This window comes from Gobio gobio (genome assembly GCF_949357685.1).
Source record: "Gobio gobio genome assembly, chromosome: 8".
NCBI lineage: Eukaryota > Metazoa > Chordata > Actinopteri > Cypriniformes > Gobionidae > Gobio > Gobio gobio.
This window is the reverse complement of record NC_137114.1, coordinates 54,491,708-54,553,164: the sequence shown is the minus strand read 5'-3', so window position 1 is coordinate 54,553,164 and position 61,457 is coordinate 54,491,708. Positions and strand designations below refer to the sequence as shown.

Below are 61,457 nucleotides of genomic sequence, written 5' to 3'. Positions count from 1 at the left end.
CTCACAAACACAAACAGTCACACACACACACTCACAAACACAGACAATCACACACACACACTCACAAACAATTGTGACTCGCCGACAGGTTTTGCGAAATCACCGACAAATGCCCGAAATCATAGGCAAATCAGTGCTCGTGCACGTGAGTGACAATCACGCAGTGTGAATGATCAAAGACGCGATCAGAGAGACTTGCCAATGAGTCGCAGACGCCCGTGAGATATTTGGCATGCTAAATATCTGGACCTGTCGGCGATTCAAAATCCTGATGTGTGAAATGAGTTCTGACTGAAAAATACATCTCCGATGACCAACAGCCAATGAGAGAGTGAGACACAGGGCAGCGGGAGGAGTTATAGACCATAATGTCACTATTTTAATAGATATATTTACAATCATATCAAACAGAAGCAAAGCACAAACATTTGCTTGACCAGCCGCAACAGCAGCACATTGCAAAAATGATTTATTTACCTCAAACTCTCTTTGCAGAACACAATCATTGCTCCCTGTGTCTCCCCAACCATTTCCTCCGCCATAATCTTTTTTCTTTTTCTCCGTTTTGCTGCAAATCAGTGCACAGACTTGGACCGCAAGTTTCTGCACTGCATATTTTTAATAACAATTCCAGTCTTGCGCGAAAACCCCAGTCTGACCCTCGTATGATCTTACGTTGTTTCCTTCTCACTTCTCGCATGTGTTTTGTTGTGAAACGCAACAGAGCTGTCTGTGATTCTTCCTCTTGTGCAGTCATGCAGTGTGAAACCCCCTGTGGCCGATCCATCGGTCAGTGTGAACACAGCAGTGACTGAATGCTGGCCCAGATAGTCATACAGTGTGAAAAGAGCAGTGATCCGACTACTTTGAAAATCATGCAGTCTGAACTCGGCATTAGATGGCATCGCCCAAAACTGAAATACAACTGCGAGGAACCTTGGAGTTGTGTTTTTAAAAAAAATCAGGATTCACCCTTTAGCTTTCACATAAAACATGTCACTTGGATTGCCTTCTTTCACCTGTACAGTATAGTTAGAATTAAGAATATTCTCTCTCAGAGTGGTGCTGAGAAACTGGTCCATTATACTTACAGGCATTTGGTGTATGAACGCTGCTCCGGATAGTCTTCTTCCCAGCCTGTAGACGGCCTGTGGCATGAATGCATTTACACAGGAATGAAAATCGCGGAAAACAATGCTTTGAACATTACTAATTTAAAACTACAGTTTTAACAGTGTTATAAATTAATTCAAAAATAATGAAATATATAAAAATAAAAGTACAGAATACAAATGACATTAATGCAAAAGGTGAATATCTGGCCCTTTATTATGCATCACAGCTTATAGACAAGGCACAAGTATCTTTTAACTATAAACCCTATTAAAATAATGTTTAGGTGTAGAGAGATTATATAAGGGCAGTAAGAGTAAAAAAGCTCACCTCTAAAATTCTCTATCAGCTCAGACAGCCACCACTCAGTTAGCTTTTCAGCAACAAAGCTGTCCATTTAAAATGACCTGGAGAAAACATAACAATATAGAGATTAACAACAATTTGTAGACTTTACCCACTTATTTAACTCTCACTACTTCAGCCAGTAGAGCACTGTATAATATGATAAGCATGGCGCAGCTGGTAAACATAACTCAACTATTGTGTAGCCTCGTCGCTCTAGCCGCGGCTAAAGGGGTCGCACACCGGACGAGAAGCGGTTTTAAAATTCAAACACATTATTCTCTATGAGTGTACACACGCCAGCGGCGCCATTCGGCCCAGCAGCAACGACTCAGGACAGGACCTTCAAAATCCTGCAGCGCCACAGAGCGTCATGTACTTTCAAAATATTAGCCCTATAACCCAGAAAATGGTTACTCTCTGAAAAAATAACCCATCATTTTAACCCAACACAAATAACCCAGAAAATGTGTTGAAGAAACAACCCAGGAGTTTTTAGAGTGCAGAAAGAATAAATGAACAAACTGAAGAGAGAGAGAAACTAAATGAGCCTCTCATCATTGCGGTCACTACAGTGGACGGCTGTTCATAAAGCATGTTCTTGCATTGCATGGGTTTTATTAATTTTTATTAATATCCGTCCATTCCTTCTATCCTCGGAGACTCTTGGTGGTAAAACAGCATCAAACAATATCTAATGAGTCTCATCACAGTTACATTTGCCAAGTATTGATTTGAGAAACTCCTGATTAATCGTCTGTCCACTATAGTGGACATCAGGCATCAAGAGCTGTTTAACTCACACTATTACTGTGACTGTTGTTTCTCATCTGCAGTGACTTTGACTGTAAAAAAATGTATTAGTGTTATTAGAATGTAATGTGCATGAACATCATCTGATTACGTGATGATACTTGTACTGCGTTTCCCCAACACGGCTCATTTCAGATGAGATTGAAACCCCTGATCGCTGGTCTTCTCAGAGGAGAGCTGTGCTAGAGATGTGTCCATCTTGACCATCATCAGAATGAGCACTAATGAGGGGAAGTGGACATACTCTGGCCCTGGAGGAGCATCTGAGTCGGGTTTCCACAGCTGACCGGTGAGAGACGTCCTCATGCTCTGATATCAAACATACGCAAAGCTCAACAACTGCGTCTGTCAATCTATATTTTTGTATATATTTTATAGTTTTCACATGATTTATACAATTGTATTGCTTTTTTTTTTTTAAATACACACAATATTGCTGTGTTATTACAGTATTATGTTTAATACAGCATCTCTTCAGTTTAAACCATAAACTCTTGTTTTTCATGCCCTAAGAGCAATAAAAACACATAGGAAATAAATCTGACTGTGATTATCATAATTCATGCATAAATTATTAAATTAACCAATGAATAGACAATAAAATACAATAAATTATACAGATAAAAACAAACTGAAACAAAAAACATCGACAATAGTCAAATAAAACGCAAAAAAAGTACAAAAGACCAAAAGAGTGAACACATTGAGGAATAAACAAAAGCAAAACTAGCCTATATGAACGAAAGAGAAAATTAAAACAATCAAAAAATAACAAAATTATGAATAAAAGACAAAAAGCTAACAAAACGGCGCGAGGGCTCACACAAAAAAACTAAATTACCACTTTATTCACAAAATATTAATTGCCAACAACGTCTGCTCTCACGCACGCGCAGTGGTGCTCTCGCGAACGCGCATCTCTGTTTACGCGCATCTCTGTTTACGCCTCTCTCTCGTCGCAAATGTAAAGTGTAAGTAAGTTAGAGTTTCTCCTGCCGCTATTTTAAGCAGAAAACACGAACACGACACGGAAAAACAGAGCTTTAAAGTGTTTAATAGACAGGTTTCTCGAAGTTTAATCAGGAATGTCCGTGTATGTTTATGATGTTAAAGCTGGAGGATTTGAGACACTGTATCTTGTAAAAGTTTGATCGAGGTGAGTGTTCATGTGTGTGACTTTCTCATATTAATATGAATCTCTGGAGGACATTTTGAGTGATTGTTTGATATGAAATCTTTAATGAAGGGTTTCTTTAGTGTTTGGTGATGTCTGTGGTTCTTCAGAGGTTTATCATCAGATGTGTTGTATTGGTCATTTCACGCATTTGTTGGGTTTTGTCGGATCTGCGTCTGTTGCTGTTGGTGTTTTCCAGGGCTGTGCACAGCTGGTCATGTCAATCACAGGACAGACTCTACACCAAACAATGATCTCGAAACTGTAACCAATGAAATTGAAGCCCTGCTTGGAGACAGGCGCTATAAGGGCTTGAGTATCATCTTACAGTTTTTTTCTATTGTTAAACGAGGGCACAACTGGAGTCACATGTGCAAAACTCTAACTACAGTCAGTCTGCACAGCAGCAGTTAATGTGGACCAAACTCTAGTTCGTTTTTCATTGCTTGAACACAGTTTTCAAAACTCTACACACTTATCACATGACTTTTACCACGACCTGCACAACACTGTGGATTTACAGCACATTGTTCAAATGCTAATACACTGCTGTCAAAACTGTGAACCACACATTCAAAACAGATTAGATTTCAGCCTTGTGCCTTTCAAACACTGCTGATTGCAATTTCAGCTGAAAGGCTAAGCAGGTGTCACACACACACACACACACACACACACACACACACACACACACACACACACACACACACACACACACACACACACAACTCGAATTACAGTAGCCTATGTACTTTTAGTTTCTATCTTTTTTTCCTCATTAGGCTACTGTAATTCCATAAATTACTACAGACTATTGAAGGAAACTTCTGATTTTCATTTACCTTAACGAATTGGTACATATGTTCTGAAAATTTAAATAAATCATATGTCTCTTCTTTGAAGAAAATATGACTTTGTATGAAGTCACTGAAATTGTTCAAACTGTAAAGATGAAAAGTGTGTATTTTCTGTATTGGTGTTTGATGCTAGTGTGTGTTCTGAGTGACAGTGTGTGTTATCTCAGTGAGGGCTGTGCAGTGTTTGGCTGCACTGAGCCTGTTTTGAGCCTGTGTTAAGAGTTGTGTTGCTTGGAGTGAGTTTTGCAGGTGATGTGAACTGTTTAGCTCAGGTGACTGTTGGTAGTGCAGACTGTAGTTAGAGTTTTGCACATGTAGCTCCAGTTGTGCTCACTGTTGTTTAGCAATCGAAAAAAAATGTAATGTAGAGATTGAATAACAAACCTTTTACAATCATATTGCAAATACAGTTGTTAGGCTTTAGTGCTAATTCAGTTTATGTTGTTGTAATTATGCTTCCAAAAAGTTAATTCTGTGCTAATTTGATCTCATATCTAATGCTTTTTTTTTTTTAGATGTTGTAGATTTATGTAGCAAATGAGAATCGCTAAAATTTAGGTTCAGATGGGAAATATAAAGTTGGGTGTCCACCTTAGAGATACTAATCATATTTATAATGAAACCATCAGATTTAAAAATACATTAATCATAACATATAATCAAATAAATTATAATTATTTGTTTCTACTGTAAAGCTTTATTAAATTATTAAGGGATCTCATTCAATGACAAAAACATATTTGTCGTTTTAAAGTATATTTTTATATTAACATATATATATATTTTTTTAATATTTATTGAACAATAATGAATAATTTTATTAATCAAAACAAACAGAAAATAGTAGGCTACAAACTTTGCAAACAGCAAATTAGGTGTTATTTTATATTAGATCAGATCAGGTACAATAATTTGATAAGACAATTAATTATCTTCCATAAACGTGGACAGTGGCTAGCACTAGAAAACCAGGAGCAAAAACATTAACGGTAAATGGACTGCATTTATATTGCGCTTTCAACAGACCCATGGCCATCCAAAGCGCTTTACATATTTCCTCACATTCACCCATTCACACACCGACGGCGGTGTCAGCCATGCAAGGCCCATCCAGCTCGTCGGGAGCAGCTGGGGTTAGGGGTCTTGCTCATGGACACCTCAACACTCGATCAGGTGGAACCAGGGATCAAACCACCAACCTTCCGGTTTGTAGACAACCATGAACCACTGAGCCACTGCCGCCCACTACCAACAAAAATGTGGATTGTAGTTTGTAATCTGCCTGTTAATTTTACTATATCTCTTTACATAAATATTATTTTCTATTTAAAAACTACAATTTCCTTATTTTACTAACCCAACTAATGACTCATGCAGGCTTTCCAATAGTTTGCACGTGAGGGGGAAAAAAACTGAGCTTTTAGGGTTGACCGATGTCCCCTAAATCTGCTGCGTCCCAATTCGCCTACTTATACTGTGACCTAAATGTATGTACTCTTTTTGTGAAGAAAAAGTACATACTTTTGAGTGTGTAGCAAAAGAGTATGCAAGCTTTGGAACATACTACTTTGTTATCTTTAACGGACTCTGTTGCATCCCATTACTGTTTAAACTGCCCTGTCAATCATCGTCACAGTTAAAATCCTCCACATTCAGTTTAATGTCCTAACCGTGACGGAGAGAAATGTAGTCGCACGTTAAATACTGATAATTGATCACTCAAACCCCTTAATCTAAAACTCTCTATTTAATCATTGGACTCGCACATCCGTCATGTTTGTCATTTTTTTTAACACTTTATATCCGCGTTTGTAGTTCTATCAAATCCTCGTCCATCTCGCACTGGGTTGTGGGCAATATCAGCCAGACATGTTCACAAGTCCCTGCGGTCCTAGTCAAGTGAAGTCAAGTCTTTAGGGTCCAAGTCAAGTCTCGAGTCTCTAAGGTCCAGGGTCAAGTCAAGTCATGTCTCAAGTCTCAAACCTTTGAGGTCCAAGTCAAGTTTTAAGTCTCTAAGGTCCAGGTCAAGTCAAGTCTCAAGTCTTTAGGGTCCAAGTCAAGTCTCGAGTCAAGTCCTAGTTCTATTTTTAGCAATATTTTTTTCAGCTAGTTGTTATAATGAACAGTGTATTGAATACTACTTATATCATTACTATTCCTTTCCAACTTTGTACAAAATTATACCATTTAGAACCACCACAAGGTGCATTCGGATTAAGTGATTGCTTTTCAAATTAAATGACAAAGTTTTGTAAGGTAAGGCTTGACTATATTTGTTGTAGCCGTTTGTCTATAAGTTTATTTATTATAAATTGTTATTTGTTTTTATTATTATTTACTATGTGCATATTTATAATGTATATATTTAGGAATTTGTTAAGTTCATTATCGTACACCTCTCAGGTGCGTAGGGTATATGTCACCGGGCATGGGCAGGATAGGAAGTGACAAAGAACAAATGTTTGGATTTTGGGATGGTGGTGGTTATTCACAGTTTTTTGACCACACTTGGTTTCTTTTGCTGGAATTTTCGTTTATTGTAATCATGAACTTAAATTAGAAATGCTTTTGAAATAAAACCTTTTGTGTTTAATGAACACATTTCATTTTGAAATGAAGACGGCGGTGGACTGGAGTGTGTGCAAATAGTTTAATCACTGTTCCCTGAATCCACAGCCTACTATGAAAGGCAGATACAATATTGTTACTATTTGTTGCTCATTTATTTAACAGCAGTTTTCTAATAGGTGATGAATTTGCATTCCTTCAGATGCGTCACACGCTCACTGGCTTGGTGTGTTTAGAAATGTTTCGTGATATTCACTGTTGCAGGACATATTTGTGAATGAAGGGAGGGGCACAAGAGGAGCACCTCAAGCGATGAGGGCAGAGGGGCAGTGGCTCTAGCCAACGGGTCGCCCCCCTGTGAACAGCCCTGGCCCGACCCAACATGTTCAATCAGTGTTTGGCTGTGTGTGTGAGAATAGGCCCTATGACTGAGCTTGGGTTCACACACAGTCACGTGATCCTTTCCTCACACACTCCAGATGTGTTCAGATAAATTATGAAGTTTGTTTAATTTAATAATTTAATTTAGTGTGTGATGTTTGTTAGTCAGTGGAGGAGATCAAACTCATCAGATTCTCCTGCAGCTTCATCATGGGCAATTCTAGATCCAGAGATGGAGATTTCTCTCCGGGATGCAGGTACTTTCAACAAACACTGTTCAATATTGTGTTACATCACGGAAAAAGATCACACACTTACACACACACATTTATTTATGGTTCCTCTCATAAAGAATGATCGCAGTAATGTAAGGGATTGAACTGAATCTGTTCTCTGTTCCAGTTCAGTCCAGCAGAAGAGCTCAAACCCAGAGTCCAGCTGTGTGTCTATGAAGAGTGACTGGTCTATGGATCCGCCACCAGTGTTTAAGAGTGGAGACATGTGGCCTGATCTCAGGTATAACATCTCTATAAAAGTTATGCTTATAGTATTTTTTTTTTTTTTAATGAAATTGTTATTAATATACAGCAGTGTAATGAGTTCAAATCTTGAAAGTGGCAGTCTAGTAATAAAAAGAATCAAATTAAGTTTAACATAGGGTTTACCCAGACCTCAGACACGCGCGCACACACACACACACACACACCCATACGTGCACACACACATTGTAACGACCAGTGTTGCCACAGTTACTTTGAAAAAGTAACTTAGTTACTTTACAGATTACTTGATTTTAAAAGTAACTAAGTTACTTTACATATTACTTGATTTTAAAAGTAACTAAGTTAGATTACAAGTTACTTTATTAGTTACATTCATCAGTTGCCGACAACACCTCTGCAGCCTCAACATAAAAATGACAACCGTTTTTGCCAACACTAAACATAAAACATGTTACACTACACTAAACATAAAACACTAAACATAAAACCCTAAACATGTTAATGAAAAGGTACAAATTACTTTGTGTTCTTATTAAATACATTTATGAAAAACAATTTATATTTAATTTTTTATATATGAATGTAAATAATTATATGGGCCTACACAAATAATATAAAATTACAAGATTTATATTTTATTGTAAACGTAATGTGCAGCCTTGTAAAGGGACAACAAATATATGATCGATCCGTGAGAACAATATATTTTTTAATAATCTTTAAGTGCACAAAACTATGAAAATATATGAAACGCTTCAAAACAGAGCGGCAACAAAGCGCTTATGCGCATCCCGGGTGCAGAATGATGCGCTTAAAGCAACATGGAGTCAGTGTGCAGTGCAGCGCGAGTGCACATTGAAAAGTTCACGGCATAAAGAGAAGATGAGCGTTGAGCCCACAAATCCTAGTCTACTATGTAGCCTATATGGGTCCAAACATTCACTGATTATTTGTTTCTTCACAGTTTTTAATTCTGGTTATTGTGCGTGTAATGCTAATTAATAGTCCTTGTGTTGTCACCTGAGTAGCGAGCACAACATTTTTCAGAAACCGCTAGATAAACTCCAGGAAGATAAATTATTTTATCAACATATCAAGTATTATAACGGGAATATATCATATGGAGTGAGCTTTCCCGTGCAGCTGCTGACTGGAACCGAACGACGCGCAGTTTGAATGCTGAACGGAGAATGATTGACAGCTACAGCGGAGGAAAGACATTCAGCTATGGAATGGCTTTAGATGACTTTGTACTAGCAAATCATAATATACTAATAATGGTTGCTGAAGGATCATGTGACAATATATATTTCTGATGATTATTTAATTATCACGACATGCCTAATCTGAGCAAGTGACTGCCTGTCTTGAGTTTTGTCGACAGACGGAGGCGGCAAGAAATTTGACGGAGCGGCCGCCTCGTAATTCTCTATGCAGGAAAAACCCTGCTCAGACTAAACAAGAAAGCAAAAATATATATTTTTACTAAGGAAAATGACAAAAAAAAGTAACTCACAGTGACTTGGATAAGTTACTTTAATCTGATTACTGGTTTGGAAATAGTAACGCGTTAGATTACTCGTTACTGGAAAAAGTGGTCAAATTAGAGTAACGCGTTACTAAGTAACGCGTTACTGGCATCACTGGTAACGACCACCTGTTTAATACTGCGTGTTCTCACCCGCCGGTATTTTCCTTACAAATGCTCTACGAAGTCTTCATTTATGTCGTTAGGAATGCAGTGCTTATATATTACATGCAGTAAACTCACTGACAGAAGGCTTTCAGTTTCAATTGCTCGCGCCGTGCTCTATGAAGATGCTTTTATAACGCAAAATGAATGTAAACACCATCAGTAATGTCTTAATGAATTAATTAATAATGAACAGACAGGACAAGTGCAGATCTCCCGCTGTCTATGATAATGTCATCATTATAATCAGGCAACAGTAAAGCTGAGAAAGAGAAAAATCACTCACAGTTCAGACACTCTTAAATACTGAAGCACTCTTTGTTCATTGCTTGTAATGTTTTTTGTTCCTCTTTATTATTTACTAGCTTTTATGTTTTGAAACAATATTAGTTTACATAATTCAAATTCTTAACAAGCTATTTTTTAAATACCTTTTTAATGTGTTATTATTTTAAAAAGTACTTATAATTATATAATGTAAACAAATATTTTAAGTTTTATTTATTAGATTAATTGATAAGAAAAAAGGTAAAGAAAAAATTAGATTGTTTTCCAAAATCGTTCATCCCTAGTGTAGCTCTATACAATCCGTTTCTTTTTTTTTCATTTTTCATTTATTTTTTATTGTTTTTTTACGCTTTTCTGTTATTTTAGTCATAAAAAGAGTGTGCTTTTAATGTTAATATAATAGAACATAAAACATAAAATAGGAATGACCTTACATTTATTGAGGTAACAAACATCACATTTACTCAGTACTTTTCAGGACAAATACTGCATGATGCAACATAACACTGCACTCTAAGTACTTCAAGTCACAACAAAAATATTAATGGTTATGAGCTTTAAACTGTCCAGTACAATAAATGATATTAGTTGTAACAAGTAGAATTAGGTGCTGCTCCTTTAAGGCGGAACGCACTCTCTCCCTCACCCGCTGATGAGTGGGCAGTCAGTAGATGGAGCGCATCGCATGTATGTGTTCTATATTTCTGTTGCTATTGCACAGTTTATTTTCTGTACAGTAACGCAGTTGTTAGTGGAGTGTTGCAAACTGCCCCATGTTTGCGTGGGATCGACGCTGATAATAATCCCCATGTAAAATGTCAGATACCTGAGTTTTGCTTACACTTTGCTACAACCATTCAGGCCAGCTTTCCAGTCTCTCTGTGTAAAGCGCTACATAGTTTATATAAGTTCAAATGAAAGTGCTCCATTAGCTTTTTCTTTCAAGTAAAAAATATAGGACCAAAACAAACGTGAATTGGCGTGAACGAGCCAACTTACTGATATTGTACTTAAACTTATTATTCTTCTTCTTAGACTAGAAAACTAATTGCTACTCCTCCTAGACTGTTCAAGCTACATCCACCAAACTCGGCTCAGACCTCCAGACTGTTCTGACTCGGGTTGCCTTATCTTTTCAGACTGATCCGACTTACGGTTTTTAGAGGAGACCGAGTGATGAAGCCAATCAGTATGGGGATGATTAGGAGGCCATGATGGAGAGGGGCCAATGGGCAAATTTGGCCAAGATGCCGGGGTTACACCCCCTACTCTTTATTAAAGGACATCCTTGGATTTTTAATGACCACAGAGAGTCAGGGCCTCGGTTTAATGTCTCATCCGAAGGACGGTGCTTGTTACAGTATAGTGTCCCAATCACTATACTGGGGTGTTAGGACCCATACGGACCACAGGGTGAGCACCCCCTGCTGGCCTCACTAACACCTCTACCAGCAGCTACCTGGTTTTCCCAGTTGGTCTCCCATCCAGGTACTGACCAGGCTCAGCCCTGCTTAGCTTCAGTGGGAAACCAGTCTTGGGCTACAGGGTGATATAGCTGCTCAAACCCAGAGTCCAGCTGTGTGTCTATGAAGAGTGACTGGTCTATGGATCTGCCAATAGTGTTTAAGAGTGGAGACACACGGCCTGTTCTCAGGTATATCATCTCTATAAAAGTTATGCTTATAGTATTTGATTTTTATGAAGTTGTTATTAATATACAGCAGTGTAGTGAGTTCAGATCCTGTAAGTTTCAGTCTATTAACCCTCTGGAGTCTGAGCGGTTTTGGGGCCCTTTAGAAGTTTTGACATGCTCTTACATTTTTGTTTTTTTCAGTTGCTTATAAACATATTAATGGCAAAAGTGTAATTACACCGTATTCAGCACAAACTGGGCTACCATAATATCTAAGCAACATGTATGTACATGCTTTCAAAATTAAGGCCTCAAAACACACAATAGATATGTGTTCACAAGACTTTGGACTCCATGGTGTATTTTCATTGAGTTTTTGCTTCAAACTGACGTGAGAATCATTGAGCATACTCATTCACATAAAACAATACACTGATTTAAAATTTGTACGTTTTTCTTCACAAAGCCCATATGCGAGGAGGCGTGATATCTAATGAATAATGATGAGATAACACCTGAGAGAACAATAGCCTGCATAATGACCCTGCTTAATGAGCTGCATAATGAATGAGCTTCAGGTGTGTGACTGAGAGAGCAAAAAATGCTCTTCTTTTTTAGTTGAAAACTGTACTTATCTAGTAAATGCTTCTTGCTTTAAGAATGTTTAAATATTTAGACTAGAAACAAGACAAAAATGACTAAGAAGAGCATTTTTTCTAAATTTTTTGTGCTACTTTTAAATGTTTTTAAAAGTAGTCTCATGCTAAAAAATTAAAAATTAAAATTAAGATACAATTTATACAAAACGAAATTAACTTTAATGAAAGCAATTCACTTTCTATAAAACAAAAAAAATGCACTTTCTACAAAACCAAACTCCAGAATCATTTATTTAGAATGTAGTCAACAAAGGCCTATTATATTTTAAATAATCAAAAGATTTGACTACACTTAAAAAAATGCTCTTCTTATTTAGTTGAAAATTATACTTATCTGGTAAATGCATCTTGATTTAAGAATGTTTAAATATTTAGACTAGAAATAAGACAAAAATTATTAAGAAGAGCATTTTTTCTACATTTTTTTTGTTTTTAAAAGTAGTCTCATGCTAAAAAAAATTAATAATAAATAATAAAAATTAAGATACAATTTATACAAAACGAAATTCACTTTAAAGAAAGCAATTATTTTTCTACAAAACAAAAAAAAATCACTTTCTACAAAACAAAACTCCAGAATAATTTCTGACGAACTTTGATATTAAATTAAAAAAATACCATTAGGCTATAACATTTAAACATCAATATGAAGCAAAATACGTTTGACTGGTACTATATTTATAGCACCTGAGCAGATATTTGCTAATAAAAGCTTTATTGCTGTGCCACTAGGCTCTTTTACAATACACCCATTATAATTACATTTACATTACATTTACATTTAGTCATTTAGCAGACGCTTTTATCCAAAGTGACTTACAAATGAGCGCAATAGAAGCAACTAGAACAGACAAGGGCAACAATATGCAAGAGCTGTAACAAGTCTCAGTTAATCTAGCACAGAACACACAACAGAACCTTTTTTAGATAGATAGATAGATAGATAGATAGATAGATAGATAGATAGATAGATAGATAGATAGATAGATAGATAGATAGATAGATAGATAGATAGATAGATAGATAGATAGATAGATAGATAGATAGATAGATAGATAGATAGATAGATAGATAGATAGATAGAAAATGAATAGAGTGATAAGTGCTATTCTTGATTGGTCAGGTGCTGCTGGAAGAGATGTGTCTTTAGATGTTTTTTGAAAATGGCTACAGACTCGGCCGCACGAATTGAGATAGGCAGGTCATTCCACCAGGTGGGGGCGGTCCAGGAAAAGGTCAGTGAGAGTGATTTCATGCCTCTCTGGTATGGCACCACGAGGCGTTGTTCACTGGCAGAACGTAAGCTCCTGGAGGGTGTGTAAGTCTGAACAAGCGAGTTTAGGTATATTGGTGCAGAGCCAGTGGCTGCTTTGTAGGTGAGCACAAGTGCCTTGAATTTGATTAGAGCGGCTATTGGTAGCCAGTGCAGACTGATGAAGAGAGGGGTGACGTGCGCTCTCTTCGGCTCATTAAAGACCACCCTCGCCGCTGCATTCTGGATCAGTTGCAAGGGTTTGATAGTGCATGCCGGAAGGCCCGCTAGAAGAGCATTACAGTAGTCCAGTCTGGAGAGAACAAGAGCTTGTACCAGGAGTTGTGTGGCCTGCTCTGATAGGAAGGGTCTAATCTTCCTAATGTTGTATAAAGCAAAACTGCAGGACCGGGTTGTTGCAGTGATGTGGTCAGTGAATTTTAGCTGATCATCAATCACAACCCAGAGGTTCCTGTTGGTTCTGGACTGAGTTATGGTTGATGAACCGAGCTGTATGGAGAGATTATGATGAAGCAAGGGGTTGGCTGAGACCACAATCAGTTCTGTCTTAGCAAGGTTGAGTAGCAGGTGATGTTCCTTCATCCAGGCAGAGATGTCTGTTAGGCAGCGATACGAACACCAACTGTAGGATCATCTGGTTGAAATGAGAAGTAGAGTTGGGTGTCGTCGGCATAGCAGTGAAAGGAAAAGCCATGTTTCTGAATGACAGATTCTAGTGATGACATGTAGATGGAAAAGAGAAGTGGTCCAAGCACTGAGCCCTGGGGAACGCCAGTGGCTAGATGATGTGACTTAGACAATTCACCTCTCCATGACACCCTGAAGGACCTACCTGAGAGGTAAGACTTGAACCACTGGAGAGCAGTTCCTGAAATGCTCATCTTCATGAGAGTTGACAGGAGGATCTGGTGGTTAACCGTGTCAAAAGCAGCAGACAAATCCAGTAAGATAAGTACCGTGGATTTGGAAGCTGCTCTTGCCTGTCTCAGTGCTTCAGTAACCGAAAGCAGGGCGGTCTCAGATGAGTGGCTGCTTTTGAAGCCGGATTGGTAATTCATAATCTGTCCAAAACAAGCCAAATAAATCTTGTCTAAACAGTCTTGCATGTATGACATTTAATGTTGCAACAGGATTAATATTTAAACGTTTTTTATGCATTTAATATTCACAGATGCTAACAAAATGAACTGACCTTACAATCAGCGGCAGAGTCCTTTCTTAGAAATGAACAGCTTTGCATGAGGAGAATAAATCCAGGATTATTGCTCAAACGCGTCTCAAAACGATGTATCTGAAGTAACTTTACAGCGCTTCACTAGATGTGTTTGTATGAGTTGATGTGGGCGTTGATGCGGGGATCGTCAGTATTTGAATCTCAATAGAGCGCGCGATATGTGGGCGTGGCCGCATTAGCGGATAATGAAGTGGATCGCGGGTGACCGACATGTATCGCTTTTCAACCAGATTACATAAACACAGAATATTTGTTTTCGATTTGGTTTACATTGTTTAAAACCTGACATTTCAGCGTTTCTTTAGACATATGTCTCATGTTTGTGAGACAAGTTTTCACTAAGCCTTTTCTGAAGACTATCTGAATGAACGTCTTTGACAGAGAGGCTGCAGATCGCGCATCGTGTGTTTTCTTTGTTTTGCAAAAAGCAAAACATGAAGTTTTTATTGTGACTGTACACAAAAAAAAAATAGAAACTTAACCGATTAAAATGATGTATAACACTTGCAAAATACGTTTGACTTGTACTATATTTATAGCATTATATTTATAGCATATGAGCAGACATTTGCGAATAAAAGCTTTATTGATGTGACACTAGGCTCTTTTACAATAAACTAGTGCTGTCAGTTAAACGCGTTATTAACGACGTTAACGCAAACCTATTTTAACGGCGTCAATTTTTTTATCGCGAGATTAACGTTCTTTTTGGTCTAACAAACTTTGTAGTTTTTTCACATGCTGTTGCAACAACTAGTAACGTTAGAAAAACTACAACACCACTCCGGATGTAGCTAGACCGGAAACAAAACATCAGGCACGCTGCGGCTGCCCGCACTCGTTTGGGCCATTAAAAGATTAGACGTGGATGACAAGCGTGAGACGCCGAAATGAGAAACGTATTAAGCCATGGTTTAACTCAGGGGTCTTCAACTAAAAGTGCTTGTCTTGAGCGCTGCTTTCTGCTCTGACACCAGACGCGAATGAAGCGTTTTGCGCGAGTGATTTAAGTCAATGCAAAGACGCAAATAGACATTCTGCGGCGCGGATTAAGCGGCGTGCATGTCGCGTCATTCGCGTCCGGTGTGAACGCACCATCAGTCTCTTCTTCACTGCATGCTTGACCGCGCGTCTGGGTCTGAACGTAGTAACTGAGCATTGCAACGTTAACTGTTTCATTACGTCAAAAGGCTTCGCGGTCCGGATTCGGACCGGAGTCCGCTAGTTGGCGACCCCTGGTTTAACTGCACTATAGGCGGAGTCCTAGTTTACCTTGCATGTGCACTTTGTAATTTTATTTTGTATCACCCTGTTTTGATCCCTTAGAAAGGGCTGTTGAAGGGGCTGTTTGTGCAACAAAGTATTTGTTTCACCCTTTTATTGATGGGCAGTGTTACATTGTGTGAGCGATTATTTGCTCCAAGTGAGAATGTTGGTGTGAAATCGAACACTAAAGTATGCCAATGTTGTTTTCAATAAAACAAACATTTGAACAAAGCAAGCCGATCCACTTTTCTATGTTGATAAGAGCATTAAAATAAGAAAAAATAATGGGACAAAAAGAAATCAAGGGACATTTAGAATAAATAAAAATGTGCGATTAATTGTGATTAATTGTGAGTTAACTATGACATTAATGCGATTAATCGCGATTAAATATTTTAATCGTTTGACAGCACTACAATAAACACATTATAATCTGTCCAAAACAAGCCAAATAAATCTTGTCTAAACAGTCTTGCGTGTATGACATTTAATGTTGCAACAGGATTAATATTTAAACAGTCTTTTTGCATTTAATTAGATTAGATTAGATTAGATTCAACTTTATTGTCATTTAAGAAGTACAAGTACAAGGCAACGAAATGCAGTTTAGGTCTAACCAGAAGTGCAATAGCAGCAAGTCCAGGACATGGATATGTACTGAATATATAAATATATATAAATAGAGAGATGGTAATTACTATAAACAGAATTTACAGGTGAATATGTACAGTGAATAAATATACAGATGGCTATTACTATAAACAGAATTTAAAGGTGAATATGTACTATGAATATAATATACAGATGGCTATTACTATAAACAGAATTTTACAGATAGAGGTATACAAAGATATGTTGGACTAAAATGCGGAATATAGTAGTGGATTAAGGTAGTGCAATAAATTATGGACAGAAGCTATCCGAGAAAGTGTAAAAGTGCAGTGGAAAGTGATTGCATATTACAGTTAGAAGTACGGTGCAAAATGCAAATGTAAACAGTTGGTACTTTAAATAACAGTTGACACTGCAAATGAGCCTAATCCAATTAAGGTATGGTAGTGCAAGATACATAAGTAAACAGTTGTTACTGTAATAAACAGTCGGTAGTGCAAATAACAAAGTGAAGGCAGATGTGAGGGGGGAGAGGAGAGTTATCAGTATATGAGGGAAATGGATCAGCGGGGGTTAGAGTTCAGTAAAGAGACAGCTCTGGGGAAAAAACTGTTCTTTAGTCTGCTGGTCCTGGTCCGGTGGCACCTGAAATGCCTGCCGGACGGCAGGAGAGAAAACAGTCTGTGGGCTGGGTGAGAGGAGTCCTTAAGGATGCTGCGAGCTCGATGCAGACAGCGTTTCCTCTGGATGTGCTCGATGGCAGGTAGTGGAGTCCCTGTGATGCGCTGGGCAGTTTTCACCACTCGCTGCAGTGCCTTGCGCTCTGCAACAGAGCAGCTCCCATACCATACTGCCACACAGTTGGTCAGGATGCTTTCTATTGCGCAGCGATAGTTCACCAGGATAGACGAGGAGAGCTGATTCTTCCTCAGTGTCCTCAGGAAGAAGAGGCGCTGGTGAGCCTTCTTGACCAGGCTGGAGGTGTTGGTCGTCCACAACATGTCCGCCGAGATGTGGATCCCCAGGAACTTGAAACTGGAGACACGCTCAACCACCATTCCATTGATGTGGATGGTGTCGTGTGTGCCTCTTGACTCCTTCCTGAAGTCCACGATGAGCTCCTTCGTTTTGGTGGTGTTGAGGAGCAGGTTATTTTCAGTGCACCATGTGGCCAGGTGCTTGATCTCCTCCCTATAGGCAGTCTCATCGTTGTTGCTGATGAGACCAATCACCGTAGTGTCGTCCGCAAACTTGACGATGGAATTAGATCCATACACAGGCTTGCAGTCGGAGGTGAAGAGGGAGTAGAGAAACGGGCTTAGCACACAGCCCTGTGGTACACCAGTGTTAAGAGTGATGGATGTGGAGTAGGTGAGTCCTGATCGAAAACATTCTGGGGTCTGTCAGTTAGGAAGTCGTAGCATCCAGTTACACATTGAAGTGTTGATGCCCAGGTCTCCAAGTTTGGCTATTAACTTGGTTAGGATGACAGTGTTGAATGCTGAGCTGAAGTCAACAAACAGCATTCGTGCATAACTCTTCTTATTGTCCAGGTGAGTGAGCACAGAGTGCAGTGCCATGAAAACGGCATCCTCTGTGCTCCTATTGCTGCGGTAGGCAAACTGGTGTGAGTCCAATGTGGATGGTAGAGAGTCTTTTAGGTGTTCCAGGACCAGCCGCTCAAAGCATTTCATAACGATGGGTGTGTGGCGGAGGGGGCGTGGTTCTGCGAAGTCTGTAGCGGGAAGCGAGGAACCGCGGAGACGAGCGGTGAGTAAGTAGGTCAAGTGCAGATCACTAACACCTGTGTCTCGTTCCAGTAATTGGCGTGGAGAGACCGTATGTCGGGAGAGAGAGAGGAGAGAGAGATCATGACTGGGACTGAAAACACCGGCTGAGAGACACGAGAGAAAGATATTGAGTTTGAAGTGCAACGTTACATGTTTTTGAGTGAAAAGTTTATGAGTTCTGAACGCGCTGAGCGCTTGACAGTTTTGAGGATCATGAGATCAAATAAAGTGCAGTCCCAGTTACGCCGACCACGTCTTCTTCCTTCCCGCATCTACACGAACATACATTACAGGGTATGAGTGCTACAGGGCGGTAGTCATTAGGGCACCTCAGGCTAGAGTGTTTTGGCACTGGCACAATGGAAGTGCATTTAAAGCATGATGGTACAGCTGCTTGGGCAAGAGACAGGTTGAAAATGTCTGTAAAAACCCCAGCGAGCTGCTCTGCACATGCCCTGAGAACACGACCAGGGATGTTGTCTGGTCCAGCAGCCTTGTGCGCACTGCTCAGGCTCAGTGCCTTGCAGACATCTGTGGAGGAGAGTGTGATTGGTGGGTGGTCAGCTGAGGGTTTGAGCTTGGTTGCAGTTTCTCTATTGTCTCTTTCAAAGCAAGCATAAAAGTAATTTAGCTTGTTCAGGAAGTTGACATCAGTGGCTGCGGGGGTGGAGTGGGTGGGTTTGTAGTCCCTGATGGCCTGAATGCCCTGCCACATGCGTCGAGGCTCAGAGTTGGAAAAGTGACCCTCTATCTTTAGCTTGTAGCAGTGCTTGGCCTGTTTGATGCCCCTCTTCAGGTTTGCTCTGGATGTACTGTAGGCTTGTGCATCTCCTGATCTGAAGGCAGTATTGCGTGACTTCAGCAGAGTCGCACTTCCCTGTTCATCCATGGCTTCTGATTTGGGTATGTGGTGATCTGTTTCTGGGTTGTAACACTGTCAATGGTGGTATTGATATGATCCAATACAGAGGAGGTGTAGGAGTCAATGTCCGTGTGAGCGCCACTGGTGGCTTGAGAAGCAAACACACTCCAGTCTGTGTGTAGAAACCTTTCCTGGAGTGTGGAATCTGCTCCCGCAGGCCACACCTTGATGGTCTTTACTGATGGCTTCACACGGTTGATGAGGGGTGCATATTTGGGGGTGAGGAACAAAGAAAGGTGATCTGACTGTCCCAGGTGGGGGAGGGGTGTCGCAACGTAAGCGTCAGCCATGTTTGTGTAAACATGGTCTAAGGTTTTGTTTCCTCTGGTGTGGCAGGAAACATGCTGGTGAAACTTGGGTAGCACTGACTTTAAGTTTGAATGATTAAAGTCACCTGCAACAATAAAAGCAGCTTCCGGGTGATCAGTCTGTTGTTTACTGATGGCTGCGTGAAGTTCTTTCATAGCAAGCTTGGCATCAGCATCCGGGGGAATATAGGCTGCAGTTATAATGGTGGAAGTGAACTCCCGCGGTAGATAAAACGGTCTACATTTAACCATGAGAAACTCAAGGTTAGCTGAACAATGACTTCCAACAATAGCAGAGTTTGTGCACCAAGCTTTGTTAATGTAAATGCACAATCCACCACCTCTTGTCTTACCGGAGCCATCTAATGTTCTATCCGCCCGGAGCGTGTGGCATCCCACTAGCTCAATAGCCGTGTCCGGTATTCCGCTGTTTAACCAGGTTTCCGTGAAGATTAGGACGTTACAGTTCAAAAGTTTCTTGCTGTGTGTGATGCTGAGTCGAATCTCCTCCATTTTGTTCACTAGCGACTGTACATTGGCAGGAAAATGCTGGGTAAAGAGAGCCGGTGTGGTGTTAGCTTTAGCCTTAGCTCTCAGTCCTCCGCGCTTCCCCCGCCTTTGTTTACGGTCTCGACGCCGCCTGCGCGCACTTCCGCCCGGCCGGGTAGAGTGCATAGCCTCGGGTGTCCTAGCGATCTCAGAAAGGAGCCGAAGATTGTCCATAAAACTGTCGGAAATTCGCAAACCAATATCCAAAATCTCACCATGGGTGTACGATGTTAAGGCACAACTGTTCTGCACGAACAGACCCGAGATGAGCAAGAAAAATAACGCAAAATTGCCTCGCAATCTACTCGCGCCGCCATCTTGGGTGATTCACAGATGCTAACAGAATGAACTGACCTTAAAATCAGTGGCAGAGTCCTTTCTTAGAAATGAACAGCTTTGCATGAGGAGAATAAATCCAGGATTATTGCTCAAACGTGTCTCAAAGTGATGTATCTGAAGTAACGTTACAGCGCTTCACATGTGTTTGTATGTGTTAATGTGGGCATTGATGCGGGGATCGTCAGTATTTGAATCTCAATAGAGCGATCTGTGGGCGTGGTCGCATTAGCGGATAATGAAGTGGATTGCGGGTGACCGATATGTATCGCTTTTCAACTAGATTACATAAACACAGAATATTTGTTTTCGATTTGGTTTACATTGTTTAAAAAAAAAAGCAAAACATTTTGATTTTTATTGTGACTGTACACAAAAAAAATAGAAACTTAACCGATTAAAATGATGTATAACACTTGCCTGAATGATAAACAACGACAGAGTTATTTGAGTCTCTTTGGCACTGATAAGAAAAAAAGAGAGCCGATCGTGCCGGCGCAACCGCCGACTCGAGAGGGTTAATGATGATCATTGTGCTCTTGTGAAAAGCTCTATGTATTGTGTTGTTAATACATTCACACACTGTAAAAGCTGTTGGTCTGTTACTCAGTTAATGACACAATTACATCAATATCAGTGTGTCTGATTCTTTACCCTCTTCATTCTGATTTAAGATCAAAGCTTCAATCCAGACGAGCTAAAAAAAAGGAAAAAAAGAAGAAAAAAATGCCTGTGATTGAACCACAAGACTTTAATGAAAGCATGTGTCCTGGTTTCAGGTAAAATGTGGGACTTTTGTTGTTGTTTAATTTTAGGAGCTGCAGTGACATCACACTTAACTCAAACACATGATTAATGATTGAAACATTTCAGAAACCATATGATGTTCTGTGTCCCATAATACAACAAACAAATCATCCATTTTGTGATCTATGGCTATTTACTTCTCTAACTTGTGTAATAATGTGGTATTTTAATCTTACAGCCATGACTCTAAACCTGCTGAAGTCCTCGACACATTGAGATCAAATCTGAGGAAGAAGTTTGAGTGTTTGTGTGAGGGAATATCAAAGAAGGGAAACCCAACACTCCTGAATGAGATCTACACAGAGCTCTACATCACAGAGAGTGAAAGAGGAGAGATCAATAATGAGCATGAGGTGAGACAGATTGAGACACAGTCCAGGAAAGCAGAAACAGAGGACACACCGATCAAATGCAGTGACATCTTTAGACCTTTACCTGGACAAGACAAACCCATCAGAACTGTGCTGACAAAGGGAGTCGCTGGCATTGGAAAAACAGTCTCTGTGCAGAAGTTCATCCTGGACTGGGCTGAAGGGAAACAGAATCAGGACGTCCAGCTCATATTTCCACTTCCTTTCAGAGAGCTCAACTTGATGAAGGACAAAACACTCAGTCTTTCAGATCTTCTTCATTTCTTTTTCCCTGAAACCAAAGAAATGGAAATATCCAGTGATAAGTATAAAGTGTCGTTCATCTTTGATGGTCTGGATGAGTGTCGTCTGTCTCTGGATTTTCAGAGCGATGTGAGGTTGTGTGATGTGACTGAATCAGCCTCAGTGGACGAGCTGTTGACAAACCTCATTGCGGGGAATCTGCTTCCCTCTGCTCTCATCTGGATCACCTCCAGACCCGCAGCAGCTGATCTAGTCCCCTCTGAGTGTGTCCATCGAGTGACAGAGGTACGAGGCTTTAGTGACCAACAGAAGGAGGAATACTTCAGGAAGAGAATCATTGATCGGAGTCTGGCCGACAGGATCATCTCACACCTGAAGTCATCAAGGAGCCTTTTTATTATGTGTCACATCCCAGTTTTCTGCTGGATCTCAGCCACTGTTCTGGAGAAGATGTTGAGTGAAGCAGAGACTGGAGAGATTCCCAAGACTCTCACTCAAATGTACACACACTTCCTGCTCCTTCAGAACGACATCAAACATGAGAAGGACTACGAAAAGAAAGTGAAAGATGAAGACATGATTGTCAAACTGGGAAAACTGGCGTATCAGCAGCTTGTGAAAGGAAACCTGATCTTCTATGAGGAAGACCTGAGAGAGTGTGACATTGATGTGACAGAAGCATCAGTGTACTCAGGATTGTGCACTCAGATCTTCAGAGAGGAGTTGGGCTTGTATCAGGGGAAAGTCTTCTGCTTTGTTCATCTGAGCATTCAGGAACATCTAGCGGCTCTATATGTGCATCTCTCCTTTATAAACAATAACATCAATGTGTTTGACCAGATTACCAAACCAACTAATGGAGACACGGCTTCACTATCTGATCTCCATCAGAGAGCTGTGGATGAGGCTTTAGACAGTAAAAATGGGCATCTGGACCTTTTCCTTCGTTTCCTTCTGGGTCTGTCAGTGAAGTCTAATCAGAGTCTCTTACAAGAACTAAAGATACAGACAGGAAACAGCTCTCACAACAATGAGAAAACAGTCGACTATATTAAAGAAAAGATCAGTGAGAATCCCTCTCCAGATAAATACATCAATCTGTTTCACTGTCTGAATGAACTGGGTGATCTTTCACTAGTGAACGAAGCTCAACCTCATATGAGCCGTGGAGGATTACGTGCTGTGAAACTCTCCTCATCTCAGTGGTCAGCTTTAGTTTTTGTGTTGTTGTCCTCAGAGCAGATGATGCAGAAGTTTGACCTGAGGAGATTAATTGGAGAAGAAACTGATCAGTAAGTAACACTGAGTTCAATCATTACAGTCTAAAACATTATGAACAGAGAAACACAGAGATCAGAGGTGTTTAAATCACGGGGCACAGATTGATTTCTGGGATATTGAACATAATTTGCGGGTGTTTCTCAAACGGAGGCTGTGTCCTAGTAAGGCTGCATATCTCGACGGCCACGTCATCAAGCGCCTCTGAAGGCCATCTCAGTTTGAAGGATCCTTTGACGGCAGCCTTCGTTTCACATCTTTAATTCAGCTCAATCACCCACAATCCTTTGCACACATACACATTCATGAAAAAGACCTGCTGGAGAACGAGCTGAGCTTATCTGAGTTCATTATGAAATGTAAGACACAAATAATGTTTTCAGAGATGAAGGCACACGTTATCTTTTGTTTTCGTGAAATGAATCACTCAACACTAAACTGCCAATAATGAGCCACTGGAGACACAGACGGCTGTCATTCACTGCATTGCATTCATAGAAAAGCCAGTTAATATAAAGATCTTTAATACAAAGTATTTTTCCAAAATTAAGTTTGAACGGTATTTTGGTGGCGTGACCGTGGGGGCGCGAACACGTGTGCCGTAGCCATGAGCACTTACTAGAGCGTCTCCTAGTGTTTAATGCTGAGGAGGACTGGAGTCTACAAGCCTCAGAAGGACTGGACTAGGAAAGACACAACCTCTCTAGGATGCAGCCGTCCGTTTGAGACGCTCCCAATATCAATATGAGGGAGACTCCTGGAACTTCCCGGAGAGCTGGGATGTCTGATTATGGGAGTGAATCCGCTAAACTATTGATCTGAGTCACTCCTGAGATTGTGATGATTGACACAGTGATCACCATAGCAACGGACGGGACAGTAAATCTGATGTCATCATAGATCTGAGCACTGAGTGTTGTAGTGTAAATGCAGACTAATAGACCGGACACAGTAACACTGACCAGAGAAAGAAACAACAGATCTGTGTCCGTTATAAACCAGTTTAATTAAAACAATATTTGAGGGTATTTAATGTATTATTTACCTCTGATATTAATTATTATCATCATTAATAATGAACTTATTGTTTTATGTTCAAACAGTGACTCAGTAAACACAGCAGATGAAGTTCTTCAGAAGCTGCTGCCTGTGGTTACAGCAACTACGTCAGCTCAGTAAGTAACACTGAGAACAATCATCACTGCTAAAACATTATAACAATTCTCACTTAAACATGAAAAATTAATGCTTTAATAACAAATATGAGTTATGTATGTAAAGATTTTTTTAATTTAATATAAATGTTAATACATTAGTGGGACCAAATTAGTGTTTCAGAGAATTTAATAATTTCATTTATTCATAAAGTAACAAAATGGTGCCATTGTTTTGTCACTGGTGTCACTTTTTTGGCAATATTAAAGGTTTAGTAACGCTTTAGATTACGGCCCGGAAAGTACTGTGTAAGTAAAGAGAATTTACAGCATAATTTTCGGTAATTATAGTGTAACTATAAAGCAAGTATGTGTAGGTATAAGGGAACAATATGTAATAGTGGGGGAATAAAGGGGTAACTATCAGGAAAATTAACACATTATTTATACTGTAAGTATTTTTTAATTAAGGGGTAATTATCCATGTAGTTACAGGGTAAGTACAATAAACAACACATACAAAATCGGATATCACTTGGAAATATTTATTTGAAAAACAACTTAATCCAAAATAGATGTGACACTTCGTATTCATTTTTTTTTTTTTTAAATAAACTTTCCATTTCAAATAATGCCTTTTTTTGTTTCTCTTGCTTGTCTTCCTCTTCTTCTTTATCATTATTTCCACTGATGGATCTTAAGATGAATCCCATGTCTTTTGATATTTTGTATTATTATTTATTAAAATAAAAAGTACACCAAGAAATGCTCTCATAATTTACTAATCTTTTCGCCTCCGATCAGCTGTTACCAGCGCGTGCATGAGTAAAGAAGCTTCAAGCTTTCATGACGGTCTCGCGCGCGTTTAATCTGAAACACACGTGAGAACTGCTGGTCGGAAGCGATAGTCTACAGTTTAAAAAAATTTAAATATTGTTATTTTTCTTACAAACACTTATCATTTCACTTCAGAAGACATTGATTCATCCATTGGGGTCGTATGGATTACTGTAGTTATTGCTGTATGTGCTGTTTGATGCTTGAACTTTTAGGAACCCAAATGAGTTTTCATTAGCAGAGATTATTTATTTTTCTGTGTTCATATGAAGAAATAAAGTTGTATGTACATCTCGGATGGCATGAGGGTGAAAGACGAGTAAACGGTGAGGACATTTCTGCGTGAACTGTATTTTCAGTGTAGCTGATACATAATACAGAATAGCTAGAGACATCCTTCTTAAGATTCATCTGTGGCAAGGACAATAAAGTAGAGGAACTAGATGAGGATAAAGCCATGCAAGAGAAACAAATAAATGTAAATCTGTTTTAAAAAACTTGTTTTTTAAATAAAGGTTTCCGAGTAATATCAGATTGTGTACGTGTTTTTATTGTACTTACCCTGTAACTACATGAAACAAGAGGAGAACAAGAACCACTTTAATTTACAGCCCGCAGATTCATACTTACCCTGTAACTATACGAAACAAGAGGGGAACAAACTCCACTTTAATTTACAACCTGCAGATTCATACTTACCCTGTAACTATACGAAACAAGAGGGGAACAAACACCACTTTAATTTACAGCCCGCAGATTCATACTTACCCTGTAACTATACGAAACAAGAGGGGAACAAACACCACTTTAATTTACAACCCGCAGATTCATACTTACCCTGTAACTACATGGATAATTACCCCTTAATTAAAAAATACTTACAGTATAAGTAATGTGTTAATTTTCCTGATAGTTACCCCTTTATTCCCCCAATATTACATATTGTTCCCTTATACCTACACATACTTACTTTATATTTACACTATAATTACCGAAAATTATGCTGTCAATACTCTTTACTTAGGCAGTACTTTCCGGGCCGTAATCTAAAGCGCTACCAAAGGTTTTTATGAAATATTATTTCTCAGTTATTCCAGCACATGTAGTCAGAGTTACAGAAAAATAATGATAATGCAATAAATAAGGAGATTATTTTATCTGTTGTTTATTTATTGATGTTCGTATTTTTTGAAAATATCAATGAAATAGAAAAAAGAAAATATGAGCCGAAAACAGCTTCGAAAAAACTGCGCAGTGTGTGTGTGTGTGCTGTGTTCTCTGCTCCGTGTGTGTGTGTGGGGGCTGTGTTCTCTGCTCCGTGTGTGTGTGTGTGTGCTGCGTTCTCTGCTCTGTGTGTGTGTGTGTGTGCTGCGTTCTCTGCTCTGTGTGTGTGTGTGCTGCGTTCTCTGCTCTGTGTGTGTGTGTGTGTGTGTGTGTGTGCTGCGTTCTTTGCTCTGTGTGTGTGTGTGTGTGTGTGTGTGTGTGTGCTGCGTTCTCTGCTGTGTGTGTGTGTGTGCTGCGTTCTGTGCTCTGTGTGTGTGTGTGTGTGTGCGGCGTTCTCTGCTCCGTGTGTGTGTGTGCGGCGTTATCTGCTCCATGTGTGTGTGTGTGTGCACTGCATTCCAGGGAACTACACTAACCTTTTCCACTGGTGGCACTTGCGCTACTAACTTTTTCAGTTACTGGCGCAAAACATGATTTGGTCGCACAAATTATTTATAGTAAGCCACTCTGGATAATAATAGGGCTGCACGATATGAGGAAAAGCTGCGATGTGCGATAACATTGTTTAATATTGCGATGACGATATGACTTGCGATAAATATTCAAATGTGAATGTTAGCGATACTGTTCCCATGTCTTAGTGCTTTAATAGGTCGTGTTCAGTGTTGGGCAGTAACGGAATACACGTACCGGCATTACGTATTCAGAATACATATTATGAGTAACTGTATTCCGTTACAGTTACAATTTAAATAGTTGATATTTAGATTACAGTTACATTGTTGAAATCAATGGATTACATTAACCATACTTCTCTGTTTCATGAGTTTATTTACTCTCTAAATAAATTAAGGCAACTCAATGTATTTCTCAGAACGCCCCAATATGAAAACGAAAAAATGCATGGTTTGCGTGATCAGTCACAATGGAGTCGGAAGAGGAGCAGCGGGAGCTGGAGGTAGAGATGGAGCCAGAACTGAACAGAGCCAGGGCAAGAAATCGTTTCTATCTTGGAAATTCAAACAGCATTTCATATTAAAGAAAGAGAAGGGAGAACGAAATATAACACAGCAGTGCAACTGTGCAGTGCCGCGGTGTTTGGGGTGGCGGCTTTACACGCACGCACGCCTATATATTTTTTTATATATAGCCAATATTATATATATAAATTCGTTATATATTCGTTAAATATATTATTCGTTTATGTTTTTTTTTTCAAAATGTAGGCTATTTAATTGAGATTGACATATATATATATATATATATATATATATATATATATATATATATATATATATATATATATATATATATATATATATATATATATATATATATATATATATATATATATATATATAGCCTACATTTTGAAAAAATAAATACAATTATATATATATATATATTATTTATATATAAGGCTCAAAAATGCGTGTTTATTTTAGTAGGCCTACTTCCGTCAGTGAAACAACAAACTACAGTATGTAAAACATTTAAATAAATATCTGTAAATAATCGAAATATAAATAGTATAAGTTAAATAGTAGTTAAAGAAAAAATTCGTTTATATTTCCCCACAGACGTGCGTCATGCCTCTTTGCGCTGAAAGGGAAGACACGAGCAGGAAAGAAGCATCGTTTTCTAATATCTTCATGTTTTCTCTTGATGTTCCAAAACTGAAAGGCTACTTGTAGTAAAATGTGAAGAACGAAATTATCTTCTGCAGGGTCAAGAACTTAAGCTTTGTTTGATTATGCGCTGTGAGAGAAAGCGAAACTAAAAATCTCCGGTGTGTATGAACTACGCTATACACATAAACTTGACCAAGTGTAATAGCAAGAACAAACTGTGTTAAATAAAGTAAAGTTTGAAGTAAAATGTATCTGTCCTACTCCGTTTTCTACTTTACCACAGTAAATGATGCGAATATAGCCTAGGCTACTCCTAAATTAATCAAACAAGGAAGACACGTTTAATCCCCTGTGAAAGATGTAAATGAGGATTTGGGGAAACAAATAAGAGATTCCATGTCCAGTAGAATAAAATGGAGTAAGCCTAAACCTATTGTTAAATTCGAGGAAAATCGTGTGACCAGATAGCAAAACGCAAGCAATCTTAAATTTGTCTCACCACACAAAGCTTCCTCTCTCGTTCGGCATGAATCCTTATGTTTCCATGGCTGCGATGTAACATTTAATTGCAAACCTATTATTTATTTTGTAAATGAAGCTTTGTGCTTCACTCGTGTCATTAATATTCACGTAAAACAGCATTCACAAACTAAAAAAAGTGTTTTGGCCGACCACCGCCGGTGCTCCTGCTTAGTTGACGTGCAACTTTACATTCTTCTATGCGCTGATTTACTAGCCCAAGCGCCGTTGGCCCCGTTGACGGCAGCTAAATATTTTATAATATATGTTTAGTAAGCAGGATTTGATGGCCGCATTCCTAGACTTATAAAATGCAATTCAATGCGGAAGGAATCCAAGTGTTCAGAATACGTTACTCAGATTGGCGCATGTAAACTGTTTTCCTTTATTCATCGTGTCAGGCTGTCGGTTGCGATGTGTTCATCGCGTGAGTTCATATCGCGATGACGATGAAAATTCGATGTATCGTTCAGCCCTAGATAATAATGAACAATAATGAAACTGTATTGCATACAGATGTGCTTTTTATTTTACTTGCCATCTTTTAAACCACATGCCTTCTTGTTTTCTTTAACATTGTATGGGATAGATTTACTGCAATAAAAAATACAGTACACAATAAAGTGCAAAGTAAATTTCTTTTGGATTTCAACATGCTGTGGTTGGCACAGATGGGCAGACTCCTGAACTCTTAAGGAAAAATAAAATAAATATAATCCATAAAATAATATAATAATAGATTTTCAGCAGCTATTGACTTTTCTGTATAAAGATACAATAAAAAAAACAATGCATGTCCACTTCACAGGACATCCCCCTCACATGTTGGATTAATGGCCACCCCGTAGAATAATTTGCGATTTAAATTTGGTGAAAGGCATTTCCTCTTTGGCATTATCTACCATTAATGATAAACTAAATCCTATAAAATCCTCTGCTTCAGTCTATTGCAGATATAGATAATCATACAACCATGTGTCACACAGCGAAAGCGTGAGAGTTGGCAGCTCTGTGTACCTGTCTCTACACTTCGCGTGCTTCATACTGTCATTGTGAAGCTTCAATGATTCGTGTTTGAATTGTTTTGACGCAGTTACAAATTTGGACAGTCCTGCAATTGAAGGCCCACAGAATTTACATTACACACAGTGCATTGCTCCGTCTTGGTACCTTAACCACTGGTATTCTTCGAGCCATTGGTGTCGAAATTCATATGTCCGTTTTGTTTTTCCTGCGTGTGCTTTCCCTGACGAATCCTTCTCAGCCTCATCATTCTCACTCACAGGCTCCGTTTGACATGTCGCATCGACATCAAGTGATGGTTCTGTTACACTTGAACTTCCCTTCTTAAAATAGGAGTCAATTGTCCGCTTCATTTCAACACGAGAGGTATATTTTTTTAAAATCAACGTTAGGCTACGTCTCGCCTACACCATTTCGAGAGGGGGCGGGGGTCACGGGGTTGAAGCCAACTTGCTGTGTTGAATGCTCAGAGCACGTTATAAAACTATTCTTAAAATACACATTTCTGTATTAATAAATGCTCATATTAAATCATAGCATATTGCCTAAAACACAAGGTAGGTACAAAAATAATCAGTGATACATTTGCGACCCCATAGAAATTAGGGTCGCAATGGCATTTCAAAAGGTTGCATATGCGACCATTTTGGTGGCAGTGTAGTTCCCTGCATTCTCTGCTCCGTGTTTGTGTGTGTGTGAGCTGCGTTCTCTGCTCCGTGTGTGTGTGTGTGTGTGCGTGTGTTCTGCGTTATCTACTCTGTGTGTGTGTGCTGCGTTCTTTGCTCTGTGTGTGTGTGTGTGTGTGTTTCTGTGTGTGTGTGCTGCGTTCTCTGCTCGGTGTGTGTGTGTGTGCTGCGTTCTCTGCAATTGGGAGTCGACATGTTGCTAGGCAGTTGCTAAGGTATTCTTGGTGGTTGCTATGGTGTTGCTAGGCAGTTTTTATTTGTCACAGATGGTTACTATAGAGTTTTATTCGTGTGTGTGCGCTGCGTTCTCTGCAATTGGGAGTCGACATGATTACCATTCATTAATTGTAATATCACATCTGTTTAAATGAAGTGTAAGAAATAATATTTTTCTGTGTTCAAGTGTTCAGTCTCTCTTTCTTGAGTTGAGGTGATCGAGTGATTGATCTGTAAATGATTGAACACATGAGCTGCTCCTCAGTAAAGTGATACGATCAACATTTAACACTCTTTACTTTAAACACACTCAATCTCAGCACAGTCAGGACTTCAACACATGAAGAACAAGATGAATTCATCCTTAATCACCATCACATCCATTTTGTTTCTGTGATCATCTTTACATATTATTTAATGTGATCATTTATGTCAGTTTTTATATAAGCTACATATATATAAGCTATATAAACACACACTCGCGCACACACACACACACACACACACACACACACACACACACACACACACACACACACACACACACACACACACACACACACACACACACACACACACACACACACACACACACACACACACACACACACACACACACACACAAATAACATTGTAAATCTCACTAACATCAAACATGGTGATCTGTACATTATAATAATGAAGTCTCTGTTGATCTGATCTGAGAGAGTGAAGAGTGTGTCATTGTTCTCTACAGGTTGAGTTGGTGTAGTGTCACAGATGAAGGTTGTGCTGCTCTGGCTTCAGCTCTGAAATCAAACCCCTCACATCTGAGAAAACTGAGTCTGTCATTTAATAAACTACAAGACCCAGGAGTGAAGCTGCTCTCTGCTGTACTGGAGAATCCTCACTGTAAACTGGAGACACTGGGGTAAGATCATCTCTACCATAAAGACTCAGAGTGAATAAGGATTAATATGTAGATATTGTACATAAAAGCAGATGAGCCCGTATGAAAGAAAGCAAATCTGTGTTCAGGGTGCAAGGTTGGGAGAGATGGCTTGTTATAGTTCTTCCTCTGTGGCATTATCCGGATGTTGTCCAAATGTTATCCGATTAGCGTGTCCTGGTCCAGAGGTAGTCGAGGACACATTGTGATCTCAGTGTAATGTAAACTCAATCCAGCCATCGGATCTACACTCAGAGGCGGCATCATATATATAAATTAAACTTATTTGAGCTTTACAATAAACGTCAATCTTTAAAACAGTTTATTCAGACACATTATTATTTAGACAACATGTGTGTGTCATGTTTTATTTTAATTGTGCAACATTATCTGAGCGATGCGATCGCCTGTACAATCATGAGATCTTAATGAAGAGCTGCACGCTGTATGTTTTTATTGTTTCTGCATGTTTATTAATCTCCCATTTCTGTCAATATAGCCTAGTCACTGCACGCTATAAACTTAAACCCGGATGGTGTGACTGGTTTATCATGATCAGCCCCTGTTATTTCTGTATGATCAACTCTGGGAGAATTCCTTCATTTAAACAACTTCATTTGATCTAAGACTGGAGATTGCATCGGACTAAAGTAAGAGAGGGAAAGCAAAAAGACTCTTTTCAGACTGATCCAACTTACAGTTTTCCTAAAATTGCTGATTAAAACTCGGAGAAATCCCATAGAGACAGAGCGTATTTAGGCTACACCCACACCCGGGGGGGGGGACAATTCAACGCTCTCCATTGACTTTGCATTGCGTGAGGCTGCATCCTTGTCATTTCGGACTTATAACAAAAAACAGAACAATGTCTAAAAGCTGATATGTGACAAAGTGTACAGTAAGAGTTAAATATAGCGAAAGAATTGGATTTCTGAGTGGATGCGATAACTTGGAGAAGCTGTCGCCGAAGTGAGAAGAGGACGAGGAGGAGGATTGTAAATAGAGGCTGTCGCGGACCCACGGAGCATCAAAGCATCGTGAAATTAACTTCTCTTTCCTTTTATATTCTTTCCTTGGCGAGTCATATCTCAAATATTAGCTTGAAATGCAAAAAGAAAAGTGTTGCAAACTCTGCAGTGAACTATTAGAGTGTTTTTGTGTGTGATATTGGTGTTTGCATAGACCGTGTTCATATCGTGCAAGCCAGAGCTAGTTTGCTAAAGCTAATCACATGTAGAGGCTAACGAGTTGATGAAATGTGACAAAGGGTGATATTTAAGTTTCAATGTGTTCAATAAGTGTTGAAATATTGAGTTAATGTGTTCTTTAAAGTACATGCATGTCATTTTGTGTAGGGGTGCTCCGATTGATCGCCAACCGATCTCTATCGGCCGATAATCGCTTTGGGATGATTGTTCGGCAGTCTCTAAAAATGCCGATCTCATGAACCGATCGCATGCTGACGACACATAAAAACCCGTGCCTGCCGTGAGAGCTAGGGCATGACATGCAGCGACACCGTCTCATTCTCTTTTTCCGGCGCGGGTAAAATAATTATAATGCTGAAGGTGAGGTACAATTCATATTTCTATATTAAATAACTTACGCAGTCATTTGAAAACTTTCTGTCAGACTTACATAGTGATGACGATTTCAAAACAAGGCATCATGAAGCTTCGAAGCGTTATGAATCAGCGAGTCGATTCAGTGGTTTGAATCGCCAAATTTCAGCAGTTTGGCGGTTTGACACGTGATCCGAATCATGAATCGGCTCGCTGATTCATAACGCTTCGAAGCTTTATGATGCCTTGTTTTGAAATCGTCATCACTATGTAAGTCGTTATTTAGAGTTTTTTGCGCACAAAAACTATTATCGCCGATTCATAAAGTTATTTTAGAACCACTGTAGTGAGATGGACTTTGTAACGACGTCTTTAGTACCTTTTAAGGGTCTTGAGAGTGAACCGTGCCATTGTGCCAATGGAGGCCTTTCAGAGCCATCAGATTTCAACTAAAATATCTTCATTTCTGTTCTGAAGATGAACGGAGGTCTTACGGGTGTCGAACGACATGAGGGTAAGTAATTAATGACAGAATTTTCATTTTTGGGTGAACTAACTCTTTAAGCCTTGTGCAACCTAAAGGACATTGGTTTATGCTTTAAACTTTTTTTAAAGGGGGCCGGATTCGATGTTGTGGACATACCCGGGGGCCGGTCCCTTTTCTAGCCTATATATATATATATATATATATATATATATATATATATATATATATATATATATATATACATACATACATACATACATACATACATACATACATACATACATACATACATACATACATACATACATACATATATATATATATATATATATATATATATATATATATATATATATATATATATATATATATATATATATATATATATATATATATATATATATATAATGACATGTTTTGTTTCTTTGAAACATGACAGATTTGACAAAGCTTGAGCTGACAGAAGAGTAGCTTGAGATAGGACACGGGAAATGTATAGATATTTAACAATATCTGTAAAACTTTCATCAACCAAAAAGTTTAATGGGTGAAATTTTTATATTATTACAGAGTTAGAACTCTATTCTTATTTAAATTTAATAAGTGCTCTATTTAGATCACCAAAGGTAAAACCACCCTACAAAACATGTTTTTGTGACTTGGTATTTCTGTCTTTTTTCCAGTCCAAATATCTAAAAATCAAGATGCTTTTACTAAGGAAAATTACAGATTCCTGGGGGAAAAAAATCTAAATGAATTGAGTTTTTGCTTGAAACAAACTAAATTATCTGCCAATGGATTAGAAAAATAATCTTCCAAAATCTCCATTAAAGATTCCAAACAGAAACATTTTTCTTACCCCATTGGCAGATATATTTGCTTGTTTTAAAAAAAAAACTCACTTCAATTTAATTTTATTTTCCAGAAAACAAGAAAAAATATCTAATGTCATTTATCTTATCTAGTAACATCTTATTTAGTCTATATTTAGAAACAAGACAAAAATAAAATTTTTGCAGTGCACACAAGGCAAAAAGAAATACATATATCTATATATTAGTGGTGCAACGGATCACAAAACTCACGGTTCGGATCGAACTACGGATCAGAATAAAAGGGGGAGGAGACTATTTTTATTTGCTTTCCATTTATTACATGAAAACTTTTGGTGTTTACATAACCTATATGGTTTATAGGTTAACAAGAAACTTTTGGTGTTAACAAAAATAAAATAAATATATAACCATCTGAATAAATCAAATTTGACTAAAAACAAACTGAAACGTGAAAATGGGCCTGAGCTTCTTCTTTTTTCTTTTTTTTTTTAAAGAGATTATGATGTCAACATTCTCAGGAGAGAGAGTAGACCTCTCACACTTGTCAGCATTGCAATTCTCTTTGTAGGCCTATACACTATTTTATAGATATCATGTTTAAACGCACTACACTTAAACAACGTTTTATTGAATTCATTAACTTTGTATTTATATAGCCTAATACCTACTTTAGATGTATATATTACGTTGCTCATGCAAATTGCAAAACAGACAATAGACTATGTTAAAATAACAAACATTTTAAATTAACTTACGCTTTTCTTTCGTTTTTAAATCTTTTTACAAGAAATCCTGCAGGTCATAAAGAACTTTGTTTTTCCACCTCCAAGAAAGGACAGGTGCTCTCCATTATTTCTCCTTGTTTACTTAAAGGCCGTTTTCCTTGCTTTACTCGTGGCAAAAAGCCATGTGTTGACTTTAAAACCGAGTAGACGTTACATTATATGCATCTGTGGTGGAATTACTAGATTTTCGCATCGATACATGTTTGTTTTAATGCGGATGCGCTGTCACTTTAATTGAGCGCCAGCACATCAAAAAATACACTCTGTGCGGAAACGATCAGAACAGCTGTATGGCCACGCACTCCTGGAGCGACTGACGGACCGAAGCTGCGTGCAGTGAAAGCTGTATCCGTTAACAAGGGTACGGAAAAAATACGCACCGCAGACGCACTGCAATCGGAGTATCTGTGAAACGGGCGTCAGCAGGTGCCATGCTCAATGTATGCGCCACTTTCATACGACTTTCTCATGCCACAGTGCCTACATACTGTTACAGTTTTGTCCACACCCTTCTTCCGTCATCATTATATTTTCCGGGGAAGCCAAAATGCTCCCATACATGCGATTTGAATGATGCGGGAGGCTTTTCAAGTTCTTCTACTTCTTCGCTAGCCACTGTTGACTGATTAACATGCCCTATTCACGTGAACACATGTTTCTCTGAAACTCAGCATCGAGTTTAAAGGAACGAGATCACTTAAAAAGCAATATTGGCAGAAAAAGTCTTTTAGTCTGCGATCGCTAAACAATTCAGATTAATCCACAAGTTTAAAAAAATGCACAATAAATCCGCGGGTCACGTGCGTGCCAAACCGTGGGTCGTGATCCGTACGGATCACGGATCAACTGCGATCCGTTACACCCCTAATATATATAGAATGGTATTTAGTCTACATATAAATTAAAATGCACAAAACTGCAAGTTTATGACAAAAAATTGTCTGCAATTTGGCCTTTATTACTCATTTAATACATGTCTACATTACAAATTAAATAAAATGAGATATTAACCTACATTTCTGACAAATTACCATGGTTACAGGTAGTGTTACTACAGTAAATCCATGATAAATTCGAAATGCTAATTGTTTGAAAAGTATTTTGAATCGGCTCAGTTGATTTGCACGTTAGTGTTGTTGATTAAGTCAGCGCTGTTTAACTGGAAATTAAATCAAATCACTGAGAGATTCGCATCTCGTACCGGAGACCTCTGTGCCGAACTCGAACACTTCTCACGGGCTGTTTAGTTTTCGCATGATCGAGACACTCAGCTGGTAAACACATTTGTTCAGAGTCAGAGCTCGCGTGAGTTGCGCAGAGCACAAGTCGCGCTGTTTCGTTACGCTTTGGGCGCTGTTTCCCTGGCCTAAAATTTAGTACTGCCACCTTGCGGTTACATCGTGAAACTGCATGATTTGTAAATGATCCGTGGCGGGCCACATATAATACATTTTAATAGACGCGCTGCGGGCCGTTTGAAATTCATCCCCGGGCCGCATTTGCCCCCTGCGCTCTCCGTTGTGCTGTTCTTTGAAACGACAGAGGATGCCTCGGGGTAATTTTTCTATAAACCATCAGGAAACAGCGGTGAGAAGAACATACGCGACAATGTTTACTTTAGTCAACTTGACCAAAACCACACTACGAAAGGCTTCAGATGGCACTGATGTCCCGGAAATACAGAGATAACGCCTCGCTAGAGTGGCCAGCCTCGGGAATCGCCTTTTATTTGCTTTCCACCAGTCAGAGCTTGTACTGCTGCTGTATTTTTCTGTCGAAATGGTCCAACACAGTAAGCTTTTCCATTGCTTCATTTTGCGAGATCTGGTTTGTGGTTGCACATATCGACACGCTCCATGAGTGAACAAATAACGCTATACACAGCATATTTCTTAACCATGCATCAAAAAAACAAACAAAAAAGCGTTAAAAACATTTAAACCGTTTAACTGATAGTATTAATCGTCAAAGTTCTTACTTTCGGTTAACGGGTAAATGGTCAGTAGCATCCCTACACTGCTGTGGACGTTGTTTACTTTTTTAATGTGTTTACTGTGATAATGGTTTGAGGATGGGAGTAGGATTCGGTATTCGGTTTCGGATTCGGATTCGGACAAATCTTAACCAGTGGATTCGGCCGAACCCCAAAAATCTGGATTTGGTGCATCCCTAATTTTAACAACGTGAACTAATGAGTATTTATATATATTTCATATTGACAGCATTATGTTATTTATTCATTTTGTTTAAACCTCTCGAGTTGGCCGTCGCGCCGGCGTGATTGGCTTGCTTTTTTTCTAATCAGTGCCAAAGAGACTCAAATAACTCTGTCGTTTTTTTTATCATTCAGGCAAGTTTTAAACATCATTATAATCTGTTAAGTTTATATTTTTTGTGTACAGTCACAATAAAAACAAATTGTTGTGCTTTTTTCAAAATAAGGGAAACAAACATGATTCGCGATCTTCAGCCTCTCTCTCAATGATGTCTAATCTGATTCTCTTCAGAAAATGACCTCTAGCTTAGTGAGAACTTGACACACAAACATGAGACAAATGTCTAAAGAAACGTTGACATGTCAGGTTTTAAATCATGTAAATCAAAACGAAAACAAATATTCTGTGTTTATGTAATCTGTGTGAAAAGTGGGAGATATCAGTCAACTCATTACTGCCTCATTACCCGCTAATGCGGCCACGCCCACGGGCCACGCGCTCATTCATTTTCAAATACAGGCAATCCATGCGTCGACGCCCACACACACATCAACTCATACAAACACAACTAGTGAAGCTATGGGTCAGATACATCGCTTTGAGTAATAATCCTGGAATAATTCTCCTCATGGAAAGCTGATTGAGAGTTCATTGTAAGGTAGACTAAGTTTAAAAGGCTCAGTTAGCATCTGTGAATATTAAATGCAAAAAGACTGTTTAAATGTAAATCCTGATGTAACTGAGACAAGTTTAGACAAGATTTATTTGGCCTGCTTTTGTTTTGTATAAATTGTATCTTAATTTTAATCAATGTTTTTAATATAGTTGCTTCTTATTTTATAAGAAGTCAATATAACAGACAATAGCCTTAGCGCTGCATTGCACGCGTCACATAAATGAACTTAAGATGGAAAAAATATTTGAGTATTAATTTCCTTTTTTACAGTGAATTTCGTTTTGTATAAATTGTATCTTAATTTTAATCAAAGTTTTTAAAACGAATTTTGCTTCATATTGATGTTTAAATATTATACCCTATGTTGTTGTTTTTTTGTTTGTTTTTTAGAATGTTAATTGCTTTCTTTAACCCTCGTGCACTGTTCGATTTCTGGTTACACTCCTTATGATCCGGGTCAAATTGACCCTAATTGGATTCAATACAATTCTCCAAAAATCATACTATGTAAAAACACATACAATCAGGTACAAACAATTCACTTTTAATATCAATACTTTTTACACATTGCTTTAGGTAAAAACTTTAAAGGTCCCGTTCTTCGTGTTTTTTTGAAGCTTTGATTGTGTTTACAGTGTGCAATATAACATGTGTTCATGTTTCGCGTGTAAAAAAACACAGTATTTTTCACACAATTTACTTATCTGTGTACCGCTGTTTCCACTGTCCTAAAAACGGCTGGTGATTTCCTTGTGCTATGAAGTCCCTCCTTCAGAAACACGTAACGAGTTCTGATTGTGCTAGCGGTTCCTGTGCTGTGATTCGACCACAGCTTAGCGCACGTGAATGCGGTTCCTGTGTTGTAATTTGACAGCAGTTTAGCGCACGTTGGAAAGGTCACGCCTCTTAACGGAGAGATGTATGCGTTCAATAATCTCTACAGCGTCCCTGGGAAAGCCAAACAAAGGTGATTTGACTCCTGGATGAAAATAACAGCGTCTCGATGACATGGCAATAAACACACTCAACGCAACAGTTCCTTTTCTCCATGCGACCGTCCGCTTCTCCACGTCGGACAGCAACAAGACCGCGCCCCCTTTTTCGCGTTTCTTTGTGGGCGGAGGTTAGTCTGTTCTACTGCTCTACTGACGTAATTAAAGAAGGAAGTACCAGGATGTAGTCCAAGCCAGCCGTTCGCTGTAGGCTTTGAAAGGGAACTTCTGTTAAATAAAATATCTCGCTTGGCATTGAACTTTGAGCTTTATAATTTTACAGGTATTATTTATGCTCTAACAGCAACATTACACACTAACTAAAGTTTGAACAATGGAATCGTGAAGAAGGGGACCTTTAAGTAAAAAACATTTAGATTTCCCCCCCAGAAAACTATATTTTTTTTTTTTACTGTTACTGTACTTATCTAGTAAACCTAAAATCTAGTAGGCCTACCTAAAGCTCATTTATTATGCAGCTCATTATTATGCAGGTCTTTGTTTCTCAGGAGTGATCACATTATTATTCATGGTTCGTTCACGCCTACTCGCATAAGGCCTGAGCAAAGAAAAAGTGTTTTACAAAATGTAAATTAATATATTGTTTTATGTGAATGAGTAGGCTCAATGATTCTCACATCAGTGTAAAGCAAAAACTCTAAACAAAAACACCCAATAATCAAAGGGCTTGTGAAAACATTTATATTGTGTGTTTTGAAGCCTTAATTTTAAAACAATTTTTTTCGTTTTTTCAAAAATTATGCATAAACATTATTCTCTCAGAAATACATGCATGTACATACATGTTGCTCACATATTATGGTAGCCCAGTTTGTGCTGAATACAGTGTAATTACACTTTTGCCATTAATATGTTTATAAGCAGCTGAAAAATGCACAAATGTCAGAGCATGTCAAAACTTCTAAAGGGCCCCAAAACAGCTCAGACTCCTAGCGGTTAAGTGGTCATGTTTAGCTTTGGAGATGGACTTAATGTGTGTAATTGTTCTCTACAGGTTGAGTGGTTGTGGTGTCACAGATGAAGGTTGTGCTGCTCTGGCTTCAGCTCTGAGATCAAACCCCTCACACCTGAGAGAACTGGATCTGTCATTTAATAAACTACAAGATTCAGGAGTGAAGCTGCTCTCTGCTGTACTGGAGAATCCTTACTGTAAACTAGAGGAACTGGGGTAAGATCATATGTGACTCTGACATGAAACTGAGTCTCTGTGTGTGACGAGCAGGGCGGGCGAGAGCCGTGAGAGAACAGTGCGAGGCCGGTGGCGTTATTGCAAATGAGTGTCACCTACACGTCACACTGTGAATTTTATAATTTAATTTATTCTTAACCCTCTAATGCATGAATGATGTTTTTGCACTTTAAAAAAAATATTTAATCTTTTTTTCAGGAAGATTTAAGATAACAGATTAACAAAATAATAATAAAAAAAATCACAAAATCATTTATTTCAATGCTTAAAGTCTATATTTATTTATTAGGTCATATAAAAGTGTTGGCATATACTTATTTTATATATTTCATAATTATTTTATTAATAGTTTTAATGTATGTATGTGTTTCAAAATATTTATGTAATAGAATAAATTTATAAGTTTGCTTACACTCGCGCTAGACCCAAGTTATGGACAGCCTCACGATTGGTCACATTCTCTGCTCCCTTTCTGTTCAGTTTATTCCAGTTAATATAATTTACTCATCATGCTGCTAAGATCATATGAAGGCTTCATTTTCTAATGCATAAAAAGCATTAAAGGGGTGATGAATTGAGAAATCAACTTTCCTTTGAGCCTTTGATATATAAAAGTTAATCGTGATATAAGAATATTCCGTAAGTTTCAGAGCTGAAAACGTCCTTGTTAGTCAAAGAAAAGCTTTTATTGACACCAGGCCCAGAAAACGAGAGCTCTCTGAATATGTCGACCACTGACGTAATAGGATGCAGAAGCACCGCCTCAAGCCCGCCCACCGACTCGTGGAGCTAAACGGGTCGTGCTACCGACCAATAAACATGCCGGTTCCAGCTCACGTGCGTAAGACATTGCGCGTTTGTTTGCTTCATTTCACCACGGAATCAATTGTAAACAAGATACAGGTCGAGACTGGATTTGCATTGTTACAGATAGTTTGAAATCTATTGATTACATATCTTAGCACGCAGTCACAGGCTGGAGAATCCTCTATTTGAAGTGTTATTGCTTGATTCGTGATCATACTCTGACTTGTAACATTATGGGCTAAGGCTCGGACTTGACTTTTTTAAAAGCCTGACGTCCCGGGGCTATGTGTTTTTCAGCCTGCCGATGGGCTATCTTAAATAGTGAAATAACATTCCTTTCTTGCGCGCGCACATGTGTGTATGTGTGTACGGTTCACGGTTATATTCACTGATCAGGCGACAACATTCCAATCAATCGCGGGTGGATGAGAGATGAATCTTTGTGTTTGATTAAGATATTTTGCAGGTCCTGTGAGCGTTTCTCCAGACGCTTTCAAAACAATTCCCACATGTACTGAGAGGAGCTGAAGCTCATTAAATATGCAAATCTTATCCAATCCTATTCGTGGGCGTTTACTTCCAAGTCTTCAGTGCGGCACGGCCATCAAAACCGACCGTTTCTTCAGAGAGCCTATTAGAAAATAGCCTATTACTTATTCATTATGATGTTTCTGAATGTAAAAACCATGCGAACGTCATAAGTTGACGTCAGACAACAGTATAAAAAAGTAAAAAAGCCAGTTCATTACACCTTTAAAATAATAAATAAATGGTTGTAAGATTGTTTTATCTGTGTAGTCGGAATATGACGTCTTTAAAAGCCATCTTTACACGGCAAAGGTGGAACAGAAGCTGCATCTGAAATAGCATAAATGTTTATTTACAGACGGTTTAATGTTACTCAAATTATAAAATGAACATTTATGCTGTTCAGATGCAGCTTCTGTTCCACCTTTGCAGTGTAAAGATGGCTTTAGTTATTGTTAACAGTCTATATAGTATATACTGTTCTGATTGATTTTAGTCATTGGTTACATTGAAGTATTTGACAAACAACAACACAGGTAATCATTCAAAACTGCACTTATAAATGAATAAAATGCTCCTGGAAATCACTTATTAATCATTGTTGCCTCCCATTGATGTGTGTTAATCCATTGCTAGGGTCAGTGTTTTATCTGACGTCTCACTGGTGTGTCAGCATTTATTTTTTATTAAACCACAGACCTTGTCATTAATTAGTTCAGATATACTGTGATTTGACATTTGAACATGAATTTTATTCTTATTTTACATACACACACGATTCATGGAAGGTCATGAATAATTGCCGGAAATGGAAATGTCGCACACACACACACACACACACACACACACACACACACACACACACACACACACACACACACACACACACACACACACACACACTCACACACACACACTCACACACTCACACACACACACACACTCTCACACACTCTCACACACACTCTCTCTCACACTCTCTCTCACACACACACACACGCACACACACTCTCTCTCTCTCTCTCTCTCTCTCTCTCTCACACACACACACACACACACACACACATTGGGTTTCCATGTTGTATAGGACTTTCCACAGAAATAATGTTTTTATACTGTACAAACTGTTTATTCTCTCCTCTAATCCTAACTGATGTATTTTAACAACGTGAACTAATTAGTATTTATATATATTTCATATTGACACCATAATGTTATTTATTTATTTTGTTTAAGTGGTCATGTTTAGCTTTGGAGATAGACTTAATGTGTGTCATTGTTCTCTACAGGTTGAGTAAGTGTGGTGTCACAGATGATAGTTGTGCTGCTCTGACTTCAGCTCTGAGATCAAACCCCTCACACCTGAGAGAACTGAGTCTGTGTGGGAATAATATAGGAGACTCAGGAGTGAAGCTGCTCACTGATCTGAGGGATGATCCACATTATAGACTGGAGAAACTAAGGTAACAATAGTTTTTAACAGTTTCCATCAACATATTTTCATTTAAAGTTCAAATGGCTATTTTACTCACTAGAAATAAAAGGAAATGTGTAGTGGAGTGTAATGATCATTTCTGCTGGTTCTGTATCAGCTGTCCGTTGTGTGAAAGTGACCTTTCATGATCTTTTGATTTTGTAAAGTGACTTTGAGCATCAGATAGAAGCTATATTATCATGTTTGAGAATGAATTAATAAAGCTTATCTAGTTAGTGCTCAGTTTTCTTATGAAAAGATGTGACAGACCTAATGTCTCATACTGCATATGTGACTATGTGTGTGTTTTATTTTAGGTGTTAGAGGAGAGTCTGATGTTCTGCTGTTCATCTGATGGTGAATAAGGATCCACTACAGAGACTCACAGTCAACAGAATCAACAGAGCCTGAAGATGCAGTGACTTCACTGTTATAAATTAAGACTTCATTTAGATTTCAACGATCCTCTGACAGACCTGATGAGGCGGCAGTGAAACACCTTTTATTTCCAGGGTTTTTCCTACATTGAAAATTTTTTGGCGGCCGCCAAAACAAATTTTTGTCCCGCCAAAGCCTTATTTGATCAGTTATTGTGATTTATGAGTGATGTAGAACAGATGACTGCTGCACTTGGGTTAAATGAGTGACCGAGAGAACGACTAGTGAGCTCCTACCCCGCTCGCACGCTCTCTGTCTTCAAAATAAGCATACTTAGCTTTCTAATGTTTCACATATTACGTTAATCAAAATCAAAAGGTCGGAAGACCGAATCCATGTTGCATGTGGCGCTATCAGGCGTGGCGCTATCAGACGTCTTCCTTTAATTACCGCTGGGTGTGAAATGCGCTCAAAAAACATTGACTGATTCTCTGACCAGCTGACATAAAGCATACTTTAAATAAACAGGAAACAAATCCTATCCGGTAATGAAGTGTTTTCTGTGTGTTGACAAATCTTTCGCGATGTTCTAAAGACGGGATTCACACACAACGCGTCTGCTAATGTCCGATTCGAACAACTGATCTGTCCAACACTGAACTCACAAATTAGTTTAATAATTTACTCAGAACAACACCTGAAATGAGAACACAAGTGTGCTTACCCACTTTAGCAAGAGTGGATAGTAAGAATTATTTTTAGCTATTTTCTTTCAGCTTATTTATGTGGACAATGTGTAGTAAAATAAATAGCCTAAAATAATTTAGTTTAGATTGGAGTGAGCTGAACCCAGAACAAATTTGTTGTTAGGCTATTTTTTTTCATTTTTTTTAATACTATTTTTTTAATATTGATATGATTATCAAAACAATTATCAGTAAATAGTGTAAAAATGAGGAACAAAAACAAACATCAAGGTATCAAAATAAGATAAGCAAAAATTACAAACTTTCTTTGAATTTATTTCAAATTTATTGTCAGTATTGCGCTTGCAGATCAAGTGGGTAAGGTATTTTTTTTTTTCCGTGCGTGCGTGCGTGTGTGTGTGTGTGTGTGTGTGTGTGTATGGATGACCATGTCTGTCAGCCACCACCGAAGACCATTTTTGACCCAGGAAAAACCCTGATTTCACAGCAGCAAATTACAGTTTCTCATTCACAGATTAACCATTTTATTTCTATAAACACACAGTATAAACTCAAAAGGTGTGTGTTTTGTTACAGAGAGAATATAGAGCCTGAATGTGTTTGTGTTGGACCAGCAGAGGGAGACAAAGACTAATGAAAGATTAATTTACAAACAATAGAAGCTTGAGTGTATAATCATGTTTATAATAATAGTTGTTACATTTGTATTAATGTATTAAAGGGGTCATGTGATGCGTTTTCATGTTTTCCTTTCTCTTTAGTGTAGCCTATAAAAACCACAATGACCAAAGTGCGGTTGATCTCGCTCTATTTGTTCAGCACTAGCTCATGCTGATGACGTTTATTCTTCTATACTAACGTGTGTCGTAGCCTGAGATTCAATAGGTGTCATCATCGTACAGTAACACACATGCCGTACCCAAGTTCATCAGATCCGTGTCGATCAGTGTGATTTGTGATGATCTTACAGGATTGGTGAAATCACACCGTCTGTAGCAGGAATAAAAGAGAAGGCAGATCCAGACCAGATAAAACACCTCGATCGGATTCTCCCTCACAGAGCTATGTCACTCTGTGGAAATATTAGCATAATGCCGCCCAAATGCACACGCAAAGAAAGAAGGCGTCCAGTTGCCAGTGTAAGGATCGGTTTTTGTGCTAAGACAAAAGCTGAGATACACACCCCAGCAATAGAACAATAAAAGTCACTAATCTTGAGAGAAGATCTCACAGAAACTGTGTGACACCACCCTAACAAACATTTCTCCCCCCTCCCCATTTTGCCCTCTCCTTGCCCTGTTTTCAAGTCACCAAATCCAGATATACCAGTGATGATGTATTTTGTAAATCTATTGTTTTATCCCTTTCATGTTTGATGTCTTTTTAAAGGTCTCAGTGCGAATGGTAAAATGGTCTCAGTTTCACTGCAGTCACTAGTAGTATTAGAAAGATTGAAAACTAATGAGAATTCAGTTCTCCTTTTGAGGAGTCTCTTCAAATATATCTGATCCACTCCCCCAAAACCAGGTGTTTGTGTTGCAAATATTTACAACCCTTTTGTTCTAGCTGGAGTATTTAAGCGAGGGTAACAGAGCTTTCAGTGGGAGAAAATTCTGTAGCCAGAACCCCCATGTGGGGCTGTGTCAGTGTCTTTGGGGCACACACATACACGACATGTAGACTATGAGTCAGACAAGATGACTCTTTAAATTATTTTCATATTGCTTTGCAATTGTGTTTTATGTTTTTACGCTGATCAGTTGTGTACCATGGATTCTTGTTTACTTATTTACTTTTCCTGTCTGGCCAAAATAAATGTTAATCTTGACTTATCTTGCATTATTCTGAAATCATTTTTCTAGTATGGATCGATGTAGACTCCTTAATTACCGCAAAATCTAGTGTTATGATTGATCACACCGATGATGGCACGACTGAAGCATGGAGCGCAGCGTGCGCAATATTCCGTTTTCTGACTATCGCTGGATTAGCAAGTTGTAGTCCGTGGATATGACTAAAAATTACGCTTTTTGTTGAGTGAGCATGGGCAACCACTTAAAGGTAACATATCCACTCTGCATCCTCTGACTAATCTCAGAAGTAATCATTTTGTTTCCGTAAAAGCGTGTCCGGATGCGTCTGTTTCTCTGCGATTTTGGGTCTCTCGATGAACGAAATTGAAAACTAGGAAGATACAAAGAAAATCAACGATCTAAATTAAATCGCAACTAATCTTAAAATCAATTGATAAACTCTAAACGTAACACTTTATTTCCGTGATCTCCCGGTGGCGAGTGTCTTTTCAGCTAAATATTGGGATTGCCACAAGCGAGAGGTTTGATCTTCTTCTCTTTCTTCAGCTGTTATGGTAAGTCCATTCTTATTTGCCTTTTAGAAATGTTGGGAGTGTATAGTACTGAATACTGTATAAATCTGATGGGGCGTGAAAATTAGACAACCATATTGCTTATCAGGGACATGAGAGCAACAGCGTAGAGTAGAAATGATATCCCTTGCTTTAAAATTCTCCTTGTTTGCCTACGCAGCAAGAGAGGACATTTTATTTCTGTACTCAAGAGAGCTTGAGTAAATTAGCTTGAGTAAATAGTAGCTTGTAAATTAAAACCTTGAATTCTGAGGAAAAATGTCCAGTTACATTTGTTTATTTGCTTTGCTGCAACAACGCAACAAAGAAAAAGAACAAATGGTCACGTTAACTTGTGAATGAAATCTTGGAGTAGATGAGCTAAAATATCATTGAAACGATCTCACTGGAATCCTTTGTGTGTAAAATGTGAAGGTGGACAAAACTGGTTCAGGTCTGATGTCACAATTATAGATGTCTTATAAAATATAGTGTTTTACTATGGTCTTACTTCAGACTTTGCAATCACTGCACTTTTGTGTGTTTATTAATGTCTCAGAAGAGACTGAAAAAATTAACAGACCAAAGATAATCTGTGTCTTTCTCCATCAGACCTGTGTTTGTCAAACCTTTCTTTTCATGTGCAAATAGATTCTCCAAAGAATGCAATTGATAACTTCTCAGCCTAAAACAAGAAAACTGTGCCCAATTCTATATTGCGTAGTCACAAAAATCTTTGAATTGAGCAATGATTTGATCTGTGCTCTCAGTGTTTGCAGTTTATTGAACATTCACAGCAACTAAGTTTATAACTGGTTTCCAGTTTGGTCTTGTTGCTGTGCACACAATGATTAGGCCAGCAAAGCAGTAGCTGCAGGGCCAATCTAAAGATCAGTGAGATGATAACAGATTATTCTGGACAAAGGACTCAGCAGAGATCCTCTTGAGACCAGCAAATAAAATTATTTAATTCATACTATTTTAATATAATGTTGAAATGTAAAATGGTTTTAATCTCATGATGATTCATTATTATTAAGAAGAGGAAAGAATGTTGGGAAAGTATGAGAAGGATTAGAAGGTAGAAATAGGGGATGTGCAAGTAGGGAAAAGCTTCCTGAATGGAAATAAGATGGCAAGAACACTATTAGTGTTGAAATGATGGGAAGGAGAATATAGATGGTTAAAGAAAGAATTGTTAAGGAAGAAAACTGAAGAGAAAAAAACCTAAAGAGAAAGAACTTCTGTACCTTCGATTTGTGCAATAATTTAAATGAGAAAAATTACAATGCCCAGTTGAATGATTAACCTGATTGTTGTAACTTGAATAGGCTGAATTCAGGCAAGGCCTAACAATTTGCATTTCATTGATCTGCAACCCAATGAGAAAGGGGAGGTACAAGTTTTCCATTGCAATGAAACTCGCAAGTGTTAGCGAATTCCTCTCTGGGAGCGTCAGATTACATGGGACCGGATTGGGGAAGTAATTTTACTGGGAATGTAATGAAAGTTGTGTGTTATGTTAACTTAAGGCATTCACTCTACAGGGGTCACACACCACAGAGATCCAAATGGTCAAGAGTTCAAATGACACAATAAACACCTGGTGACCTGATGCTCTAAACACAGATCTGACTTGTATAAACAGCATCATTTAAAGAGATTGCCCCAGGGGACCTTGGTGTGATAATGATCACAATACAGCAGATTGTGTAAACACAACTGCAACAACATCTTAAGGTGCAACTGGTCCGACTGCATTTACACACAGTCAGATCTAACCATTATAAATCAATTTATCTGACCTTTTTCTTTACAGAAACATGATCATGATTATGATACATGTCTTTGTAAACTACAACAATTTTTCTCTTAATGGCATAAAACCTTAACAGATTAAAGCCATCTACAACAACTATCTGGCTAAGACCATTTTAGGAAAAATAAGATAGCACCATCTATCTTAATTAAATTTGTGTGAAGGTTCAATATTAAACTGTATTTCTCTCTGTGTTTGTTTTCCTTTCAGGTGAATGGCTGCCACCCTTCAGACCCAGATTCCACTGGGTCTGAAGCCAGGACACACACACACAACTTAACATCTAGGAGATGGGAGTGAAGAGACTTCATGAAGCCATTCACACCTCACAGCACACATAGTTACGTGGCTTCCCAGTGTAAAAACTGGAATAAAATTATACAAGACAGATTATGGTAGGATAGACACACCCATCTTCTATACACATACACACATACATACACAACACACACCCTTAATTCTATCACCGCACAACATATTTTTCCTGGCATAGATCATGGGACTATCCAGGCCAAAAGCATTCACATAATGCAAATTTATCATACACTATTAATCTCCATAAATGCAGGACAAAATTAATTATTTTCATAATTATCTTTGTATTTAGTTTGAACAATTTTATTTTCATAATTCCCTTTTTATTTGGTTTGAACAATTTTACAGCTTACCGCCATGTCAACTTCCTGTATGTGAATGCTGCAAGATGCATAAAACATGTGCATGGCTTTGTCACACAGTAATTGATGGACAATTAATTGATCAGTAAACTGATGGACAAAATGTTTAATATGTACAGTCCTTAGCATTTTTGAAAACTGGAAGGGCCCCTAGTTTCCAACATATGACTAATGACAATGCAAATATATATAAAGACTTAGATCTGGGATGCAGGCATTTCTATAAATTAATTAAACAATTCTCAGTCAGACCTGCATCATTGAGTGTGACTCCGCCTGCACATCAAATGAGTAGAAGATGAGTGCCAAAGTTTAACTAAAGATTTTAAATTTCTTTTTCTGTAAATCTCATTCTCTAAGTAATCTGATTGAAACATAAGAATTCAAAAATGAATTGCATTTAAAACAACTGATACAAACAATTTTATAACGTCAATTATCCAATTGTGTATTTCCATGTTTAATTATGTGATATATTTTAATTATGCATACTGCTGGTAAATATACTGTTCTATTGACGGTTTTGATACCCTTCCTTCAATTCATCCAGACCATGTTTAAATTCCACTTCCATATCACTAGTGGTATTGAAGAATCTGGCGATCAAATGAGACTTGCTCACTAAATATATGACACTGAGAAATGAGACCGTTTTTACCACTCGCACTTCTGACAGGAGTTTATCATGTGTTGTTATTTTGATGTTCTTGTGATTATCCAACAATTCTCTTTTTCCATCTCACAATAACCACAAAGTCATCGGTGTTCAATTATTACATGGTTATTCAGAGTTTGTTCAGGTGTCTCGCACACAATGGAGCATCATCAGTGAAATGATTCCTTCACCCATGGAGATCTGACCTGCCCGGCAGACCAAACCTTCTGTTTGAAGGTGACAGAGGATTTCTCTAAGGGTCAGCTATTGATAAGTATCCTGGGGAGGACACAGATGTTTCCTCAAAGTGTAAAGACACTTTCCACTGACACTTTCTGCTCATGCTGACTAACACAAATGACTTGGGACAACAAGTCCTTCTACAGACTGAAAACCATCACAATCATCGGCAGGTAGAAACAAACCTGACCAACGGGCTAACAGATATCCTGCTTAATTGCTACAGCATCCAGTCAGCACAGTACGCCTACACCTAACGGGACTGTGCCGCTGAGGTGTACTTCAGCAGTGTTTTAATCTTCATGTTCAGCCTGTCTTAATGTTGTTATTCCAGGTGACTACTTGACTCCGGCACCCATTGACTTGTGCTGTTAAAGGGTTAGTTCACCCAAAAATGAAAATTCTGTCATTAATTACTGACCCTCATGTCGTTCGACACCCGTAAGACCTCCGTTCATCTTCAGACACAAATTAAGATATTTTAGTTGAAATCTGATGGCTCTGAAAGGCCTCCATTGGCACAATGCACTTTACACTCTCAAGATCCTTAAAAGGTACTAAAGACGTCATTACAAAGTCCATCTCACTACAGTGGTTCTAAAATAGTTTTATGAATCGGCGAGAATAGTTTTTGTGCGCAAAAAAACCCTAAATAACGACTTATATAGTGATGACGATTTCAAAACACGGCCTCATGAAGCTTCGAAGCGTTATGAATCAGTGAGCCGAATCAGCAGTTTGGATCGCCAAATTTCAGCAGTTTCGCGGTTTGACACACGATCCGAATCATGATTCGACTCAAGTGTTTTGCCATAAGTGTTCATGGGTGACCAAACGTCCTGCCCTGGCCCTAATATAACAATTTTCTATCCATACAGAGGGGGCATATTTAGAGAGACTTAAGAGACTTCATCTCTGGGCTTCGTGATCGCTTTGACATGTTTGAGGGGAGAGCAAAGGAAACGTCACAAAGTCTCAAACATACCAAGCTAACAGAGTAATGTTGTGAAGACGAAACCGGACCGGTCCATATTCGGCGTAGCGGCGTTACAGTGGCACGTTACTGGATCATGGCAGGTACGTCCTAATGACCAAAATACCACGTTCACACTAGCATCTCTCCTGCATTATTTGGCCCACCCAAAAATACATCAGCAGTTTTTTGTTGAAAAAAATGAGGTGATGTCTTTCTCAGGATCTGTCATTCCTGACTGTGTCCTGGTGGAAAACACTCTTTCAGACAGTGTTGAGGAGGAACAGGGAGATGACGGAGAGCTGTGAGAGAAGAGGAAGAGTCTCTTTCTTAAGCCCTATTCGGACGGGGATTGTGTCTCACGTGGACGTCCTTAAAAATAAATGTGCAGCACCTCAGTAATGAACTCGAGCATTCGGATGTGATTTATTCCCGGCAGAGGAGCGAGTTTTGTGATCGGGAACGCTGATCATGTGCTCAATAACATGATTGTGCTGTAAATAAAATGTCCTATGCTTGGTTTAATAAGAATAAATGCATATCTAATTTAATAATAGGAAAATAATATCCTAATTATTATTAAATTATTTAAAATGTTTCAACCGCAAAGTAAGACCCTAGCAACCACCCAAAGTAGCTTAGCAACTGCATAGCAACCACCCAGAATACCTTAGTAACCGCATAGCAACACCTTAGCAACCACCCCAAGTACCCTAGCAACCGAATACAAGACCCTAGCAACCACTCAGAGGACCCTAGCAATCACATAGAAACACCCTAGCAACCACCCCAAGTACCTTACCAACTGCATAGCAACCACCCAGAGTACCCTAGCAACCACCCAGAATACCTTTGTAACCGCATAGCAACACCTTAGCTACCACCCCAAGTACCCTAGCAACCGCATAGCAAGACCCTAGCAACCACTCAGAGTACCCTAGAAATCACATAGCAACACCCTAGCTACCACCCCAAGTACCTAAGCAACTGCATAGCAACCACCCAGAGTACCCTAGCAACCACCCAGAATACCTTAGTAACCATATAGCAAAACCTTAGTAACCACCCCAAGTAACCTAGCAACTAGGGATGGGCGATATGGACTTAAAAATGTATCCCGATATTTTCTAGTATTTATTGCGATAACGATATCAATGACGATAAATGTAGTATCATTCCCCATGTTTTTGGATACAAGTGAAAGCTGCATGCATTCTTGCGAGTTTCAGAAAAACAAACAATGATCTAAAGTAAAACGTACATGTCATCAAATAGGCTCCTATAATACATACAAAAATTATATATTATTAGATATTATATATATATTTAATTAATTATTTTTTTAATGTAAAATTCCACACCAGCCTTTTCAGAAATGGAAAAGTTGCAGATATAATTGTCTTCTGTAAAAGTGCAGGTAATGTTTAAATAGTGCAACTGTGCTAAAAAACATCACACAATACAAACAATAATAATTCAAATCAATGACAAGTTTTACATGTAAACTGATTCTGTATTTATTCATACACTCATGGTGCAAACAGTGGTAAAATAGCAGAAACAGCAAAAGTAATTATCCCAAAAATGTCTTCAGATTACAAAAAAGTTGAAAATAATGATAGAACTTCAGTAATTTGAGTTGATAAGATAATACCACGAATTCTTCTACTAATAAAAATAAACTGCACTAAGGATTAATGATAGCCTGACGTTGTCATACTCAATTCTAGTCAGAATATGAGTCTGAGACCGCTCCGTTGGGCTGTGATTATGGGGTGTGTTTCAACCGAACCAGGAAAGATCTCAATTGGATAGACCTACAACCAATCGCAACGGAGCGACGCACAACGTTAGTTGTCAAATGTCAACAGAACTCAACTGCACTGTGTTGCCATGTCCGCGGGTTGAAGCGACCCCAATTATGTGATATACAAACCCAGGAATGCGATTTTTAGCTGCCAGCCCTGCCAAAATAACACATATTTTACCCCCCAAATGCCTTTTTTTTCCCGGAGAACCCCCCCTGGAAAGCTATTGGGCTTGTTTTTGGCTAGTTTTGAGGAACGTTAGCAATTGGGCGGGTTTTGTTGTAAAAACTTGGCAACCCTGTCTGCACGCACGCTGGAATAAGTAGCCTAACGTTAGAAGAACAAGATTAGTGTAAACGATCTTTGCCGGTGTTGTAAAAAAATAATTTAAGGATACACAGAGTACTTACCAACACGATCATCATTTCTGAGAGAAATAGTAAAGGTGAATGCATATACGAACAAGTTCTCCGTTTAGGATTAGAACAAACTCAACCCAAGCGGCTTTTGATGACGTGGATGATTACGTTACTGTTTATCATCTGTCCATCATCGTCTAAAGCCCGCCCTGACAATTTCATTGGTCCGAACAGTTTCTGTTCGGGCATAATTACTTCTCTACCGATCAATTCCAGACCGAACTGCCCGAGTAAAAATGTTGTGGGCGGGGCTAAGTTCGGCTGGCATCCAGGCTAGATTAATGAGCTTCTGGGTTCATGAATATTAATCACGTTGTCAGCGCTCATTCTTACTGATTTGCTGAAATCAAAACAGGCACCGTAATAGGTGCACGCCAGCCAATGAGATTCCCGTCTGTGCATTCGTTTCTTCCTGTTCATGAAAGGCTGAATAATTCCAAATAAACGCCATTATTTTACAGGAAAATACAAAAAAGGATATTGTTTACATGTAGCACGTCAACACTGAGCAGTGAAACACGTCAGTGAAACACTGAGCGCTCTCAGTCGCGCGCCTCACACTAGTGTTTAATGTGCGTCAAATACACTGCGCATTCATTGAGATGAACTGAAATAGTGTGCTTTGCCGATCGGTTCAGATTACCCTCAGGTGCCCCTCGTTTAGCTATGAACTCTTCCGCAGCTTCTAGTTGTTTTCGCTCTGCACGTGAGATGCGGATTCAGTGCTGCCGTTCCCATTGCGCGGCGCTTAGGACACCGAGTGCTGCGGGGGGCACCACAAGAAAATTCTCTCTCCAACCCCCGTTCAGCTATACAAATTGACGAACGCAGCCACCACGGCCATCATAAAGTAATAACGCTTAGGGCATCAAGAGACGGCCAGCGGTGGCACGGTGCGGATGGGTCGCGCTATCAACTAGGCTTTATCGTTATTATCGCGGGAAGACAAATTCTTATCGTGGGGAGAATTTTTACCGGTATATCGCAAACGATAAGATATCGCCCATCCCTACTAGCAACCACATAACAACCACCCAAGCAACCACCTGAGTACCCTAGCAACCACGTTGCAAGACATTAGCAACCAGCCCAAGTACCCTAGCAACCGCATAGCAACCACCTGAGTACCCTAGCAACCACATAGCTGTTTTCTGATATCTTCTGATAGACTGTATTGACTTCAAACACAGCAAACATTAAGCTGAAAATCTTCAAACTTTTAGCTTTTAAAACTTGTTCAAACTTTCTGGTCCGGCTTTCTCAAGCCAACTCTCGACAAACTTATCGCAGCACCACAGTAGAAAACGAAACCATACCAGCACCGGCCGGCTCGGATCGGCACTGAACGATTAATAAACAAAGAGAACAGGCACGATGGAGAAGCTGCTCCACCAGTCTATTTTAGGCAAAGGGGTATAAAGTAGAGCTGGGATTGGGCCTTACTGCTGGCAGATGCCCTCTCACCAGCACCACAAGAAGAAGAGCGAGCACAACAGAAGCAGATGTGGAGACACATGTGGACATGGTATGTGCTGCGTTTCCTGTGGCAGATGCAAAGCCAAAGCAAAGAGGAAAACAAAAAACACACTGGATTGCAAGTTGTCATTGATAACATGAATAATGGAAGGCCGACAGGATCCTCTCCAAAATATCGGGATCTAAGAGTTGTGGATGAAATTCTCCTGAAACAAAACGGATTTGTCATTCCACAAAGCTTGAGAAAAGACACACTACACAGAATCCATGAAGGTCATCTCGGTGTAGAGAAATGTAAGAGGAGAGCGAGAGACACTATCTTCTGGCCTGGAGTTAACAAAGACACTGAACATCTGGTGAGACAGTGGCACATGTCAGAGATTCAGACGGAGGCCGATCAAAGAGCCAATGATAATTCTGGACTGGCCAACATCAGCCTGGGAGAAAGTGGGAATGGATCTCTTCATCTGAAAGGCAATCATTATTTAGTGGTGATTGACTATTACTCAAACTGCCCTGAATTAGCCTCACTTCCTAACATGTCCACAAAGTGTGTGATAACACAAGACATGGAACAGCACAAACGGTCCTCAGTGACAATGGCCCATGTTTCAGCAGCAAAGAGTGGCCAGATCTTTCAGTGCAATATGACTTCAAGCATGTGACCTGGAGTCCAGAATATGTTCCGTCAAACGGCAAGGCTGAGAAGGGTGTTCATATTCTCAAGAGACTTCTGAAGAAAGCTGCAGACAGCAAGTCTGATCCATAGCTTGCTTTGCTCAATCCCAGAACCTCTCCATTAGAGTGTGGTCCGGCTCCGGCTGAAGCGCTGAGGAATTGGACACTTCGCACTTCACCGCCATCTTGTTCAAAACAGAAAGGACGTGTGAAAATGAAGCAGAGGTCCAAGCAAATAAAAGAAAAGCAGAAGTTCTGCTGTGACAGAGCTGCAAAACATGTGCCACCACTGATGATGGATGACATATGAGAATCAGAAATGAGGAGAACTGTAAGCATCTAAAAGTGTAATCTTAACTTTATAATGAAGTATGCAAATCAGGACAAATTCTGTCTTTGTGGAAACAAGGAGTTGTGGTTCCTCTTGCCAAGCCTGGGAAAGACACTCGATTCAGACGAACTATAGACCTATTGCATTAACATCAAACATATGCAAAGTTATGAAAGAATGGTTTTGTCACGAGTATTTTTTTTATTTGGAAACCAGGAATTTGCTGCATCCGTATCAGAGTGTGTTCAGAAAGGGGCGTAATACACTAGATGCATCGTGTGCTTGGAGAATGAGATAAGGAAAGCTCTTGTGGAAAAAGAAGCGCTAATAGGAATATTTCTGACATTGAGAAAGCGAATGACATGGTGTGGAAGGAAGGACTGTTAATTAAATCAGATCGAATGGACATCAAGGGGAGATTATATCACTGGATTATGGATTTTCTGCAAAAACAAACTATTCTAGTGAGAGTAGGGACTGAATACTCTGGTATTATCACATAGACAATGAAACCCCTCAAGGTAGTGTTTGCAGCCCCATACTTTTTAAAATGATGATACATTTTGGGAAAACTGAATCAGGTAAATCATTATACGCAGATGACGGAGCTCTGTGGAAAAGAGGGAGGAACCTGCAGTATGTAGGGAAGAAAATGCAGGAGGCAATAGATGTTGATGAAAACTGGGCTAATCAATGGGGATTTCAGCTTCAGTAGCAAAAACACAGGTAATATGTTATAACTCCTGAAGTTAAATTACAGTTATATAAGCAAACATTAGAGCAAGTGTCACTAATGAGGTATCTGGGAGTGTGGATGGACTCCAAATGAACATTTGGGTCACATATTCAGAAGCTAGTTGATAAATGTAAGACAGGAGTAAATGTGTTGAGATGCTTGGCAGGAGTGGATTGGGCTGCTACAAGGCATTCTCTAATAAGGGTATATCGTGCACTAATTAGGTTATCAATTGATTATGGTAGAATAATATATGGCTCAGCGTCAACATCATTGCTTATTAAGATAGAGGTGATTCAAAACCAAGCTCTTAGAATATGAGCTTTTAGATCCTCTCCTGTGACAGCGTTGCAAGTAGAAATGGGTGAAATGCCACTTGAAATTCATGAAATTCAGTTACAATGTTCTACTGAACTGGTATTAAAGGTCATTTTACAAACCACCCAGTTAAAAACAAATATTGTAGAGCTGCTGGGAATATGAGCAGACTTCTCTGAATAGCTTTGGCTGGACAGTAGATGAGCAAGCTCAGCAAACAGGTATTAGTGATGTAGATATTAGTCCCACAGTGCCTCTGCCAGTCTATCCACCTCGGCTCTTCTCTATGCCAACAGTTCATCTGCAAATATCTAAATTAATACATGGACACCAGAATTATCTTCCATAGGAAGCAATATTTAGATAGTCAATACTTTATTTATACAGGTGCTTCTAAAGAAACTGGGCGTACTGCGGCTGCTATGTATATTCCTCACTTTAAGTATAAATGGGCAAAAGAGCAGCTGATAATATATCAGGATATGCAGCAGAGATGGTCACTATTCAGATCGCCTCACAGTGGGTGGAAGAAGTCCAGCCTACAACTGGAGTAATCTGTTCAGATTCATATTCTGCACTTACAAGTATACGGAATGGAAAACCAGAATCTAGGCAAGATATATTAATAGAAGAACGACACAGTTTGTACAGAATATAGCAACTGAGAATAATAGCAGAATGTTTATGTGTGCCGGCTCATGTTGGAGTGGAGGCAAATGAGGAAGTGGACAAGGCCGTTAAACCGGCTCTTAAGCTACAAATATCAACACACACCCTTAAGTCAATCAGAAATGAAAGGGTTAATTAAAGTAGCTGTCAGAAAGATGTGGCAAGAGAGATGGGATAAAGGAAATAAAGGGTGACATTTGTTTAATATACATAGACTAAACAAATTGTCCATATAAGAGCAGCTTATGGTAATAGAAGGGATGATACGGTTATATCTGGATTGAGAACTGGACACTCTACTCTTAATAAAATCAGTCCAGATGAGAGGGAAACATTAATCCGGTCAGTGTAATCATTGTGGACTCCAGAAACCTTCGAGCATGTGCTGATCAACTGTAGTGCATATGAAGAGGAAAGACTTCAGTTAAAAGAGGAATTCAAATCTGCTGCCATTAATTCCCTAATGCACTAAACAGTTCTTATAAAAGCGCTTACACATTTCCTGAAGATTATAAAGTTATATAAAAATATAGGTTTATTTATTTATTATTATTATTTAAATTTTACATATGTAAGATAATTTAATTTAACTATTCGTTTTTTTTTCCCCTTCATACACTCCATCCCAGTAGGTGGCGGAATATGCACCATAAGTTGGTTCGGCAACCGCCATAAAACATCAAAAGAAGAAGAAGAAGACAAGGTGGAGGTGTTGGTCGTACGTGGCTACAGACCCAAACAGTGAATCGAGTGTTGTGAGAAGCGTGGATCGGATCTAAAAGGTGGTGGGGCATAAACTGATCTGTGACTGGACTAAGGATGGCAGGTAGTAGTGATGGTGAGGGTGGGCATGAGGGTATGGATTTAAATGAATGGACAGAAGTACGGAGAAATAAACGAGTTAGGAATAATAGTAGTATAGGAGGGAGTAGTTCAGATGGGGGAGAGGAAGGGTGGTGAGGAGAAGGCAAGTTGAAGATAAGGGGTTTAAAATAATTCTGAGGTTTAAGGAAGGAAATTATATAAGGAAAGTTAGTCCGTTGGCATTGACATGGGGTTTAAAGGATAAAATTGGCGAAATTTCAATGGCGAAAGTTTTGGGAGATGGTGGGCTGTTAATAAAATGTAAAGATGAGAAACAGAGAGAAAAGGCGATGAAAATGGCTAAAGTGTGCGGTAAATATGTGGAGGAAGCCAAGAAGACAGGTGATGGACCCTTTACGAAAGGTGTTATTTATGGTATTCCAGTTGAAGAAAAGTTGGAGGATTTGAAGCTAAGCATAAAAGGTGTGAAAGTTATTAACATTAAACGACTTCAAGCGAGAAAAGGAGGAGAAAGGGTTGATAGCTTGTCAGTGCGGCTGGTGTTCCAAGAAAGAGTCTTGCCAGAAAAAGTGAGAGTGGGATTTTTAAGTTACAATGTAAGAGCATATGTTCCTCCTCCTTTGAGATGTTACAAGTGCCAAAAATATGGACATTTTAACATATAACAGAAGTGTGGAAGGTGTGGAGGGGAACATGAGTATGGGAAATGTGAGGATGGGGCAGAGATTAAATGTGCTAATTGTGGAGGTCCACATAACGTGGCCTATGGTGGATGTGAAGTGAGGAAGAAGGCAGAAGTACAACAGCTGAGAGCTAACAAGGACATATGTGACCCGTTACGGCAACAAGCCGTGGCCGCCAAGTAAGGAGAAGAAGTGGAAGAGTAGGAAGAAACCAACAGCAAAGACGTTAGATAGAAGAAGCATAGAAACAAACAAACAAACAATATGCATAACGCGGCCGCGGATAAAAAACGGAAAGAAAAGGGTGGGGCTGAGAAGGCAAGAGAAAAACATTTCGGAATTTAGATAGTGAAGCCGCCAAATAACTGAAATAACTGAAATATTTAGCAGCACAGCCAGCAGCAGCAGCACCTCGCAGTTAAATATTAGCAGCAGTGAAGAAGTGAGCCAGACAGCTATGCAGCAACATGCCACCAGTGGTGATGATGAGGGACAGAAAGATGAGCTGGTTCCACAGGCAGATCCAGGGCAAGTAAGAATGGAACATGAGTGCAGAAATACTTGCTAGTTACTTGCTAGGGATGATGTTAGGAATATATGATATTCAGGTTGCTACATTTTTAATGATTACAATAGTTAAAACAGCTAAACTTCAACATTTTAGCTGTAAAATGCCACATGCAGTAGCTAATATTAAGAAATATGTTGTGCTTTTACATTTAAAAATGTTGGTAATGTTACAGTTAATGCTTACAAACTTTGAAGATTTTGAATACAGAAGCTACATTTGTAATGGTGTATTTTCATTTAGATGTGGTATTATTATTTGTGCAGTAAGTTTAATTACTGCATATATTAAGATTATTAAGTAATACATTCATTTTAAGACAGCATGGAATAGATTGTAGGTTCTACCATACACCGTCTGGTGCTACTTGGACACGTCATCAGTGATGATCCCGGGGTCAACAGGTGTTTCGGGTCTTTAATCAACAGACACCCTCGCCCGGGCGACCCTGCCGGGGGTGATCAGTCCCCGGCCTGTGTCCAAGTGGCATGCTACGCCACGGATCCCCCCTCCGGATCCACAGCCATCGTGAGGCTTTTTCAGCAGCCTCTGAGATGTTCTTTATGGCTCTTCTACACAGTTGACCTTTAACTCCAAGGATTTTGAGTGTTCGGAGCAACGACTGTCCAGCAAAGCCCCTACAACCGACCTCCACTGGCTCACTGCGTACTTTCCAGCCGCTGCTCCTGCACTCCTCCACCAGCTCTGCATACTTGGCTCTCTTGCGCTCGTTTGCCTCCTCCAATCTGTCTTCCCAGGGGACAGTAAGTTCCACTATGACCACCTGCTTGGTCGACTCTGATGTTATCACCACGTCTGGGCGGAGTGAAGTGGTCGTGATGTGCTTCGGGAACTTAAGCTGTCTTCCCAGATCCACTTGGAGGTGCCAGTCTCTTGCATTGGAGAGGAGCCCACCTGATGAACGTGGCTGCTGTTGTGCCTTTTCCCCAGCTCTGACAAAGGAGATGGTATGCTTGGAGGGATACTGACACTTACTGTTCTGTATCGCTGCATATTATGTATCGCTGTATCTGTATCTGTATCGCTGTTATAACAGCATATTATATAATCTATTCCATGCTATCTTGGAATAAAACCTGTTTTGTTTTTTTTAAATCCATTCCATCATTTGTTTATTCAGGTTGAGCTTAGACCAAGAGCAGAGAAAGACACCCATTCCAGCTCAACTTTAAATTACTTTAAATTAAAGTCTTGTGACACTCATGCCAGGCGTTATTGCTGTTGTTGTCGAGTTTCCGCGTGCCGATTGCTTTGGGCCGGGCCTTGTCAAAGTCCAGGGCTGTTTTTTTAGTCCCAGTCCGTCCCTGGACACAACCTCACTAGGATGCAGCCGTCCGTTTGAGACACTCCCAATATCAATATGAGGGAGACTCCTGGAACTTCCCGGAGAGCTGGGATGTCTAATTATAACACTGACCAGAGAAAGAAACAACAGATCTGTGTCCGTTATAAACCAGTTTAATTAAAACAATATTTGAGTATTTGATGTATTATTTACTTCTGATATTAATTATTATTATCATTAATATTGAACTTATTTGTTTATGTTCTAACAGTGTCAAAGTAAACACAGGAGAGGAAGTTCTTCAGAAGCTGCTGCCTGTGGTTACAGCAACTACATCAGCTTGGTAAGTAACACAGAACAATCATCACTGCTAAAACATTATAACAATTCCCACTTAAACATGAGAAATAAAGTCTTTAATAACAAATATGAGTTATGTATGTAAAGATTTATATTTGACTGTTTTATTTAATATAAATATTAATACATTAGTGGGACCAAATCAGTGTTTCAGAGTATAATAATTTCATTTATTCATAAAGTAGCAAAATGGTGCCATTGTTTTGTGCACTGGTGTTACTTCTTTGGCAATATTAAAGGTTTTTTATGAAATATTATTTCTCATTTATTCCAGCATATGTAGTCAGAGTTGCAGAAAATTAATGATAATTGTTTATTTATTGATGTTAGTTCATTGGCTATAAATATGAAAATATTTTTTGAAAATATCAATGAAAGATAAAAAAGAAAATATGAGCCGAAAACAGCTTTGAAACGACTGCACAGTGTGTGTGTGTGTGTGTGCTGCACTCTCCACTCCGCGTGTGTGTGCTGTGTTCTCTGCTCTGTGTGTGTGTGTGTGGTGTGTGTTGCGTTCTCTGCGTGTGTGTGTCAGTGCTGCGTTCTCCACTCCGTGTGTGTGCTGCGTTCTCTGCTCTGTGTGTGTGTGTGTGTGTTTGCTGCGTCCTCCACTCCGTGTGTGTGTGTGTGTGTGTGTGTGTGTGTGTGCGCGCTGCGTT

At 39.1% G+C, this 61,457-nt stretch overlaps 1 protein-coding gene across 5 annotated transcripts; it reads left to right on the top strand.

Moving 5' to 3' along the window:
• The first annotated feature begins 2,506 nt into the window (after positions 1-2,506).
• Positions 2,507-45,724, top strand: LOC307130041 (NLR family CARD domain-containing protein 3-like). Of its 5 annotated transcripts, none has more exons than XM_079822900.1 (10): positions 2,507-2,560; positions 7,417-7,508; positions 7,654-7,767; positions 20,992-21,096; positions 21,303-23,030; positions 24,120-24,191; positions 31,043-31,216; positions 39,804-39,977; positions 42,623-42,796; positions 43,125-45,724. In XM_079822900.1, the coding sequence occupies exons 2-10, from the start codon at positions 7,462-7,464 to the stop codon at positions 43,129-43,131; spliced, it is 2,595 nt and encodes an 864-aa protein (XP_079679026.1). In that variant the 5' UTR covers positions 2,507-2,560; positions 7,417-7,461; the 3' UTR covers positions 43,132-45,724. The 5 variants fall into 5 exon arrangements, with proteins under 5 accessions (XP_079679026.1, XP_079679024.1, XP_079679025.1 ...); XM_079822898.1 differs by lacking the exon at positions 2,507-2,560 and adding an exon at positions 3,172-3,427 and having other exon boundaries at positions 7,455-7,508; XM_079822899.1 differs by lacking the exon at positions 2,507-2,560 and adding an exon at positions 3,202-3,242.
• The last annotated feature ends 15,733 nt before the right edge of the window (positions 45,725-61,457 follow it).

What these genes read in the sequence shown, in the direction of transcription:
- LOC307130041 (XM_079822900.1), top strand. Translation starts at nt 7,462, where the DNA reads ATGGGCAATTCTAGATCCAGAGATGGAGATTTCTCTCCGGGATGCAG. An exon ending in GATTTCTCTCCGGGATGCAG is followed by an intron (nt 7,509 to 7,653) that starts GTACTTTCAACA and finishes TCTCTGTTCCAG; the next exon opens with TTCAGTCCAGCAGAAGAGCT. An exon ending in ATTGGAGAAGAAACTGATCA is followed by an intron (nt 23,031 to 24,119) that starts GTAAGTAACACT and finishes ATGTTCAAACAG; the next exon opens with TGACTCAGTAAACACAGCAG.